Genomic DNA, 61,087 nt, shown 5'->3' on the forward strand with positions numbered 1-61,087 from the left:
CCAGATTGACAATTGTTGAATCTGCTGGTTGAGAGAGAAAAAATGACGAGTCACGGCGAGCATTAGGCATAACATAGGCGTTTTGCCATTGCGTTAGGGATGGTCTTGGTGGTTGACGGTGATTAAGCGGGAAAGCAGTTCCTGTCGTTGCTCCACCTACATCTTGGTTCGTCAGCAAAGCTATTAATCGACCTTCCATGATAGATCCATGTTCTCTGCCTACGGTACTTGCGCAGATATCCAAAAGGGACTCTGGTGACATATCCCTTTCGTCATGGATGATTGCGCATCGAGATCAACGTGACCAGCGTTTGTAGTAGGGTTAGTTTACGGTGGTATTGTAGTTCCCGTTGAGGGGTTAGACCCTCTAGTTGCCATGTTTAGATTGTGAACTGAGTCCTTTTCTGATTAGGACATCCACGATCACCGCACCAATTGGTAACTGGCGATGAACTTCTGATCGGATTCCTTCCCTACGGGGGGCGTCGTTGGGTTCGACGGGGCGAAGCTCCGATGCCAAAGTCAGTATAGGAATAAAGAATAAACTGTATTGACAAGAGAAGGGTCTAGAGTGAGAATGTGAATGTGTACCTCAATAGCTTGTGATGCAAGCTATTTATAGTCATAAGATTGTAACTCCCAGTAACCAGAAAGTCTCCATTAATGCCTCTTTAATGGCGGTTACGGATCTCCTTTAAGTGTGGTCGTTAGCTCATTAACGTTCCATTAATTGCCTTTATTGGGAATCGGCTCAACCGTCTGGCGGACGGATCAAGGCATGATGGCGGGTCTCACGTAGGTTTGACTACGGATCATGTGTGGCGGAGTCTAGGTGATCCGCCACTCGGATGACTTGCTCGATACGCCATTGCTTCTTAGACCGTCCAAATACGCGGCTGTTTTGGTAAATATCCTCTTTGATCCCGTGGATAATATCCCGATGTTATCAATATCTATATACATAAAACTCAAAATATAGTTGATAGTTACTTACCTTGATTACTAATTGAGGAAAACACACACGTTCAATTCTCCTCTATATTCTGTCTAAGACGTTTCCCTCCGAACACTGCCGAAACTCAAAAACTCTTCGGTTAGGACTTAGATCTATGCATAAAATGCTATGTTTTAAATTTCGAGTGATTCGGACGGTCGAATCTCCGTAAATCAAATAAACGGTGAAAAAACGGTTCAGGAACGATAAAAATGACGAAGAGGCGAGAAAGATAAGAAAAAGAAAAAAAACTGAGATGATGAGGATGATGATCATCACGCAAATAATTTGGAAGATAGATATCCAAATTTGGAAAAAATCTAGTTTGATCCTCCATTTTTATATCATCTTTTTAAAATTACCTTAAACTTTTAATTTACACCTAAAACCATCAAATTAACTCCAACTTTTCCTATAGCACCAAATAAAAATCATACACCTAATAATTATAATATATAGTACTATCAAGGTATAAATTCTAGAAATTTAGACCCGGACGTGACATAAACTCATTAACCCTTATCACTGAGGACGGAGATACCTTAAGTGGGGAAGGAAATCAGACCCGTGTGGACCCCTCCTTATGGTATATACAGTAGATATATTGAAGATTCGGATAAGATTATGATGAATTATAGTAGAATAAGATGAATGACCCGTGATAGGGGAAGAAGACTCGGATGAGGAACCTTTCATAATAGAAAAGGATATTTCAAAATTTCAAAAACTTCAAAAAAATTTGTTTTGCTATTTTTAAGGAATAATGATCTTGCGAATGCAGTGTGGGAAGAGTTCTTCGATCGAAAAGTCGAAGATTGACAAGCACTGGATCAATGGTAGAAGTCAAACCCATTTTTCTGAGATAGCAAACATAAATCAATTTGGGAAACAAGTGAGTGTGTGACTTGTGCGGAATCTCGGTAGCGTTTGAGTGGAAAGCGAAAATCTCTTTGTAGGAGGCAAGCTCGATCAACAAGAACCTTGATCATCTAAGTGGAAGAGAATGTCAAGGGGAAGTTTGGCTATAGTCAAACTCAACCCCAATCATGGGAAAGGTCATCCTAAACATTGGCAATGCTCCAAGGAGGATTAGACGACCAGTGGTGGATTAGACATATCAACGTACGCTGGTAGTGGAGTTCGAGTTGGCATAGAAAACACTATAGGGGGACAAAGATACCCTAACGTCGGATCTTCGCCAATCCTGGACCAGTTGTCGGTACTGATTTAAGCGATCCACCTTAGTCAACTAAAATTTAAAAGTGATAAAAGAAATTAAATCATAAACGAAATAATAAATCATAAATATTTGAAAATCTCTTGCTCAACTAAAATTTGTTTAATATAATTGCTTACAGATTTTCAGTTCATACATTACAACATTACATTCATGTTATTTGATAACCTTTTCAAGGATCAAATGATGGAATATCAGACAAAAGAGAATATAATGCACGATATAATGTTCTATCCAAGATATCTCTATAAGGGTCCTCCTTTCTCTTCTTCAATAAGTAATCCATATTGCTTCTAACTTGAGATTTCACCTGCATATACATCTCATTTGCATTACCTTTTTGTTGCAATAACTCTTCTTTCCCCTTCGTTTTTATCGGCTTTCCAAACAGAGAATAGACACGTCCGGTTGGTATCTTAGGTATAACACCTGGGATAAATAATTCTCCATCCGAAACCTCTCTTTTACCCTCGCCTCTGTAATATTCGACACCATATTTATCATCGATGCAAACTATAACCAGTTTTGATCACATGGATCTTAATGACCATGCAGTATTTGGTCATTCATACGCTTATTAAAATCCTAAGGTGGATATTCAAAGCATCCTACGATTTAGATTTAATAAGCCTAGATCTAACGGTGAATGACTAAATTCACTTGGTCATTAAGGTCCATATGAACATTCTGATCTACATATTATAAATCTGAAGCTGAGAATGCTTAATTTTCCTTTGATAGAAATGAAGTAATAATCACCTGACTCTTACTGCTTTGCTCATGAAATCTCTAATGAAGTCATTCAACACAGGGATTTTCAATAGGTCATGATAATCAAGAGCCATCTGCCACAGCCATAAAACAGCATAAAATTATTACATTATGAACATGTAAACTTAATTTCGGATCAAGCACTGCGAGATATCCCTCGAAAAAATTAAAAAGAAAAAGAGAAGTAAGCGAAAGACTCACGTGTGATATATCTTCTTCTCCAACAGATGCAAATGGTACAATTGTGGCCCCGAACCTAGCAGCCATCCTCACAAATTCTGGCTTTTCAGGCCATATTATTTTATATTCTTCGCCCTGAAAATTACTGAGTTGTTAAAACTAAAGATTAAGAAGAACCCAGATCTAGTAACAATATGTAAACTCAATGAACTTATTTATGGAAAAATATGTATGTGTGTGCGCTCGAGGCACTGTATACTCTTATTCAATTACAATTATGTCAGAACTTAAAGTTCTAGCGTCATAAATAGAATAGGAATTTAGGAGAGAAGAAGATTGGAAATAGGGAAGGAAGAAGTTAGAAAGAAGAAAGAAATATTCTTTAAATTTCAGGATACCTCAAATGTACAAGCATGACCCCTTAAATAGGAAGGCATAAGGACTGGAATTGGACTTAGCCCCTCTTAGCTCATCAAGAAGTTACTGAATCACTGGAATTGGAAACTCCCTACAATCTACACAGAATCTCTATGTACCTTCCTTTTTCTTAACTAATAACACATGGGAGGCATAAGGACTAGTGCTAGGTTGTATTACCCCATTCGTTAACATTTCGGCTACCAATCTCTCAATCCCATTTTTTTAATGGTAGGAATACCTATATGGCCTAACATTGATGGGATCTATAGCATTTTTTAGTGGTATGGCATGGTCATGGGACCTTTTTGGAGGTAATGCTTTTGGTGGAAGGAACATGGTGTGGTATTTGTTAAGCAAGGGTTGAAATGTAGGTGAGATCTGGGGAATGTATGTTGTCTCAATAGGAGGATTACTGACGTCTCTAACGGACATTAAACATAATCTAGAGGTGACTCCCTTCCATCTCTTAGAAACTAGGTGATTGACACTTTTAAGGGACATACTCTTTAGTTTGGGTTTTTCAGTCATTCCCTCTAATTCTAAGGGTTTGTTGTCTTTGTGAATTATCAATTTATTGAACTCAAAGTCAAACGTGACTGGGTGTGCCTTCTCATCCAATTCGAAACAAGTATAAGGTCAGAATCTCCTAGTTCAAGCACTCTCACAGTGAACTGAAACTTAGAGTTGTGCATAGACCAATTAAACTCATCACATTTAAGACTTACAATGAGTTGCCTGCAATCAGCAACTGTCACAACTGCAGGTTTGACTTGTAGGAGAGGTAATTTGGCCTCCATTGCTACCTTTTGGTCCACGAAGCTATGTGTGCTTCCACTGTCAATGAGAATCATAATGATTCTCTTATTCAGCACCCCTTTCAAACGCAAGGTGTTCTGTGTCACTCCTCCATCTAGGGCATTGACAGATAATGATATTGGTTCAGTGCCTTCACCCAACATCTCTTGGCAGGTATGGCTTCCTCAGCTTCTACTATTTCCCCTTCCTTCTCCCCTTCTTCATCTAGATTAAGGGCATTCAGCATTGATGACCTGGGAAATATCTTTCCCCACACTTCCAGCAAGCCCAGGGGTCTTTTTATAGGCCAAGGCTGGTAAGGGAGGCTAGGGATCAAGTGGTTTAGGAGTTAGGATCGAGTTCGTGTTTTGGTTAAGGGCTGATGTATTTGGTTTGTAGGTTTATAGAGGTGTAGGATTCCATATCTTATTAGGAATGGAAGGTTTGAAAGTGGATGTAGGTTTAAGTGCCTCAGTCATCTCCTTAACATGGTTCTCCAGTAACTGAGCCTTCTTGATCGCAGTATAGATGTCTGGTGGTTTGAACGATTTTACTATTGACCTTAATTCAAAGATGAAACTAGATATATAAAAGGACTCTATTATGGTGGGAGGGAACCTCTCCATCTTAAGTTTTAATGCCTCAAATTGATCATGATACTCAGCCACAGTGGAGGTCTGTTTGAGTTAAGTCAGTTGCTCTACCACATCTGCGGTCTCCGTCTCCTGGAATCTCTTAACTATTTCCTCAATGAAATCCCCCCACGTTGGTGCTGGTTTAGCCTTAATCCAGTTCTTGAACCATTTGTCCGCTCTTCCTTCTAAATAGATGCCTACCAGATCTAACTTTTTTTCTTCTGAAACTTTGAAAAGTTGAAAATATTTGAGGCACTTACTTAACCAGTTTTCCACCTCTATTCCTTCAAACGCAGGTAGCTCACGTTTTGGAAGCATTTTGTTAAAAATTGGGGCTCTGTTGTTAGTCTCCCCAGAGGTGTTTGGATTTCTAAGGATTCCTATCAGGGTTGATGGCAGAAGAGGGAGAAGCTCCTTGTGAAGAGCTCTGGCTATTACGTATGAGTTGAATTAGGGAAGAAATAGTGTTGAGTTGACCCTTCCTAAACTGGTTTTGTTCTAGGATGAATGTATCAATGTGCTGGTTCCGTGCAGCTTGCACATCTTGAAACAAGGCTTTCATGGAGTACATTCGCATCGCAGTGATCCCCGCTTGTTCCTTCATCCGAACAGTTATTTCCTTGATTTGTTGTTCAAGATTCTCCATGGCTTTTCGGTGAGCTTCCCTGGTTCTCTTGGCGGCGTTGCTGACCATTCACTATGGCACAGCCAGAGGAAGGTTGTCTGTGATACTAATGTCAGAACTTGGCGTCAGAAATAGAATAGGAATTTAGGAGAGAAGAAGAAGATTGGAATTAGGGAAGAAAGAAGTTTGATATCTTAATATCTCACAAGGCTATATATAACATTATTCACCTTTTACCTTCATAGAAATATACACAACAATAAAACTGTGAGCATGAATCAAATACTTTAAAAAACATATTCATTTTTCTGCAGTCATGCAATTAGCAAAATTAAGCCGTCACTTTAATAGTATAGCAACAGAATCCAATTTGAGCCCTCAACTTCTACTTGGCAGTCAAATTTAGTGAAAAGTGATCATTGAGCTAAATAAAATTTGAAGTTCTTAAATACTTCCAATTTTTAACTAAAAATGCAAATATATACATGTATTTATATTCAATTTTACAAATATATTTCTATATTAATAATCAATTTTTGAAGTCGAAAATCTAGATTTAATACATCACTTTTTCATTAAATTTCAATCTAACATTTCTGTTTTTCGATTATCTTTAGGGATGTCATGGAAGCAATTGAACTAAAAGCTCAAGCTGATAGTTAAAGGTCCACTTCATATTAATATCTGACAAGGGAAAAGTACAAATAAAATCTGTGGTTTCATTGGTTTGTAAGGTTTCATTAATCTGCATGTAGATGAAAATATTTTTTTTTTTCAAAAGCAGGCATGTGTTTTACACACTTAGCAAAAAAGAAATTTGACTAACATTGTTCGACAAATCATCATGTCAGAAAGAAAAGAACATTTTAGTGTGCAGCAAAGTCAACATATCACATCATCACAGTCAACATGACACGTCATCAAAGACTAACACCGTTAATTAAATTCCTTCTTTTTGCTAACGTGTAAAACACATGCCCTCTTTTGCAAAAAAAAAAAAATAAAACTACATTCCTCTATTTGCAAATCAATGTGGTTTTTATTTGTATTTGTCCCTATTTTTTAACAGCCCAAATGGAGCATAAAATTATTTACAATTTAAGCTTCATTAGAAAACTGGTTGAAATAAATAAAATAAGGTTGGTAATTTGGCACCTTGTAATGGAAAGCCTCCCTTCCACCTCCAGGACAAAGAAGCACATGTGATTTGGATGATAATAATTTAAAACAATTGCTTCCAGTGACAGGTACTGCACCCATTAGTTGTACCCAATCAATTTCTGTAGTAACATTCAATGGTTCAAGCCTCCCATTAAATAGCATTGGATGAGCTAAACCATGAACCATAAGATTTTTCTCTTCTAAAAAAGCTTCAACAATGGCTGCCACTTCAAGTCCCATTAACATGTGATTACCCACTAGTAATACAGGACCTTCATCTGGAACCCCAGCAAGCCCTCTCACTATCTTTCCATCATCCAGAGTTGAGAACACAGCATAACTTCCAGCCATCCTTAACAACCTGAAATGTATGAGATCGTGATTGTGATTATAGTATTAGGCTGGGACGAGGAAGGACAGATTAATGTAGTAGGATGCATTTTAAATCAGCTGAATTACCCAAGTGTTTCATCAAAACAAAATTTGTATTCTGACATGCTAGGGGGCACAAAGTCTGAGACAATATCATGCCTCTTTGAACGACGGTATTTGCCAGTACATTTTATAATAGAGAGCAAACTATAGCGTCCTTCCTGTGCCATCATAGAGAATATTGTATCAAATAGGAAAAGAAAGTGAAAATTTACATTTATATAATTGCATTGCATAATATGCTGCTTCTCACCTACCATTAAAAGTGCATGTCCATTGTCTTTGAAGGAACGAACTGTGCAATTTTGCAATGAACTTTGAAGATACTCAGCTTCATCTTTACTGGGAACCATATTATCTTTGTGACTACAATCAATAAGTAACCATTAAATTTCCATTCTATAAACGTTTACCTATCGCAAACAAGAAACAAGCGAGTGAAGAAACTTTTGAGCATGATTTTACCAGATGGTTTGATTATATTTGTTAGCGATAATATTTCGTAAATAAACTTAGGATAATATTTCGTAATTATCTTAATCTGTATTATCGCTAACAATATTGTCCTCATTCATATAATATGATCACACGACTCTCTCCAAAATTGCTGCTAACTCTAACAAGTCATATAGCAGCTCTAAAAGCAGAAAAGTACATCATATCATAATGACTACAAATGCAACATGGCTAGTGATTAAATCATGAAATCGAAAAGAATAACACAATGATGTCCACTAAATAGATCATTATAAAGTACATAGCAAAGAATTGAGGAACCAAGCAGAATAAAAGGAGAATACAGACCTCGCGAGCACTAGGACTTCTGCTTTTACAGCATGAAGATGGGAATTAGCATAAGCAGCTGCTGAATTGAGTAATTTCAACTTCCAAAGAACAGTGTCCTTCGGAAAGATATCGGCTAAAGCCTAAAAATAGACATATTAATAATTTTTGATGGTCCTAACTCCTAACAATAAAAATGAAAGTCAGAAACTCTTTCTGTCCATAAGTTTGTAAATGGGATGAATAAAATATACAAAGAGACCCAACACTATGAACATGCCAAAATAACAGATGAAAAACTAGAAAGTGCATCCTTACAGAAAGATGGGGCAAAAAGCCAATAAGATTGGCTGACAATTGTTCGATTTGTAATCTGGGAGAAAGTCTATGCTCGATATCAGCCATTGCCATCTCCACTGGATTACCTGGTTCACGAAAAGAAAAATCAGCGACAGAAGAGCAAAGCTCTTTCTTTTTGTACTGGTCCTTAAAGCCATTTGAAAACTGCAAAATGTTGAACAATAAGATAAAACATCTTTATTTATCTGACTGTGTTGCACGGAAACAGAAACTGAAACTGAAACGGACACTGGGAAATGTTGATTTCTAAAACATTATAGCTAGGAAACGGTAATGGAAACGGAAAAGAAACTGAAACGGAAACGGATACGAAACCAGACACGCTAATGAAGAAGAGTTTCCATGCAACATACTCTGAAGATGAACTTTATGTTTCTAGAGTTTGCTCGAAGTCAAATGTGTTACTGATAAAACCCATGATTTTATCTGTGATGACCCGACAGAGTTGCAGGACAGTAAAATACAGTAGTTTGCATTAAACTTATTGATCAAGGACAAAGATCAATCACTAACAAATAATTATTGTTCAGGATTTTAAGCATACATACCAGTAATGATAAGAGGAAAAGAGGAATCTTTTATATGTTATTCCTCACATAGAAGTCATGGTATTCAAAAGAAGGTAGTTGAATCAATTTTAGTTTTACTGAATCAGACATTAGCAGAAAAAGTTATAAATGCAACTAACACCTCAAAGCAACAGATTGCATACCCAAAATGCAACTAAGAATATAGGGAACTGCGTTATGTAATCCTTTAGGCAAAGCCTCCAAGATAGGAATCAAGGGTTGCAGCAGCGACCTGCCGAAAAATGTTGCTACAATAAAAATAATGTCAGATGAACTTGGAGTTTAACAATCAAGATGTCATCAAGAATGTATATATAATTAATAAATTACTGCTAATCTGGCACTAACCTGGATTGGATAGTATTAGAACAAGATCAATGTTAGGATTACGGGCAGCAACAGCAAGTGCTAGACATCCCCCTAAGGAATCCCCTACTAGATAAATTGGCTTCTTCGGGGATGACGCATGCTCGAGTCTCACAGTTTCTTCAACAAATTTCACCAAACCTTCAAGAAATAGAACCCACTTAAGCTACCGATAAACAGAAAACTTCACACGTACTATAGAATAGGGCGGCCCGGTCGCATTACGCGTCCCCGCTGAGCGAGGGTCCGGGGAGGGGTCCCACCACAAGGGTGTATTGGGGGCAAGCCTTCCCTTGCCAGTTTAATTAGCAAGAGGCCGCTCCTAAGACTCGAACCCGTGACCTCTGGTCACACGGCAACAACGTTTTTACCGTTGCGCCAAGGCTCGCCCTCCACACGTACTATAGAATGAATTAGTAAAAATGTGGAGTGGCAATCTAAAACATGTAAGCTTTATAGCTTCTTGTGGTATGAAAAACTCGTATCTAAAAGAATAATCTCAGTGAATTATCAACAGTATAAAGGAAATAAATATTAATTTGAGAAGGATATGTAAGACCTTCTAATGGAGTTCTGTCATAGACTGGAATATGAAGGCACTGAACTGCAAACACCCTGCATATACGAAAATTATAATGATGAACATCTTCTTTTAACAACATATCGCAGCTACATGAAATTGAAAGAACAAAAACTTAAGGCCTTACTTCCCAAGGGCTTTATGGTGCAAAGTAAGTCCCAAGCCAACACCATCTAGCCCTGCATATCAATCCAAAATAAAAAGTTTCAGTGTTCTAAAATCTCCTAAGACCAATGCTAAAAGTTGAATCCACCATTACTATCAAACAAACATGCAAATCACTTGCAGGAATCCCGAATCCTGTTTATTATTTTTTCTACCTTTGAAAACCTTGAAGTGAAGTCAATATTGCATCTTGTAATTCATCAGAAGGATTACCTGGTAAATACAGCAGAACTGGAGAATTTTTCAAAGGTTGGCCGCACTCAACAGGGCAAAACCACCGAGGCGGACCGCCATCAGGTTGAATTATCTCCCTGGCTTCTTCAAGATAATCCTTCACTGTCTTGGTCCCATAACCATCATCCCAGAACAGTTCCAAATCTTTCGAAACAGCATCTTTCTCCCAATTTTTCTCTGTTCTTGACTTCAATCTCCCATTTCCTCCCTTGATCAAAACTTTATTCTCCTCTTTGTCTTCAGTTCCCTCACCAATAAGAATTTCGTTCTTCTCTTTTTGTCCAGTGAAAGAAGCTCCTCCATTCACACTGACTGAATTAGATGACAACACAGAATCACTACCACCTAAACGTTGTACTCTCACATGAAACTGTGGCTTAATTTCTGAATATGTTAAAGTACAAGGAAATATCACAGAAGGAACAATCAATGCCATGGTTTGTGTAGACAGTGGCAGAATACTTGCACCTTCTATAATCACATTTCAAGATTCACCATTGAACCACTTGATATTTGCTTCAAGCGCTTTGGAAGGTTCTAACTTGAGCAATTATAACACAGTTTTTCTGTCATGACCCTTTACCAATTATACATTTAGAATCCTTTCAAATAACAAGCATAGAAACTTCAAATGTTCTTAAGTACGCCAAACACACTTAGAGTGTTCCTTAAACTACTGCAACTGAATTACTCATATACTTCATGCCTTCTTGTATTTAACATCAAAACAACTAAAAACCTAAAAATGAGGTGCAGAGATTCTATAACACACAATTCTAGAGTTGTGATGTATGCGACAATAAAATGCCAGTTAGAAATTTTTATTGAGTTCAGAAATGTCTGAAAAAAAAACTCAAATATCTGACAGATTTAATGTAAACATGAAATAAGCATTTGTTATAAACAAAAAAAAAGGTATGAAAACTCGATAGGATCTATAGCTATATTTGATTGAAATTTAATTCTCATTAAAAAAAATCAAATCGTAATGTCAGTTATGTATTTGAAGAATTTACATTACATTTTATTACTTCCTGTAACTATCTTTCAATGTATCTATTCCTCTTTCAATTTTTCTACATAACAATAGAAGTATTATTCTTTGCTAAAAATATATAATTGGGATGCTTAATTAAACCACTATGACAATACAACTAATCTATGAAACTTGCATCAGAAATGACTTCTATAAACAAGGTAAAATTATAAGTTTTTAAGAGGCACTACATATTTTAATGGGCTTACACTTTTCACATTCTGTTGAAAGAATATTATACTTTGTTTCCCCTTTATCAAGCTATACTTTAATTCTTTATCCAATAGACCCTTTTCTTTCATTCTTTATCCAATATTATACTTATTTTTCCATAGCTCCTAAATACCTCCTAATCTCATGATTTTCTGTAATTAGTTTCACAGAACAAAAGAATGCAATAGTTATGGCTTGTTTTATGGCAATAATTGTGCGTTTTAAGCATCACTAATACATTATATAACAATTTTGTATAAGCCTTGTGTTTTCACAATTTATCATAAAAATTAAAATAAAGTTTTATATTGTGTAATGACTTCAGTTCTAAAATCAAACCAAGTAAAAGATCTTCACGAATGGAGGGCGTAATCTGAATCGAAATGCTGAGTTCGCTTTCTCGAATTTGGCCCTAATCGAGCGTCCTGTTTCAATCCCCATCGTCAACCAGGAATCACGGTGCTGGAATCAGTGTAGAATTGATGAACAAGATCTTGCTGTTGTACTGTTTCACAACCCACCTACAAACATTATCACAAACACATAAGAAACATTTCCTTTCAATTGATCGTTTTTTGTTCTTCAATATAAAAGGGGGAATGTCATCCCGAAATTGAGAATGAGTTACCTGAAAAGCACTAACAGGTGGAGTAGCCATAATTTTAGTTAAACTGTAAGAGGAAAAACAAAATTTGCTTTTGGACGTCAGGAAAGAGCTCGACGAAGGAAGATTATACAGTAAGCATTGTCAAGTCGTGGATCCAGCATTATACGATGTTCTTAAAATCAAAGAAGAAAAAGGGCTGTGCTCATGCAAAATTGATTATTTTCAATTCTCAAGAACAGTTTCCTGAGTGTGGTATAGAGGAGGGAAGCTGTGTGTTTTTTTTTTTTTTTTTTTTTTTATGAAAATGCTCATTATCATGAAAAAGAAAAAAAACACAGAGAGAATAATGACAAACATAATCTCATACAAGTACAATTTAATACAAGATTAAAGAAAAGAAGAAAAAGACTACTAGACTGATAAAATTCATGAAAGCTATGATAAAAACAATCAATTATAAATCATATAATTCTAGTAAATCTAAATCTACAAAATCCAATTTTCATCGTTTAGGTTCTATTGAATATTCAGATATGAATCATTTTTTTGTACCACAAATCTAGTGATCTATGGACGAAATTAATCGTTTCCGTTCTTGTTAAATCGGAAAATGTATAAATGAAAGAATTATAGAGAGAAGATGCAGTTCATACGGACAACACATATCTGATAAAAATATATTAACTTAAACTAAAAAGAAATAACAATAAAAAAAATATAGGAAACCAAATCGGTGAAAGGTTCTTCGAACTAAATCAGCAAAAGAGGAAAGTAGATTTATAAAAGAGAGGAATAAATAAGAAGAGATGAGGAAGAACAAGAGGGAAAGGTGTGTTTCTAATATAGGATTAATATATCACAAATTTGTTTCAAAATGCTATTGATCTTTTAAATTTATTAAGTGTTTCATTGGTCTGAATTTATTTAAAATTGCATTAAGAAGTTGAGGAAGAGGTGATGAAAGGTAGTCCCGAGCTATATTTCGAGAGTCTCAATTAATGGATAAGTGTATCCCGTCGTTATTAAGAATAAATATGGTTTAAATCCAAGTATTAAATCCATAGGATTTACACTCACAAGTATCAAATTACTCGATTTTATAACGTTATCTAAGCGGTGAATACTTTGGTTTTGGTTTTTTAACTAATATAAAAAAAACTACTCGTAAGCTATATGTGAGATAAATTTTAGTTTAAAGCTCTTATAGGATGAGACGGATTGTGTTAAGTTACAATATATAAAGAATGATATTTCAGATAATACACGAGTAATATTTGAATCGTGCAAAAATGGTTATGAATAAACCAACCAACTCCGTTAAGTACTTTAGTTCGTGATTCCTTTGAAAAGGTGATACTAATTTTAATCAATTTAGAAACTAGGGTCTGTAAGTTCTATGGCTTGTCAATTCGTATGGTTTTCGGATTATTAATCCTAGTAAGGCAACACCTATATGAATCTTAATGAATTTGAAAGTTTGTAATCGACCTACGCAATAGCAAATTATGAGAATCAAAACAAGAAAATATATTAACAATTGTAATGGAAATGAAACTCATAAATTATATTTAAAACTGTGAAAATAGTTTAAGCGGAATTCAACTGAATCTAATACATAGAAATAGTACAAGTTAACAAGAAAAAGGAAAGAGAACTCAGCCCTTAGAACTAGCTCATCAAACTCAAAGTCGTCGCTTTGGACTTAGAGGTGGAACTTCGAGCTTGGGGAAGGATGATGGAATCATAACTTCGTCAAGATGATGGAAGAATTTTACCACAACCAAGTTCTCAAAGTGTAAGGTACTCTAGAGCATAGAAGCTGAATGAATCTAATTGGGTGCGAAGCACCCTTATGTATACAAAAATATGCCTTAGGGTAGAATCGTAAATTACAATTGCATTGTAGATGTTCTCAAAAAAGGTGGAAAAGTGGGTTACACAGCATGTGACCAAGTGCCACGACATGTTGATCGTTGACTCATTAATCACCCGGTTTGTGACTCATTGGACACGCCATGTGGGATTCTTCGGCAGTTTCTATTTCTTCTTTTCAAACTCACACACCGTATGGGATGTGCCACATAGCATGTTGACTTAGTTGCCTCAGTGGAATCAGTTGATTCAGGTGAGAGGATTTCATCATGTCAGCCTCCGCCGAACTTGTCTCTTCTACTCCACGCGATATGTGGACTTCCTCATACGTTGTATAGGATGTAAAACATAGATTTCTCCTTTTCACATGGCATATAGGCCCTTTTCAGTCTCCATTGCATGGTCTCATCTTTTCCGCATCCTTTCATGTCCAGTTTGCGAGAATATTTTATAAGCCTGTAAATATAAACATTAAACCCGAGATTATTTATTTTTATTGAAATTAACTAAAAGTGTGTAAAACACTCTTTATTCGTCCATTTATTATGTAGCATATGAATTGAAGCATTAAAATGAACCAAATACTCAAAATAAACCGTAAAACATTCTTAAAATATATGGATAAAACGTTCATATCAACCTTCTCACACTTAAAGTTTTACTTGTTCTCAAGTAAATGATTTCAAAAAATGGAGGATTGAGAAATTGATAAACAAACCTCTCAATTTAACTAAGTACAAGTTTTTGAAACTGTGATTTTATGAGGAGACTTTCAGAGGCACCCAGCAAATATAAAAGCTATCAAATTCAACCTTGAAAGTTCATTAATTAATCGTAATAGGCAATATTGATAAAAATTGACCCTTCACTGAAAACTTCATTGCACATCGCCAAACTTTATTGGGGCCAAAGAAATAATAGAGAAAAGCAATAAAGGCACACAACAATTTTAGTGTGGAAACCTCTTCAACAAGATATAAAAACCACGGGACCCGTAGGCCTCTTAAATCTCCACTATCAAAGGATTACAATTTTTGGACGGACAAAACTGAAACGAAAAACTCTCGCTCTCTCACACAAACTCAAAACCTAAGTTACATCTCCTAGTTAACTAGCCTTGAGAATGTGGAATACATCAACTAAAGGCTTAAAGCCTATCTATAAGGGAACTCCCCCTTGACTTCCTTATTTCTAAGCAATGTGGGATTCACACATCCCTTTACAACACTTTCAACCAATGTGGGATTTGGGGAGATATCCCAACAAATCCTCCCTCGACCCAAATCCCCATATATCTCAACATCTTCAGAAAACCGAACCCTCTTTGCAGTCTTCTTTTTCTTCATTCTGCTAAGGGAACATCCATCCAGATAATAAATTTGTTTCCCTCTTTTCATTCCTTGTAATATCAAGCTTCCACCTTTGAACACTTTGCAAAACTTGTCGGCTCTAACATATTTGTACCCACGTGAAGCCAACTCTCCCAACGAAATTATATTGGCTCTAGCACTAGGCACAAACTTCACATCAGCAAGTGTTTTGACAACACCATTGTGGAGCTTCAGGCGAACTCTTCTGACGCCTTCAATCTTCATCTTCGAATTGCTCCCACTCCGAATGTAGCCAAAATCTCCATCAACCTGTAAAGTATCAAAACAAGCTCGATCTCTACAAATATGAATATCAGCAGCAGAATCTAACACCCAATCAGAATGATCTTCAACAAGATCATCCGTAGCAGTCAATAAAAAAATCACAATCTTCAACCACAATAGTAGAGGATTCACCATTTTTACCATTACCCTTCCGTAGACTCTTCAAGTCCTCCCTAAACTGTGGGCAACAGGATTCCATGTGACCGGATTCACCATAATAAAAGCACTCAACAGTACTCATATCCTTTTGCCGAGATCTTGATCTCCCGCCACGGTCACTCTTCTTATGGTTCCTCCCCCTTTCTCCACTCTCTCTAGCTATGAGTATCTTGGGACAACTGTCATCTTCTCGCATCATCTTCTTATTCTCTTTCAAAGCCGCCATCACATCATTTAACTGCAACGCGTTCTTCCCCATTAACATCGTTTGCACTAACGACTTGAAAGGTCTAGGCAAAGAAGCTAACAGGAGCAAAGACTGCTCTTCATCCTCAATCTTCTCTCCAATACTCAATAACTGACACACCAATTGATTAAAATTATTAATGTGGTCAAGAATGTTACCTCCATGTTCCATTCTGAGTGTGTACAAATCCATCTTCAGACACAACCGGCTAGCCAACGACTTCGACAAATAAGTGCTCTTCAACTTCTTCCATAACTCTTTCGGAGATGTCTCCATCAACACAGTCATCTTAATTTGGGGAGCAAGGGCTAACCTGATAGTGCTGACAACCTTCCTCTGAATCGTACTCCATTCAGTATCTTTCATACCGTCGAGCTTCTTCTCTAACGCGATGTCAAGACCCTGCTGCACCAAATAGTCTTGAATCGTACTTTGCCACAATGTGAAATTACTCTTTCCATCAAAGGGCGGAATCTCATACTTGAACGTTGTAGACGACATCTTCTCTACAGCTCGGCTTATACTCTTCCTCTATTATATACCCTCCTTATTGAGAAATTGATAAACAAACCTCTCAATTTAACTAAGTACAAGTTTTTGAAACTGTGATTTTATGAGGAGACTTTCAGAGGCACCCAGCAAATATAAAAGCTATCAAATTCAACCTTGAAAGTTCATTAATTAATCATAATAGGCAATATTGATAAAAATTGACCCTTCACTGAAAACTTCATTGCACATCGCCAAACTTTGTTGGGGCCAAACAAACAAACACACACCCACACAAAGAAATAATAGAGAAAAGCAATAAAGGCACACAACAATTTTAGCGTGGAAACCTCTTCAACAAGAGATAAAAACCACGGGACCCGTAGGCCTTTTAAATCTCCACTATCAAAGGATTACAATTTTTGGACGGACAAAACCGTAACAAAAAACCCTCGCTCTCTCACACAAACTCAAAACCTAAGTTACACCTCCTAGTTAACTAGCCTTGAGAATGTGGAATACATCAACTAAAGGCTTAAAACCTAATTATAAGGGAACTCCCCCTTGACTTCCTTATTTCTAAGCAATGTGGGATTCACACATCCCTTTACAATACTTTTAACCAATGTGGGATTTGAGGAGATATCTCAACACAAACGTGGTTCACTCAATCATACAAAATTTTGGATGTGGGTGTTTACTCTCTTCTTTATACTTACTAAGAGTCACAATGAGTTTGCACATTTATCAGTACATCCGTTTTGTTAAGATCAAAACAATATTAAAAAATAATCATGAAATGAGGTTGTAATGTGGTTGAAGTTAAAGTAAAGAAAAATGTTTATTTTAAGGCACAAGTTTTAGCACTAAATTATATTTATGTCACATGTACTTTACTCAAATGATATCGGTAGGATCATGCTATGGTTTGTACTCGTCTTGACATATCACATGCAATGCATGTAGTTAATAAATACATGTCCAATCTTGATAAAGAACATTAGAAATATTGTGAAATGGATTTTTTGAAATAATTAAAGGGTACTACTAATGTTTGTTTAAAATTTGGAAGGAGTAAAAGCATGGTGGCTAGACTATGTAGGAGATCTTGACAGAAGAAAATCCATCATAGATGATGTGTTTACCTTTGGTGGTGTTATTATCAGTTAGAAAGCTACTTTGTAACCTATAGTTGCATTATCACTATCGAACTAGAATATATGACTATAGTTGAAGCTGTAAAATAAACTATTGGCTACGAGGTTCAATTGGTGAGCTGTGTTCAAATTTACATAAGATAGCTATTCATTATGATAGCCAGAGTGTTATACATTTTGACGAAAGACTAGATATGTTTCATTAAAGAACGAGCCACATTGATGTGAAATACCATTTTATTCGAGATATTATTTCTGAAGAAATAATTAACGTTTATAAAATTGGTGTTGCAGGAAATCCAACCAATATAATGATGAAGTCTCTTTTAGTAAGCAGGTTCAATCATTGCTTGAACTTAATCGATGTTTGCGATAACTGAGTTGGCTCGAAAGAGCATACGACGAAGGTAGAATAGTTAAGTGGTTTTAAATCAAGGTAGAGATTTGTGATATGTGATTTGAAATTCAACGTTGTTCTTTTCTTTTTTCTTTTTTTCTTTTCTTATGTTCATCTACATTTTGACTTGGATATTTACATCAACAAATTGAGTCATATTTCTTCTATAAATACATGTAAAATGGTATAGTTTAGCATCCCAAACATTCACAATTTTGTTAGCATTTGAGAGTAATTCTATTTAAGAGGATTTGTGAGGTTTTTAATGTATTGAAATTGTTAGTTTTTGTTCTTAGTATTTTAGCATTTTCCCATTTTGGGTATTTTGGTCTTTTCTTTACTTTCTGAATAAGGCTATATATAGCTCTTGTATTGGTACTTTGAACATATACGAAAATTGAGTAAATAGTGTTTGGCTATTTTCTCTCCAAAAGCCTGTGTTCATCCTATTTCTTTTCTACTGCTTCTATTCTTTCACATGGTATCAGAGCCTGAGGAATCGATCTGATTTCTGATTATCGTCGACTACCGTTTTTCATTCGCAACTGCGTCTTCTCTCGATCCAGTACTTCTTCTCCTATTCTCTCGATCCAAGTTCATCATGGATAATGATGATTTTCGCTCATTATCTCCCAGGCGAGATCGATCTAGGTCAGATTCAACCCCTACCTCAAAACTTTTCCGATTGAATACAAATGATACACCTGGAGCTGTTCTGGTAAGTTCATCTTTAACTGGTGAGAATTATTTTGCTTGGAGTCACGCAATGCTTCTTGCGTTACGCGCAAAGAAGAAAATCGTGTTTGTACAACAAACCGATATTGAACCAGATGTAGATTCAGAGGAATATGAAGCTTGGGATCAGGTTGACAACATGGTGAAATCATGGATTCTCAATTCTATAAGTAAGGAGCTTGCAGAATCATTCTTCTATCCAACTACTTCTCGATCTCTCTGGAATGAGCTTGAGAATCGATTTGGTACTTCTAATGGACCACAGTTATACAAGCTTGCTAAATATCTCTCTACCTTTTGTCAAGGTAATCTACCAGTCTCAAGCTATTTTACACAATTATCTCGTCTCTGGAATGAATTTGATCATCTTAGACCACCACCATTGTGTAAATGTGGAGCACATTCTAAAATGATGGCTCAACAAGAGGGCGATAGATTATTACAGTTTCTTCTTGGATTGAATGATGGATATGATAACGTGAAGGATCAAATTCTTCTTCTCGAGCCTCTTCCAGATCTTAACAAGGCATATTCAATGATTATGCAAGTTGAAAAATAGAGAGAAGTCAGTTCATCTCAACATGTTGAAATTGCTAATTTCAGTAAGCAGTCCAATTCACAAACTAGTCGAAGATCTTTTCCTTCTACTGGATCTAGCACAGCCAGTTCGACTCCTGCATCTAGCACAGGATCAAATTCTAACTCTCAGAAGAAAGATTTTGTGCGAAAAGACGACAGATATTGTGATCATTGTGATCGAACAGGACATACAAGAGAGACTTGTTTTCGACTTACTGGTTATCCAGATTGGTACAATGCAAATTTCAAGAAGGATGGGAAGAAGAAGGGGAAATCTGATCAAGCTCATTGTGCTGCATCTATGGAGCCATCTACAGATATCTATGGAGGAGATGTTTCACCTCAATTTGCTTTATATATTGATTCTGCAATCTTGAAAGCGTTAAAGACTCAACAAAATTCCTCTGTGCAAGATGCTTTTACACCATTTGTAGGTGTAGTTGGTATGTTTCCTAACTCAACTATTAACATAGACTGGATTGTGGATAGTGGAGCAACATCACATATGAGTGGATGTTTGCATTTGTTTTCCTCTGTGTCTAAGCTAGCTAATCCTAAGTCTGTGCATCTTCCTAATGGACATAGTGTTATGGTTGATATAGTTGGTATAATCTCTTTTACACAGACTTTTAAGCTACATAATGTCTTTTACATTCCTGCTTTTAAGTACAATCTGATGTCTGTTGGTCAGCTATTGACTCAGGCTAAGGTGACAGTCCAATTTCATATTGATCATTGTGTCTTACAATCCTCTTCTACTGGCTCCAATCTAGCTATAGGCTCATTTTCAAATGGACTGTATCACATATCTGCAGAGTCATTCTCTAAACTGACTCTACAAAACTATGTTTCTCCCTCTTCTCAATGTAATGTTGTTTCTCAACCGCCAATTCTACCACAAGACCTATGGCACCAGAGGTTAGGACATCCATCCCCTGCTCTTTTGCCTCATATTCAAGAGATTCCTTTTTACCCTGAGTCTCATTCTTGTCCTATGTGTCCCCTAGCAAAGCAGAAAAGGATGTCATTTCCCACTAGCCATATCTCTAACCAAACGAAACTAGATATGTTACATATGGATTTATGGGGCCCTTATCTTAAAACCTCATTGACTGGTGCAAATTATTTCCTTACCATAGTCGATGATCATACTAGGTTCACTTGGTTGATTCTCCTTCAAAATAAAGCATAGGTGTCATTTGCTATTGAAAATTTCTTAAACATGGTTTATACTCAATTCTCTAGTTCAGTCAAGGTTATTAGGACTGATAATGGTAAAGAATTTTTCAATAACAAATGTTATCAACTCCTTACCAAACTTGGCATCCTTCACCACCATAGTTGTGTTTATACTCCACAACAGAATGGTGTTGTGGAGAGAAAACATGAACACATCCTAGCTGTTGCCAGAGCTTTGCTCTTTCAAGCTTCAATGCCCACTCTGTTTTGGGGAGAAGCAGTTACTATGGCTGCTCATTTAATCAACTTTCTTCTTAGTAAACTTCTAAAATGGTCCACTCTTTATTCTCAATTCTATTCTACATCAACATCTTACCATATTCTGAAGGTTTTTGGATGTCAATGTTTCCATACTATCACTCATCACAAATCAAAATTAGAGCCCAGGGCTAGTGAAGGGGTTTTCTAGGGTATCCGGTGAATCAAAAGGGATATAAAATATGGGATGTTACTCAAGAAAAACTCATAGTGTCTAGGGATGTCATGTTTTATGAACAAATATTCCCCTATTCTATTCTCAAAACCTCTTCTAAGGTTCCTCTTCCTTGTCCCATTGATGATCCCATCTTACTTGATTCTATATCTGTTCCACCACCACTACCACAACAATCTCCAATTCCCTCACAGTATATCCCTACTGATGATTCAGTTCTTTCTTCTCCTAATCCTGCCGTTACAGAACCTACTTCTTGATAAGTCTATATTTATACATATTTTTATATCTTAATTCCTTAGGGTTTAGTTTTAGTTTTGTTGTTTAGGTGCACGTTTACCTTGTTTTCTGTTTTGTAGGTATTTTTGTGTAATATCCCAAATTATATATATTTAAGCTATTTGCTAAAATGAATTATTTAGAAGGAGTTAAGGCTAAAATATAATTACTGTTAGGAATTGTTTTAAAAGATATTATAAATATAGGGACCAATATGGAAATTTGACCAATTGGTGGTAAATTAAAATCTTCTATTACGCAGATCACCTTCTTCCCCACATTCAAGCTTCATTTCCATTCTACAATCTTCACATACCTTGTTCTTCCTCATTTCTTTACCGTTTTTGACGTTCTTTGTACCGAAACGAAGCTCTCAACTCCAGCTACAAGTGCATGTAAGTTTTATTGTGAGATTTTGAGTTTATAAAAATCGTTTAGAGAGAGAAAATTCGTCACTTTTGCTATTCTCTCTATTTCTCGGTCCTATGTTCATTATTTTGCAATTCTAACACCAAAAATGGACTCAGGGGGTCGATTTACCTATGGATACACTAGATTTTGATGCATGCAAGGAGTTTTGAGGTGTAATCGGAGCTACACCGGAAAAAGTAAGAAATCTAACCAAAGTTTAATTTTCCGGTTAATTTTGGATGTTTTGAGAGTGATTCTAGACTCCTGGAATCATAAGGAACAAAGTGATATAATTAATTTCTCAAAACAATCAACTTTAATTTTTCCGATAGGCGGATCCCGAACACCGATGATATTTTCCGGTGACATACGAAATAAGTGCAGAAAAATTATTTGGTTAAGTTCAGAATATTCTAAATATTATTTGGAGCAACATTAATTCTTGGACCTTGGCCAAATTCCTTACCGTTTAGTCTCTATAAATTACGAAAGTATATAGTCGGGTGAAATTAAGGAAAATAAATTAAATTGGGTTAAAAATAATTTTTGGATCCTTATTTAAATAAATATTCAGAATATATAATTTTAAAAATAAGGGTTGAAGGAAGATTGGACTAAGCATAATTAATTAATTATGCTCTTAAGATTATTGGTTAGTTAATTTGATCGGTATAGATATTATGAAAATGAATTATAAGTATATATGTTTATATTGTTATTTGCTTATGAGTAAATTTGGAAGTAAAGTATTGGAATTGCTGACAGTTATGGAACTGTCAGATGATTGATGTCCAACCGGGTTGATAATTGCAGTCTATGGAGTACCGGTTTGGACTTTGGATATTTTTAAATATAGAAGTGTATTTTATTGTAGGGTTGACCCTAGTTATTACTAGGAGGATGTCCATTTTATAGGGGAGACTCTGCCGAATTTTCGGTAGACATTCTGTAAAACGAGACAAAATAAATTTTAATATTTCCCTAAACATATATAAATTCTAAAAATAATATTATCTCTTTTAGATACTCAACTGGTAGGAGGAGCAGCAGTACCTGAAAATTAGGACAGTTGGCTAGGAGCAATTTGTGAGTTAATTATATGTTATGCATTTTTAATTTAGCATTTGCATTCATAATAAATGATTTCATGATATTTCAAGTAAAGTATTATTTTTACTTATAAGAGTGTCTTATCGTTTATAATAATTTATACGTAATTATTTGTGGATAAATACGTGTTATGGACATGCTTCCTGGTGAGCGGCATCAAGACCTTGTGCGCACAGGTACTATCGGATTATTGGATATTGATGATACTAATGTTGTGAATGTTGTGATATATGGATAAGCTCGGTTGAGATATTCTCGGGCTATATGATATGTGGATTTTGGATTTTAAGTGAGGCTGGGTACGGAATCGGTTGAGTTATTCTCGGTCCTCCAGCTAACTGGGCGTGTGGTCGGTTGAGTTATTCTCGGTCCCCCAGTTATTGGATAAAAGTGATATGGTGATTATTGGTGGATTATTAGATTGGGTATTGAGGTTTAGGGTCCAACACATGTATTAAATCACATATTTATTTATTTACAAGACAATTTTATGAAGCGCATATTGTGTGCATACTTATATTATATATTACTATTATTATTATTATTATGTGTGATATCAATGTTAAATTACTCATGCATTGCATATAATTAATTCACTATGGGAGGTTTGACTCCTTTAATTTTTCAGGTGATTAGAAGTCTCTTGCATCCCAATATCTTCTTCCGGGCGGCACACTTATCTTTATTTGTATAATCCTTCTAGCTAATATAAAATTCTAATTCTAGACCGCGGTACTAGATATACGAGTATTTATTAAATTATATTGCGCAATGATTTAATGTTTAATACTTTTAAATATTTTATTAAAAAAAAATAAATTTATGTAATTGATTAGCTAAGATAATTTAGGCTTGCTACGGGTTCCGGTAGCTTAAGCTTACCCGTTCCCTAGCGCCGGTCACGGTCCGTGGGATGAGTCGTGACAAAGTTGGTATAAGAGCCTAGGTTAAAGATTATATGACCTAGGATGATAGAAAATCTGGATACTGCGGAAATAGGTTTCGAATTCGTCTTTGACAGTCTTCTTATAACTAGAGTTCAGCGTACCGTAAGAGTCTGTTATTTTCTAATCCTTCCTTATTTATTCACAAAATGAGGCAATCAATATCTAAAATAGTTTAAACCGAATTAGTAAAAGAACTAATTACACGTGATCTTGATTATGAGATTTTATTCGCAAAAAGTGTAATGATTTATTACCCCAACTACCTCCTCGGAGAAGAAGATGCAGTTTAGAAGGCAAACGAACTAGAGGACTAAACAATTGGAATCTCATTTGAACCAACAAGTTCGACAAAAAGAAATAATTTTCTCTATAAATGGAGGCGGTTTAAAATTCAATCAATTCTTTCCATTGTCCTTCATTCGTTCTATCAGTATTTACATTTCTCCTCAACCTCCGGCTTACCAAACTACTATTATATTTTCTTATGAATTGTGACTTCAATGCCTTACATTAAAGCTTATCTCATTTTGCCCTCAATTCCTAAATGCGACACATATATCCATAATTTGGTTAGTTTTCTTTCATGTCTCTAACGAACCTAGAACTTATTAACCCTTTTGATCATCTACTAACCTTCGTACCACACACACAACTATTCACCTCAACTCAACTTGTACAAATTTTGATAAGATGATATCAGTTTGGTGGAAATTATCGCAATTTATGTTAGTTGAAAGGTTTTTCAGAATGATACATACTATGTATGATGGTGTCACAAATTACCTTATGGACTAGCTAATTAAGTAGAGAAAAATGCAACAGCTATCTTACTATACATATGGTAGAATGCTCTTTGAAGAGTGATGTATAAGTATGGTTCAAGGATAATATCTAAACTTAAATGCAAAGTATGATGTGGGATAAATTTAAGAAATTATTTAATGAAGTTATCGTTATAATGGAAAAAAAATTTGCAACCATAAGAAAAAGGTAATAATATCCATGGTATAAATTATCATGGTCCTTATTATGTTACAACTAGTAGATATTCGTAAGCAGTGTAGGCATATGACAAATAATGTTCGCAGAGAAAAAAAAAACCAATTAACCTCCTTTTTCAGCGGTCTTCATCTAGTGTATTAAGACCAAACAACTTATTCCAATGGGGAATATTTCTACATCATCTTAATTCCAGAATGTGTGGGATGCATTTGGGTCAGCTGAGTCATTTTGTTTGTAGAGACGGGACAGTTGTCAGAAATTCATAGTCTGAACAGTGACAAGGTAGAGTGTAATTCACTCTTACTCCACAAGATAATGAGACTTGAAATGTTTCATGGGATGCTATAGTATTTTGGATCTTGGTGTTACTCATTCTTTTATTGCTCTTTGCTTTCCTATAATAATAAATATGACTCTAGAAAGGTTAGAGTTCTCATTATCTGTTGCTACTCCACTAAGCAACTTGGTGAAAACAGATCTTGTATTTTCTTCTTGTCTTGTTACGGTAGAAGGAAGAAATCTACTAGCAGATTTGATTCTATTAGATGCGATTGATTTTGATGTCATTTTTGGGAATGGATTGGTTATCTCAATATTTTACCACTTTAGATTGTCGTGCGAAGGTGGTGAGATTTAACATACCGGGAGATGTTGAATTCGAATTCAAATTCAAAGGCAATAAAGATACTTCCTCTTCGATTTTGATATCAACCATAGCAGCTTGTTGCATAAAGGGTGTAGAGGATATTTGGTCTTAGTCAAGTATACAATGGCAGCTGAGGGTAAAGTAGAGAATGTTCATGTTGTTAATGAATTCCTAGATGTTTTTTTTCTTTCTTGAGGAATTACCGAGGTTATCTATTGAAAGAGAAATTGAGTTTTGTATTGACTTAGTTCTTGGTACTACCCCAATATCCATGCCACCTTACAGAATGGCACCATCAGAATTGAAAGAGTTGAAGGAACAATTGCAAGATTTAATTGATAAAGGCTTCATTCGATCTAGCGTGTATCCTTGGGATGCTCTTGTGTTGTTCATTCAGAAGAAAGATGTGTCACTTCGGCTTTGCATTGATTATAGACAATTGAATAAAGTGACAATCCGTAACAAATACCCTCTTCCTCGAATTGATGATTTATTTGATCAGTTGCAAAGTGCGTGTCACTTCTCTAAAATTGATTTGCGGTCTGGATATCATTAGTTGAGAATCAGGAGCGAAGATATACCCAAGACATCATTTAGAACACGATATGGCCATTATGAATTTTTGGTGATGTCGTTTGGCTTAACCGATGCACCAACATCATTTATAATTCTAATGAATATGGTGTTTAGGTCATTCTTAGACTATTTTGTGATTTTATTCATTGATTATATTTTGATATATTCACTTAGCAATGTAGAACACGTATACCATTTGAGGACGATATTGCAGACTTTGAGAGAACAACTTTATGCCAAGTTCACTAAATGTGAATTTAGAATGGAAAGTCTGTCTTTCTTAGAACATGTGTTGTCCAAACATGAAATACAAGTATATTACAAAAAGGTAGAACTAATCACCAATTGGAAGAGACCTATACCACTATAACCGAATTCGTAGTTTTCTAAGTTTAGTCGGCTAACATAGGAGATTTGTTCAAGATTTTTCCAATATATCAACACTTTTAACTCGGCTAACTCAGAAAAATGTTCCTTTTATATGGTCAAAAGCATGTGAGAATAGTTTTCAAAAGCTAAAAGAATGTTTGACTTCAACATCAGTATTATCATCTGGATCAGGAGGATGCACTGTATATTCTAATTTTTCTAGAGTTGGCTTAGGCTGTGTTTTGATGTAAAATGGTAGGGTTGTAGTTTATGCTTCGAGACAGTTAAAGAAATATGAACAAAACTATCATACTCACGACTTAGAGATGGCAGCAGTAGTATTTGCACTAAAGATCTAGAGACATTATATGTATGGAGAAACTTGTTAAATTTACATGTATCGCAAATGTCTTAAATACATTTTCTAGCAAAGGGATTTGGATTTTTAAGGCAGAGACATTGTATGAATCTTTTTGAAGGATTGTGATTGGATCATATTATACCTTTCAGGTAAAGCTAATGTTGTGGCAAATGCTCTAAGTAGAAAATCTTCAGGAAGTCTAGCTCATATTATCTTAGAAAGAAGACCTTTGATTAAAGAAATGCACGATCTGTATGATTCTGAAGTGCAACTAGAGTTGGATCATCAGGGCACATTCTTAGCTCACTTTAAGATTAGATCGGTATTACTTGATAGAATCAAGGCAGCTCAATCAAGAGATCCTCAGTTGTGTAAGACTATAGATGAATTGAATGATGGTGAGGCTCGAGATTTTAGAATTGACGATGGTGGATGTCTACGATATGGAGACCGATTTTGTGTTCCCAATGTAGATGATTTGAGGAAAGCGATCATGGAAGAAGCACACTTTGCAGCTTATAATGTGCATCCAGGCTCTACAAACATGTATCAAGATCTTAAGAAGCAATATTGGTGGAATGGTATGAAGCGAGACGTAGCGGAGTTTGTATCTCGATGTTTAACTTGTCAACAAGTGAAACTCGAACATCAGAAGCCTTCAGGATTATTTCAACAATTGCTTATTCCAGAGTAGAAATGGGAGTGAGTAACCATGGATTTTGTAGTTGGATTGCCCCGTGCTTTAACCGGATATAATTCTATTTGGGTCATAGTTGATAGATTAACCAAGTCAGCACATTTTCTTCCAATAAAGACAACATATTCAGTGGCAAAATTGGCACAGTTGTACGTGGATAAAATTGTTTGCCTACATGGAGTATCAGTGTCTATTGTGTCAGATAGAGGCTCGGTATTTACTTCAAAGTTTTGGAAAAAAACTCCAAAGTGCTTTGGGCACTAGGTTAAAATTTAGCACAACTTTTCATCCGCAGACAGATGGTCAATCTGAAAGAACAATCCAAACGCTGGAAGACATGTTGAGAATGTGTGTGTTGGACTTTGGTGGTCATTAGGATACATATTTGCCTCTCATTGAATTTGCATATAATAATAGTTACCACTCAAGCATTCAAATGGCTCCTTATGAAGCATTATATGGTAGAAAGTGCAGATTTCCTTTATGTTGGGAAGAAGTTGGTGAAAGGAAGCTCACTGGTCCTGAGCTAATACAAATAACTTCTGAAAAGGTTCATATCATTCGTCAAAGATTGCAAACTGTCTTTAGTAGGCAGAAAAGCTATGTCGATCCAAGGAGGAAGGACGTGGTATTCATGGAAGGGGACTATGTTTTTATCAAAGTGTCACCAATGAAAGGAATCATGAGATTTGGAAAGAAAGGAAAGTTGACACCTAAATACATTAGACCACACTACAACAAATGGGCACTTGTGCCACGAATCATGCCACGAGAATATAAAGTTCGTGGCATATGTTTAGTTAGCCATGGGAAAAATGGATTCCACAATAAACTTTTGATCACTTGATGTATTTATGCCACGGTTAAGTTTATTCCGTGGCAAACATATACTTATGCCACGAATCTTGCCACGGTATTTTGTTTTTGTGTGGCTGAACTTGTTTATGTCACGGGAAAAGTTTAAGCGTGGCATAAACTTACTAATGCCACGGGTAATTCATTTGGTGGCAAACACTAATTTATTATGTAGTAAAATTTTCACTTTTTTTCATGTACCCGCCTTAATATTATTTTCCTCCATTTTTTTTCCTTTTTTTTTATTTGCCGCCTTATTAAGGAAAATTAAAAGAAATTAAATTAATAAAAATATATTCCATCTAAAAGACAAAAAAATATTGTTTTTCCTCTAGGTCACGTTCAATCTACCTATTACGATCTGGATATTTATTCCCTGCCCTCACCAATTGCCGCATTCCCTCGTCAATTAAGCCAACTAAATAACCGATGTTCTGGTTCAGTTAATTTTTACGTCTGTGTTCTCTATAATTTTTGCTGGTGGATCATTGTGGTAGGAAGAAGGTTAGTACTGTCTCCTTTTTCAACACCGCTTGCATATGTAGAAATAGAAATCTATAATTGAATATTATTGTTAAATTCAACATCTTTGTTGTTCTAATCTTACTTTTCCTTTTGAAATTTATTTATAGATTAATATTATTTGTCTAATTGAATGAATACTTGTTTAGAATTGGGTCTTTTAAAATCGTAGAGGTGCACATTAAAAACCGTAAAACCGAAAAACCGTAAAACCGAACCGTAACCAGACCGAAAAGAAGGTTAACCGAAACCGATGGACCAGTGTATGATTTTCAATTTTAAAATTTTCAGTTTTCGGTTTTCGGTTTCGGTTTCGGTAATTTACTAACCACCGGTTTCGGTTAACCGACCGGAAACAATTAAAATAAATTAAAAATTATATATTCTACTCTAGGGTTAACAATGACATTTCTTAGAGTATAACTATAAAGTATTTATTTTCTTATTTCTCTTCTACAGATCACGCCTCCATCCATAGAAAAAAAACCCTATTTATCGCATCTTTTTCATCCCCTGCTCTCATCGTCTTCATCTATGCGCCTCCATCTCCCTCTCACTCATACCCGATGCCGGCGCCGGCGCTGCTGTTCGTCTGTCGCTGGTATGTCTCTTTCGCTCTCACTCACTCAGTTGTTGGGTATATGAAATAATATTGCTGTAGATTTATGCTTCGATAATTTGCTTCTCGTTCTGTGAAATTAATTTAACAACACATTATTCTTCCTGGTTCTGTTTCTGCAACAAGTTAAATTTAAAGATGATGCTGTTTTTCTTCTTTCTTTCATTTCAATTAATTTATCATGTTTTGTAGCATGGATGAAAGAAGGAACTGAAAACAATTCTTTCTAATGAACAAGTATAATATCGTTGGTCTGCAGTTGTATGGTTTAATATCAATGCTGACTATTTAGTTTATTTTTAAGTTCTGCTTAAGCTTTAGTACTGTAAGGTTGGTTTTGAATATTTCAATTTTATTAGTTCTGCTTAAGCTTTACACAAGTAATGAATATTTATTACTCGAAAAACACAAGTTGAAAATAGTCAACTAATGTTTAATTACTTGTGTTTGATTATTCAACCAATGCTTCATTTTAATGTTCTTTTGTAGTCAATTTTAATGTTTCAATTATTTGTAAAGATGGATGTCCAGAGTCTGCGATTAAGCATTGCTGACATAGGGTCTAGAATACTCAAACTAGCATGTACTAAATATCTTAATTATGAGTTATCTAATTGGTTAATATAGACATAAAACATCTATTGGTCCATCATTTTAATTAGATCTGACTTCACTGGAACTACTCTTTCATTTTCTTTGGTGCATGTCCTAATGAAGTAATGGAAAACACTTGATGCTTGATTTGTTTAATGCATGGTAAAATATGATTCTGGACTAGGTGAGCATGTTCAATTTTATCTTTTTCAGAATTTGTTTATTAAATTTAATTAAATGCTGGTTTATTTGATGCAGCACTAGTATTCATACTCATCTTCATTTTGATAGCATCTAAGATACAAATCATGAAGATGATGATGTTGATATGTGTTAGTTTGATGTTAATTAACATAAATTTTTCTTTGGCACACCCTTTCTTGAGACTCTGCAGAATACCCTTTCTTTGTATTAAGCTTCAAGGGAGGATCTGCAACTGTGGGAATAACTAATATCCCATCATCTGCAACTTATATTATGTTGTAAACGTTAAGCTTAAATTGGTACTATTTTGAACGTTGAGCCTAAATCGATACTTCCCCAAAAACCTTAAATATGTTTTTGAATGCAGCTTTTAGTACTCAGCAGCAAACATGTGAAGATCATGACAATGAAGATAATTACTGTCCTGCAACCCCCATGGGGCCATATGAGAATTACTATCATATAATACCAGGTGTCCATGTGATATATTTACAATATTTATTTTTTGCCTTTTCTAATGTAGGTAGCCAAGATTTCAATGAGAATGAATCTAATGGGCACGAAGATGCTGAAATAGAGATAGGTTTAAGACATGTTGAAATCTTATTTATGTCATTGATTTAATGAACTATTGTTTTCGTTAAACATTTAAATGTTTTCTTCAATACAGATTATCAAGAAGATATACATTTTGGAGACAAGCTATGATCAAGTTGGACAATTTCGAAGAGGAGCTGGTATTGAAGATACTTTTCCTAATGATGTTGATGGTGAAGCGATGAGCGGTTCAGGTCCTGCAAATATGGAAGGAGAACTTAATCTTCCTGGTATGAACTGATTTTTTTATTTCTGTTTTATCAGGTCCTGCAATATTTATTTCTCTTCTTGCTACTTGCTAGTAATCCTCAACAATTCAATTTTATAGATGTTTATGATGATTGGCTATTTCATGTTGCTTCCATCTTTTCTGTTACTGGCTTTCAAATTTTCAAAGATTTGGTGTGTTGCATTAATTACATATTTTGATCTCTCTACATATCTAGGTACTAGTAGAAAAACGAGAGGCATTGTATACTGCAGAAAGCTTACATCATTACCTCCCGGGGAAAAAATTAATGTGGAGTTTGGTGAGGATGGTAATGAGATCGGTCCACATTCGTCATTGTTTGCTTTCGTAATATTAATGTATATAAATATTGTCTAAACTTTGATTGTTGATTTTGTAACAGTTGGTGAATTAAACCATTTGGTTTCTTCAACTACAAGCGGGGTAACTCCAATCTTTGGAAGCTTGCTGCGAATGTCATTTTTTCTTGTGATTTTTTCTATTATTATTTGTATGGTATTGATGGGGGAAATTATTTCTATTGGATACTTTTGATAAATTTTCTTTTCCTGTTGGGATTTTCATTTGATGGATGATAGCTAGAAAGATTCATGTTTAATTAATAAATATTATTTTTGAGAAGATTAGTTGAAATTTGAGTCTTTATTCACTTTCATATTGATTTTAATGAGCTTCATCCATTCAAAAGATCATATAATAATAATAATAATAAATTAAAATAAAGTACCACTGATTATGTTTGCCACGATGATGCTCGTGGCTAGGAAATCTTTACAGACACAATGAATCTATTTTTGCCACATTTATTCTTGTGGCTAAACAAAATTTCTAGTTACAGGTTCTATTTTGCCACGGTTATGCTCGTGACTAAACAAGATTTCTAGCCATAATTATTTTACTTTTGCCACGGTTTTGCTCGTGGCTATGTTGGGTTGATTGTCACGGGTTGCTTTTACTTGCCACATGTATTTTATTCTTGCCACGAGTTTACCCGTGGCAAAGGATGTGATTAGCCACGGACGTTCCTATGGCATAAGAACTCATTTATGCCACGATCATTATTTTTTCGTGGCAACTACTTAGCCACGATCACTTGTGCCACAGAAGAATTTCTGTGGCTATGTAGTGTAGCCACGGAAATTTTAAACTTGTGCCACGATTTTAACCGTGGCACAAGTGACAATTTGTTGTAGTGCCATTTGAGATTTTGAAGAGAATATGTGAAGTTGCATATCAATTAGCATTGCTTCCTAACTTATCACAAGTTCATCATGTGTTCCATATATCAATGCTGAGGAAATATGTTCATGATCATTCTCATAATCTCCATCCTCAAATTATTGAAGTTAGAGATGACTTATTCTATAAGGAGCAATCATTGATCATCAAGTCGCCAACTTAGATTAATCATACTAGTGGTGAAGGTGTTATGGATTAACAATTCTGTATATAAAAAAAATTGCACTTGTGAATAAGAAATACAAACATAGAACAATTATCCTTATCTATTTTAAATATGAGATTAGTCCTTCAAATTTAAATTCGAGGACGAATTTCTTTAAGGGGGGAAGAATTGTAATATCTCAAATTATATATATTTAAGCTATTTGCTAAAATGAATTAGTTAGAAGGAGTTAAGGCTAAAATATAATTACTGTTAGGAATTATTTTAAAAGATATTATAAATATAGGGACCAATATGGAAATTTGACCAATTGGTGGTAAATTAAAATCTGCTATTACGCAGATCACCTTCTTCCCCACATTCAAGCTTCATTTCCATTCTACAATCTTCACATACCTTGTTCTTCCTCATTTCTTCACCGTTTTTGACGTTCTTTATACCGAAACGAAGCTCTCAACTCCAGCTACAAGTGCATGTAAGTTTTATTGTGAGATTTTGAGTTTATAAAAATCGTTTAGAGAGAGAAAATTCGTCACTTTTGCTATTCTCTCTATTTCTCGGTCCTATGTTCATTATTTTGCAATTCTAACACCAAAAATGGACTCAGGGGGTCGGTTTACCTATGGATACACTAGATTTTGATGCGTGCAAGGAGTTTTGAGGTGTAATCGGAGCTGCACCGGAAAAAGTAAGAAATCTAACCAAAGTTTAATTTTCCGGTTAATTTTGGGTGTTTTGAGAGTGATTCTAGACTCCTGGAATCATAAGGAACAAAGTGATATAATTAATTTCTCAAAACAATCAACTTTAATTTTTCCGATAGGCGGATCCCGAACACCGATAATATTTTCCGGTGACATACGAAATAAGTGCAGAAAAATTATTTGGTTAAGTTCAGAATATTCTAAATATTATTTGGAGCAACATTAATTCTTGGACCTTGGCCAAATTCCTTACCGTTTAGTCTCTATAAATTACGAAAGTATATAGTCGGGTGAAATTAAGGAAAATAAATTAAATTGGGTTAAAAATAATTTTTGGATCCTTATTTAAATAAATATTCAGAATATATAATTTTAAAAATAAGGGTTGAAGGAAGATTGGACTAAGCATAATTAATTAATTATGCTCTTAAGATTATTGGTTAGTTAATTTGATCGGTATAGATATTATGAAAATGAATTATAAGTATATATGTTTATATTGTTATTTGATTATGAGTAAATTTGGAAGTAAAGTATTGGAATTGCTGACAGTTATGGAACTGTCAGATGATTGATGTCCAACCGGGTTGATAATTGCAGTCTATGGAGTACCGGTTTGGACTTTGGATATTTTTAAATATAGAAGTGTATTTTATTGCAGGGTTGACCCTAGTTATTACTAGGAGGATGTCCGTTTTATAGGGGAGACTCTGCCGAATTTTCGGTAGACAGTTTGTAAAACGAGACAAAATAAATTTTAATATTTCCCTAAACATATATAAATTCTAAAAATAATATTATCTCTTTTAGATACTCAACTGGTAGGAGAAGCAGCAGTACCTGAAAATTAGGACAGTCGGCTAGGAGCAATTTGTGAGTTAATTATATGTTATGCATTTTTAATTTAGCATTTGCATTCATAATAAATGATTTCATGATATTTCAAGTAAAGTATTATTTTTACTTATAAGAGTGTCTTATCGTTTATAATAATTTATACGTAATTATTTGTGGATAAATACGTGTTATGGACATGCTTCCTGGTGAGCGGCATCAGGACCTTGTGCGCACAGGTACTATCGGGTTATTGGATATTGATGATACTAATGTTGTGAATGTTGTGATATATGGATAAGCTCGGTTGAGATATTCTCGGGCTATATGATATGTGGATTTTGGATTTTAAGTGAGGCTGGGTACGGAATCGGTTGAGTTATTCTCGGTCCTCCAGCTAACTGGGCGTGTGGTCGGTTGAGTTATTCTCGGTCCCCCAGTTATTGGATAAAAGTGATATGGTGATTATTGGTGGATTATTAGATTGGGTATTGAGGTTTAGGGTCCAACACACGTATTAAACCACATATTTATTTATTTACAAGACAATTTTATGAAGCGCATATTGTGTGCATACTTATATTATATATTACTATTATTATTAGGCTTAATACATACCCAGCCCCTTAAAGTTGTCCATTTTATTCATTTAACCCCTTCAACTTAAGGGACATCCTTTTAACCCCATAAACTCCAAAAAAACGCTACTTTTAACCCCCTATCATCCGACGTGGCATTGACCTAGTCAATGTTTGTGTCTCAAACACAGGAGGCGCGTGGGAAGATTTTGTTCTTGCCTCCAACGGTAAAAAAAATGCATACAGCCCCCTAAAGTTGTCCATTTTGTTCATTTAACCCCCTCACCTCACGGGACAACCCTTTAACCCCCTAAACTCCAAAAAAATCTTAGTTCCAACTCAAGTACGTGCATTGGAGATAAAGAAGATTTAATTGGTGTCTTTCTAATTTTTAATTGGTGCTTTTTTTGGTCTCAATCCACGTTGAAATTGTAAAAAATGCTTTAACTTTGTATGAATTATGACCACGGTGTATATAGATACAGTGGAAGGCAATACAAAGGAAGAGTTAAAATCTGATTTGATATGAAGTATAGAATACAGTGGAAGAGAAGTGATGACTAAATGATATTTATAGCAATTTTTCAATATTAAGGACTTTCAAAAGAAGAAAGTAAGAAAGAAAAGAGCAAATTATACACACGGACAACATTATATCTCGGCAGTCTAAAATATGGGGTTAAAAGTAGCGTTTTTTTGGAGTTTAGGGGGTTAAAGGGGCGGCCCGTGAGGTGAGGGGGTTAAATGAACAAAATGGACAACTTTAGGGGGCTGGGTAATTCAGGATACACACGTGTCACGCGTGTGATACACACGGACAACATTATATCTCGGCATTCTAAAATAGGGGGTTAAAAATAGCGTTTTTTTGGAGTTTAGGGGGTTAAAAAGATGTCCCTTAAGTTGAAGGGGTTAAATGAATAAAATGGACAACTTTAGGGGGCTGGGTATGTATTAAGCCTTATTATTATTATGTGTGACATCAATGTTAAATTACTCATGCATTGCATATAATTAATTCACTATGGGAGGTTTGACTCCTTTAATTTTTCAGGTGATTAGAAGTCTCTTGCAGCCCAATATCTTCTTCCGGGCGGCACACTTATCTTTATTTGTATAATCCTTCTAGCTAATATAAAATTCTAATTCTAGACCGCGGTACCAGATATACGAGTATTTATTAAATTATATTGCGCAATGATTTAATGTTTAATACTTTTAAATATTTTATTAAAAAAAATAAATTTATGTAATTGATTAGCTAAGATAATTTAGGCTTGCTACGGGTTCCGGTAGCTTAAGCTTACCCGTTCCCTAGCGCCGGTCACGGTCCGTGGGATGAGTCGTGACATTTTGAAACTCAATTTCAAATTGATGGTTAAAATGGTGATTCTATGGAGTTTAAAGAGAATTTGAAGAAACTTGTCAAGTCATGTGCTGAAAAGGAGTTTCAAATGATGATCTATCCTAACCTATGCTTGTGGATCAATGAGCATTTAATGGAGAATTGATGACTTATGTTATGAGATTCTTAACATATATAATATTTATGAGATTTTAACTCTATTAGGATTTTCTTAAATAGTCCTAATTAGAGTTTAATCCTAAAGATGGGTTTCTTTTAGAGTTTAATTCTAAAAGGGAGTTTCTTTTAGAGTTTAATTCTAAATGAGAGTTTCTCTTAATATTTTTATGAGGAATTAATAAAAGTCAGTTTTTCTCTCTCCTGAAAGCTAAGAGGCACAATTGTGAAAGCTATAAAAAGAGGGGAAGGACACACATAAAGAAAGGACACACACACAAAAGAAGACACACAGAGAGAATAAAAATCAAGGGATCTTCATGTATCATCATTCTTCCATGGCTTCTTCTTTCTCCAATATGAACTAATTTTCAATTTCTAGCTAGAGGTTTTTAGGTCTTGAACAATCAATTGGGAGATCATTCTATACTTAATCTTTTTCATCTATTTCAAGTAATCAATTTTTATTCTGTTCTTGTTCGTATTGCATGATTTAATTGAATCCTTGATTTGATTATTTACTTGTAATCGTTTTGCTAATTAGATGTTTAAATACGTAATCGTTTAATTCATCTAATGCAAGTAGAAAATAACATAGTTAATTGTGGACAAGCTTTTAACCTATGGTGTGAATGTAATTGATATGCTTTAAATAATTCTGCTTTAGTGATTATTGAGTAGAATTTGTATCTCTTTCATACTTTAATGCTTTCAATCAAATTAAATTCCAAAGCTTGTTTGGAACTGTTTAATTGATTAGGGAAAATTAATGAACTTTTCTTAATTGTCCAATCGGCAAGAAGAGATAGGTTGTTAATGCTTTTTAATAACCATAGCTAATTTATTTGAAGGGTTGAAATTTATATTTTCTATGATCGATGATCAATTGTTCAATTCAAGACTCAAACCTAACCTCTAGCTGGAATCTTTCTCGTATATATTTCTCATCTATTTAATTTTTCTCCTATTTTATTATTATTTGTTATTTTCTATTTATTTCATTCTACAAACCAAAAAACCCCCTTTTTACTTTTAATTGTTACTTCTGAAAAGTTATAATTCTACCAGTCTCTGAGGATTCGACCCTACTCCATATTTACTACAGTTTTTGGATTCCAAGAGTAGGTATTTTATTTTTGGTGAATTCGACACTTATCACTTCTCCATGTCTTCCTGCTGTCACAGAACATAGTCCTTCTCCTATCTCTGATCGTCAAAGACCGCTAAGGCAACACAGGAAGCCAGCTTGGCTAAATAATTTCGTTTCTAATGTTAATCTTCAGTCCTCCTCTTATCCACATTTCTCACCTCTTCCTTCCTATAATGTACCTCACATGGCTTTTTTGATCAATCTATATCAACTTAAATAACCCAAAAATTATGATGAGGCTAAAACTAATCCCCTATGGGTTGAAGCTATGCATAAAGAATTATCAGCTCTTGAAGATAATGGTACTTGGGTCCTAACTATTCTTCCTCCTTCAAAAAAGGCCATTGCTAGCAGATGGATTTTTAAAATTAAGTACAAGCCTAATGGAGAAGTAGAGAGGTTCAAAACACGGCTTGTGGCCAAGGGCTATAGCCAATTGTATGGAGAAGATTATTTTGATTCTTTTAGCCTTGTAGCAAAAATAGTGACAGTTAGACTTGTGCTTGCTATAACTACCAGTAAACAATGACCAATTCATCAATTGGATGTGAACAACGCTTATCTACATGGGTTCATTGAAGAAGATCTTAATATGCAACCTCCAGAAGGTTATAATAAAGCAGTGTCTGGGCAAGTGTGTAAGCTTGTCAAGTCACTTTATGGGCTGAAACAAGCTGGGAGGCAGTGGAATAAAGAGTTAACCAGCATTCTACTCACTTTTGGTTTTCACAGATCCACACATGATCATTGTCTTTTCTTACACATCACAGATTCTTCATTCACCATTCTTGTGGTATATGTTGATGATATTCTGCTCACAGGAACTAGTTTGCAGCTTATCAATGATATCAAGGCTTTTCTTCATAACAAGTTCACCATTAAGGTTCTAGGCAGTGTAAAATACTTCTTGGGTATCGAATTGGCAAGGGATCATGCTGGTCTTACTTTAAGCCAGACTAAGTATTCAAGGGATATTCTTCTTGATGCAGGAGTTATGGAAATGCAGCCTGCTTCTAGTCCTTTATCACATGGCATTTTCCTCACTGATTCAGGCACTCCTTTGCCTGATCTTTCCAAATATAGAAGGCTGGTTGGTAGACTGCTGTACTTGAATTTTACAAGGCCAGACCTTACTTCGCCACTCAACAGCTATCTCAATATATGCAAGCATCTTGTAATCATCATCTGTAGGCAGCAATTCATGTTCTTAGATATCTGAAAGGAACTCTGCATCTTGGACTTTTCTACTCAGCTAGCTCTGTTTTCACCCTGACAGCATATTGTGATGCTGACTGGGGTACTTGTAGAAAATCCTGGAGGTCTGTCACGGGTTTTTGTGTGTTTTTGGGTAAGTCTTTGATTTCTTGGAAGGCCAAGAAACAACCTATAGTTGGCAAGCTGAATATAGAAGTATGTCAACCACAGCATGTGAATTGAAATGGCTCTCATATTTGTTGACTGACTTCAGAATTGACATTACTTATCCGGTGAAGCTATTTTGTGATAACACATCAGCTATTCAGATAGCCAAAGACCCTATTGATCATGACAGAACCAAACATTTTGACATCGATGTACATGTCATCCGAGAACATGTAGAGAATGGATTCCTTTGCACTATTTATGTTTCTTCAGAATGTCAACTAGCAGATCTATTCACAAAATCTCTGTCTACTTCACAGATGTTTGATGCTTTGGTTCAAATGGGATTAGTTCAATTGTCTAGTGTTTAGGCTTAAGGGGGGAGTGTTAGTTTTTGTTCTTAGTATTTTAGCATTTTCCCATTTTTGGTATTTTGGTCTTTTCTTTACTTTCTGAATAAGGCTATATATAGCTCTTGTATTAGTACTTTGAACATATACGAAAATTGAGTAAATAGTGTTTGGCTATTTTCTCTCCAAAAGCCTGTGTTCATCCTATTTCTTTTCTACTGCTTCTATTCTTTCACATAAATTAAGAATGTTTGAGCATTATTTTTTTCATTTCTTTTGTATCACTTTCGGTTCACCAGTGGATTTAATTTCTGCTCTCACAGGTACTCTGCCGAATCATGTAAATCTCTGTATTTTTTATTTTATTATTCTCATTTATTTTGTTATCATTTTATCTATCCAAAAAAAAAGTGTTCCACTATGGGCTTTTCCTCAACACTTGAAAGGGTTAAATACTTTCCAATCAAAAAAATTCCCCTCCCCTTCCTTTGATTACCCTCCATAAACTCCAACCAAACAAATCATTAAAGATTTAAGAAATTAAATGTAAGAAGTTAATCTACCCATACATAAATGCACATTAAGTTCAAATATGGCTTCAAATTACAACTTGCTAACATCTATTTCCCATCTTGTTTGTTTGGTAACAAATGAAAGTCTAAAATTGATCTAGAATAATCTTTTCACTATATGTATATATAATTTTGAATTTTGTACACAATTGGCTTTGAGATTTATCAAGGATCAAATGCAGGAATATCAGACAAAGAAGAATACAATGCACGATATAAAGTTCTATCAAAGATACCTCTATAAGGATCCTCCTCTCTCTTTTTCAACAAGTAATCTATATTTGTTTCAACTTGAGATTTCACCTCCAAGTACATCTCATTAGCAAATTCTCTATCTTTCAACAATTCTTCTTTCCCTTTTGTTTCTATTGGCTTTCCAAACAATGCATACACTCTGCCCGGTATCTTCGGCAATATCCCCGGGATAAATACTTCTTCATTTGCTACCTCTCCTTTGCTCGCATCCCTATCGTAACAAAATACTCAGGAGTCAATACGTGAAAGTATAACAACAACAACAAAGCTTTAGTCCCAAAATGACTCGGGTTGGCTAACATGAACCGTCATATGAAACCGTGAAATCAAGTCGTGTCAGCGATATAAATTCTCTCACTTCACTCCTTCCTATCTACTACCATATTTTCCTCAATCCCCAATAAACTCATATCACTCTCAATCGCCCTCTTTCAAGTTTGCTTAGGCCTTCCCCTACCCCTCATCATTACATCCCTTTGCCACTCTTCAATCCTTCTAACCAACGCATCAAGTGCTTTTCGTCTTCAATAGGTGAAAGTATATTTAAAAATATAGATTTTTTTTTGGATTAAGCATTAGCGACAGATATTTTCGCAACTCAGCTACAGATTCTGAATATAGTGAAATTGCTGACATAAACTTTACATTTAACGACGGAAATATGCATCGTGATTCTGATTTTTTTTTAATTTCTCCCCTAAATGGGAGGATCAACGAACCCTCTGTGACCATCGTTTAATTAAAAAAAATGTCGCACGTGTAATGTGTAGATGACAAGAATCATGACCGAGAGACAGTTTGATGAGTTATTTCTCAAATTTACCCAATTTATCAATGTTAGGGATAAAATTACACCATTTTAGACTTTAGAGGTAAAATTACTCCCGACCCAAAACGTTAGAGGTATTTTTTGCACCTTAACCCTTAATTGTAATAAAAAGTTAAGAGTTTGTATTCCCCTGCCTATCATCAATTATCTACGAAAAATGCGAGAAAATACTGAGATGAAATATTTTTGGGAAGAAACATTCACCTGACTTTTACCGAATTGCGAGATGTATCTCTAATAAAGTTATTCAGTACAGGGATTTTCATCAGGTCATGATAATCAAGAACCAACTGCAAGCCAAACATTACACAATTATCATAATAAGCATAACAATCATTCATTGCAAAATCAAGTTCAAGAATAGCAAGATGAATGCTCTGTAGAATTCTAATAGAGATCAAAGATATGAAGAGAATAAGGAGATAGCACATATTGGAAATAGAGAGCATAGATAGCATAGATCACATTCAAAACATATCAAGGATATGATAAGATCATAGTTGTTAAAGGCATGCCTAATAAGTCCTAGGCGAGGCTCTGTTTAAAAGGCTCTCGCCTTGTGCACCTCGCTAGGCTTCACAGGCTCTCCTCAGCCGCATTTCTTCTGTGTTTTGATTAATGATTAGGTTTTTAATTCTTTTACTGCTCTCATTAAAATAAAAAGATCATTGATCTCAACCACTTATCCTATTTAGTAAACTTAAATCTAAACCATTGATCTAAGTAAAAAGATTAAGAAGAGACGTAAAGGAGAGGAGCACCTTCTTCAGTGCGGCGCAAGAAACCAACAGAGGTCTGCTACAATTCTAGTATCTTAGTCTCTGTTATCAACACTTAACTTCGTGTTTTCGACGTTTAATATTATGTAACTTGGCCTTTTTACGTTTAATATTATGTTTTTATATGATTTTGTCTTGTTTGTGTAGTTATACGTGTCATAACTTGTCCCTTGACTATTAACAGAGTATTAATGACATTAGTATCAAATATAAATAATTAGATGTTGTATCTATCTTCTTTTTTTTTCATTTTTTGCGCCTTCTGTACATCAGGCGCGCACGCCTTGAGCCTTTAACAACTACGGATAAGATATATTTGTCACAAAATAATATGTATAAGAAAGCAGACACTCACATCTAGTATATCATCTTCTCCGACACAACCAAAGGGTACAATGGTGGCACCAAACCGAGCAGCCATCCTCACAAATTCCGGTTCCTCAGGCCATATTAATTTATACTCTTCACCCTGCAAATCACAGAGTTTGTTAATTAATACCACCAGGAACCAAGCTCTACAACAATATAAACCAACAAATAACTTATTTAAGAGAACAGGCAAAGGAGCCAGATATCTCTCCTTCAAGTAATGCAAAAACAGCTAGACGTCCGTCGAGTACATAATTCGATAGGTGATGCACTTGAAAACACGGGGAACATAATCACAAACTTGTTGAAATGAATTGGCATATACCTTGTAATGCAGAGCCTCTCGAGCGCCTCCAGGATAAAGAAGAACATGTGATTTTGTTGAAAACAGTTTGAAAAGATTACTTGGTGTGACAGGTACTGCACCCATTACTCTCAACCAATCACCAATGGAGAATTCGTTGGAGGAATTTTCAAGAGTACTATTGAATAGAACCGGATGCGCTACACCGTGAATCATAATATTTTTCTGTCTCAAAAACTCTTCAACAAGTGTATAAACTTCAAGTCCCATCAACATGTGGTAACCAACATATAATACAGGACCTTCATTTGGAACCCCAGCAAGACCTCTCACAATACTTCCATCAGCCAGTGTTGAGAACATAGCAGAACTGCAAGCGAACCTTAAACCCCTGAAATATATATATGATTTAATATTAGGATGAGCCTCGGGTAGCCGAATTTTATCAAGTTGGATGCAATGTCTAACATGAATACGGGTGCTAGGCTGTCTAAAAGTAGATCTGAGCAAGCTACATCAAGTTGCATCCCTAGATAATCCATTAAGAGAACACATATAATAAATCAGCTGAATTACCCAACTACTTGATCAAAGGCATATTTGAATTCTGACTTGCTAGGGGGCACAAAATCTGCAACATAATCACGCCTCCTGGACCGACGGTATTTGACAGTACCTTTAAGAATAGTAAGCAAACTAATGCCTTCTTCCTGTGCCATCAAAGAGAATATATTTAAAAGAGGAAACAGTAAAGGAAAAAAGAAGCTAATTTCAGCAATTCTTCCAAAAACTCTACTAATTGAAAGTGCTAAAAAGGAATATAGTAAATTGAAATGTAACATGCATACACATAAGCTCGTTCTGACCTACCAGTAAAAGTGTATGTCCATTGTCTTTGAAGTGGCGAACTGTGCAATTTTGCAATGAACGTTGAAGGTGTACAGCTTCATCTTTACTTGGAAGCATATAATCATTGCCACTGCAATGAATACACCATCATCAAAATTTCACATCATAAATCTCTTATCAATTCTAAGTATATGACCTTTATAGAATATGAAAGGAAAATCGAGCATTTGAAGAAATTTCTAAGCATTATTTACCTGCAAGTTGTAATATGCAGTTCCTTATCCTAACTGCTTAGGACTAACTACCCAAATTCAATAAAAGTCTAAACTTTAAGAATGCCCTTTTTCAAACAAAAGCATAATATTGCAATTGGGTCATGATTACTAGAAATACAACATGATGAGTAATTAAATCAATGACATTGAAAGAACAACATTCCCTCCAATGTCCAAAGCATAGACAACCAAAAGACGTACAGAAGAACTATGAAACCACATAGAATAAAGAGAGAATACAGACCTGGCAAGCACTAGAACTTCTGCCTTGACAGCATGGAGACGGGAATTCGTATAAGCAGCTGCTGACTTGAGTAGTTTCAACTTCCAAACAAGACTTTTCTTAGGAAGGATATCGGCTAGACCCTAAAATTTAACACATTCAATGCCTTTGAATAGCCCTAATAACATATTTAAACAGATAAAAAGAATGGGAATAAGCAGAATGCACAATAAGAACCAAAACTATTTCACATCAGACATGAATAGGTCTCGGTCTTGATATTAAAATAGGGGCAGATCATGTGTTTACATACATACATGGTGTGTGTTGCCACTTGTTTCGAAGCATATGAGAATAGTAAGTAATAAGATGAAATAAGGTACAAAACTGACCATATAAGTTAGCAAATGGGAAGTAAAATACACATGAAAACCCAACAAAATAAACAGATACAAGGTATAGGTAGTGCTGGCTAAATTTCTTACAGAAAGATATGGAAGCAACCCAGTAAGATTTGCCGAGAATTGTTCCATTTTTGGCCCGGGAGGAAGCCTGTATTCAATATCTGCCATTGCCATCTTCAATGGATTACCTAGCACATGAAAACAAAATTAGAAAAAGGGTCAAGATATGTCTTAATGTCAAAACTATAATGTAGTAACATTAGAGCAGATATTCCCTGAGAAAAAAAAAAATATAAACAGCAGTAACATCAGAAGTAACAGATTGCATACCCATAATCCCACTAAGAAGATAGGGAACTGCAATATGTAATTCTTCAGGCAAATCCTCCAAGAGGGGAAACAAGGGTTGTAGCTGTGACCTGCCAAATGATGTAGCTAAAATAAAAGGCTAGAAATGTCAGACTAATTTCAAGTGTATCAAACAGGAAGTCATCAAATTACTGCATTTGAGGGTACTGACCAGGATTGGCTAGTACCAGCACAAGATCAATTTTCGGGTTGCGAGCAGCAACAGCAAGTGCTAGGCATCCACCAAATGAATCCCCCACTAGATAAATCGGCTTATTTGGGAATGAGGCATGTTCAAGTCTCACAGCTTCTTCAACAAATTTCACCAAACCTTCAATATATAAAGTCCCATTTTGAGTTACTGGTAAACTGAAATCTTCTCTTTATAGAAAGAGAGACATATACTTAATCCCTGAAATAAGTGAAGATCACACAAGCCTATTTTCTATGGACTCGTAGATGCCACCTTCGAAAACAAGATTTTCAAGAATTCAAACATAATGATTTCTATGAATAAAGACACAAGCATAATGTGGTGGTTCTGAACCCAGAAGACAATATATCTAATTTTAGTTTCTACTCTCTGTTGCATAATCATTTTGCTAAGAATAGATTTTGCACGACAGCCATCACTCACCAATCTCTTAATTGGTCCGAGTGTTTTGTTCTATTGAAACCATTCAATTAACTAAATTTGAAGGGCAAAAAGCATGAAGAATGCTACAATTAGCACTACTATAGAATGAATTACTGAATGAGAATTAGCAAATTTCGATTATTGGTTACCAAAATTATCAAGTTATAGTATTATCTTGTTGAATTACCTATATAAAAGAATTTACTTAATAATTCAGAAAGTACAAGTAAGTTCATAGGTTTTCAAAATGTAAGACCTTCAAAAGGTGTTCTGTCATAAACTGGAATATGAAGGCACCGAACTTCAAACACCCTACATTTGCCAAAGTTATAAGAAGGAATATCAGCTACGAAGCAACAATGAGCATGAAATTGAAAAACATGGAGATGCTTAAGCAGTTTTTCTTACCAAGAAAGAAAAATGCAAACAGTATCTAGCTTGAGATGACAACCATATTAAAGCATCATTAAAGATGGAAATAGAAAAGACAATAAAAATGTGGAACATCTATGTATAACTGGCACATTGAATGTCAAATTGTAATTGCATAAGTAACAGTTTGGTCCAATGGTCCAATACCATGTAGATATCGTCCGATTTGACCCAACTCCCACTTATTGGGGCTTGCAACTTTGAAACGCATCTACATGTATTGGAAACACGCCTTACTAATATACTTCAGTCACTCTCTCTCCATTTCCATTGTGGGACTCAATTCATCCTTGTCCCCATCACCATCCCTTAGGATTGCTTCCTGCTCAAACCTTTTGCCTCGGTGCCGCTCACTCCAGACAGGATTGTTAAAGGATATCTATATTTTGAATGCAAGCCTACTTCTACATAAACCATCAATTGATAGAGCTGATGCAGCTCAAACAGTTACGAAATAAATATGGGCCTGCAGAGTTATTACTAAGTGATTTTCAACGGGGAAAAAGATCCTTTCGGTGAAGGAACAAACAATTTTTGCAGCAGTTATCTCAGACCAGATGCAACTTTGTAGGACAGCAAACACCTGTTTTTAATATCCCACACAACAAGATTTGGACACACTCTTCCTGTCATTTTTTGAAATGAACATGGAAAAAATCATCAAAACAACACCTATATGGAGATGTTGTTCATAGGATTAAATATGGCATGCCTAATAGATTGAATGGAAAATTCTACCGCACCGCAATTAGACTTGCATTGTTATATGGTAAGGAATGTTGGGCAGTGAAACAGTGTCACATTCATAAGATGTCGGTGGCAGAGATGCGTATGTTGCGATGGATGTGTGGTCATATGAGAAAGAATCGGATGAGGAATGAAATAATTAGGACGAAAGTAGCAGTTACATCTATTGAGAATAAAATTATGAAAAACCGACTAAGGTGGTTTGGCCATGTAAGACGAAGAGCGCTTGATGCGTCCGTTAGAATGATTGAAGAGTGGCAAAGGGATGCAAAGGTGAGGGGTAGGGGAAGGCCTAAGCAAACATGGAAAAGGGTGATTAAGAGTGAAATGAGTTTATTGGGGATTGAGGAAATAACAGTGGATAGGACGGAGTGGAGGGAGAAAATTTATGTCGCTGATACGACTTGATTTCACGGTTTCGTATATGGTTCATATTAGCCGACCCCAAATCATTTCGGGACTAAGGCTTTGTTGTTGTAGTATACAGAATTTAAACAAAAGAACTTACTTTGCAAGAGCTTTATGGTGGAGTGTAAGTCCCAAGCCAACACCATCAAGCCCTGCATATCAATCCCAAAAGAAAATTTTCAGAGTTCTAAAATCTCATAAACTTGCAAAGCTAAAAGCTGAACTTTAGGAAGCAAAATCCCACTAAACAGGAACTTTCCCTTCTATTACTCTATTCCTCCTTTCTGCAACTGAGTTGAAATTCTAAATCACTCACAATTAGACAACTCTTACCAGGTAAAAACAGAAGAACCGGAGAGCTTTTCAAAGGTTTCCCGCACTCAACAGGGCAAAACCACCGAGGTGGTCCGCCATCAGGCTTAATTATCTCCTTTGCTCCTTCAAGATAATCCTTCACAGTCTTAGTACCATAACCATCATCCCACAACACTTCCAGATCTTCTGAAACAGCATTTTTCACCAATTTTCTCTCTACTCTTGACTTCAATTTCCCATTTCCTCCATTAATCAAATCTTCACTCTCCTCTTTCTCTGCAGTAACCCCATTGATAAGAGCTCCATTCTTCTCTTTTGCAGTAACCCCATTGATTAGAGCTCCATTCTTCCCTTTTTCTGCAATAAAAGAAGTTCCATTCACTCTATTCGAATCAGATGACAGCACAGTTGAATCACTGCCACCTAAACTGTGAACTCTCACTCGAAACTGCTGCTTAATTTCTAAGTTTCTCAAACAATAAGGAGATACCAGGAAAGAAATCACTGATGCCATGGTTCTAAGTTACAAACAATGGCAGAAGCAATTGGATTTATAACTGGTTAAAACATCACAAACTACTCAACTTTGAGTCAACGAAAAAGGGTATTCAAATTAACAAAATTGACAGAATAATGACATATAAAGAATCAGAATGGAAGCACTTATTGAGGAACTATACTAGAACACGTAATTCTAGATTTGTGGTGTGAGAAAATGGGGGAAAGTTACTGATAATAACAAGGGATAGTAAATAAAAACAAAAGCAAGAACATAAAGGGGTTGAAAAGAACATGGTATTGCTAAAATGGTAGCTAAAAAGTAATGATTTTTACCTGGTCTAGTGGAAGGTTTAAGGTGTCCTTTTTTGGGAATTCTGATCTCAGCATTACCATAGCACTGTCACGTTCGCTTTCTGTGGTTAATGAAGTTGGCGTTTTCTGAATGTTTTTTGCGGTTGAAGAGAGTCCACAGTTGATGTCGCCAGCCACATGTCTCAGTTACGGATGGTGGGTCTAGACTGGCCCTGCCTCATTGGTTTTCCATCACTATTAAAATATGTTCCCATGTCATTCTTTAAAGCTTGGATCCATGTCATAAACTAAAACTTGCAAGACTATTAAAATCATTAATTAGATAAGTTTCTATTTTAAATAAAAATCATCCATTAAACAGTTTCAGATTCTCCTTTGTAAATCCATTTTAAACCAACACAGAAATTATTATAGTCTATATCAAATAGTCACAATTTATGATTTTAGAATATAACGAGTTTAATTATTGATTTTGATAATTTAGAATCTTGAAGTTTTAGTTTTGGGATCCAAATGAGTTCTTTAAACTTAATATGATTTACTACTAATTATCACCCTAAGCTTTTCGATCGCCTCAATTTGTCATATTTACACCTACAGATTTTATTGGGAGAATTGTATTCTTTAAGTACTTGTGTACACGTGTCAACATTTTAATAAGGTCTTAGAAGGATCTGATCCTCTCCGTAAAATCCTGTAAGAGTAAACTTAGTGGATGTTACTTCTTTGTATAGGAATAGATTTAGAACCGGGCTATTTGTATAACAATTGGGGGGTTATTACTAAATAGAGTTTGGTCATAGAGGTTATTGTCAAGTTGAGACCGAGTTTTTTTATAATAAAATAGAGGTTATTCCCTATACAGAGTATTCCTATATAGATGATTTACTGTATTACTAAAAAAAGGTTAGTTGTTTGCAACTATTAGAGGGGTTTTGACTTAATTTAGCGTCCGTTTGGTTTAGTTACGGTTTACTGTTACTGTTTGATATTTGCTGTTGGAAAAATTTGTTTTTCTAAAAAGCAGAGATTCTCGCTAAATATGGAATACCTAACCATACAGTCTTTTTCATTTTTTTCCTTTGGGCTTCTCTTAGCTATAGACCTCCAAGGCTCTAATTTGTAATTTAATTATGAACGACTTTGTTCGAAACTTAAATGAGTTTTAGGGTCCGTTTGGTATGCCGTAATGCAAGGTAATGTAATCAAGGTCGTAATGTAATCAAAGTTGTAATGTAATGGAATGGAATAGTGATTCTATTACAATGTTTGGTTGATAATTATGATGTAATGTAATAACCATTACAATACTTGTATTTTCCTAATTAAATGCAATCATAAAATTTTATTTACATAATTAAAATCAACGAAAAATGTGAAAAATCGAATCGAAATCAAATACAAAATTAGATTAACCGAAATCAATAAATTAGTATATAGTTTTTCGCTTTTTCATATTTTTTTACATTTTTCTCGTTTCTTTTAATTTCCATTTTCAACATTTTTCACCGTTTTTCTATTTTCTTGTTTTTCCGGTTTTTCATTTTTCTTCATTTTTCGCATTTTTTCGGTTTTTCATTTTTTTTTCATTTTTCTTGTTTTCAATTTTCATGTTTTTCTACTTGTTGCGTTTTTTACAAGAATGAGAGGTGAGATTTGAGAAATGAGAGGTTAGATGACAATGTAATGAGAATTCAAGGCATTTTTCTATGTAATGAGGATTACAAGATTTCTTTAAAAAAAATTAACTCAATGTTTTCTCATTCCATTACAATGAAATTGTAATATGCAACCAAACATTGTAATTAGTCTTCAATGTAATGGTCATTCCATTACGAAGGTCATTACATCTTACCAAACGGCACCTTAGTGTTTTAACTTTATAATTTAGTAGGAATGCAAATCCATGGCCGCCAAGAAAACTTTCACCTTCTTCGTCTAGAATTTGGTGTTTTCTTCCGACTTTTAGTCGAAAGATAAGCTCATTCTTTGTTTTGTTTTTTTTTTTCCTTATTGAAATTTTTTTATCGATCCATTGCTATGTAGGTTTGATAGTTTTTCCTTTATTTGGAGTTTTTAAAGATCGTGGAATCATTTATGGAGAAAAAAACTTTAAAGTCGATTCTAAGTGAAACGTGTTTTTTTTATCATTGTGCTAAAAATAGTTCAAACAATGTCTGCCGTTACTCTATCACAGTATATGAAATTAAAAATACACATTGAAGCTACTCTAATATATTTCTGTATTATAATTTTTTTTTATGTCTGATATATATTTTTTTTATAATCAACTCTTTACTTTTCTTTATGAAAAAACACATCATATTTTAATAATAGTCACTCCAAAATTTTCTAGAAATCTTTAGACACCTCAAACTTCCCATCAAATAATATTATAATAAATGGTGAGTTGAATTCTTTACAATTTGAAATGATTTTATTATATATGAATTTTAAAAAATGAATTATTGTATGCAGATAAAATGAATCATATGCCTTGTCTTTAATTAGCTTTAATATTCACAAATTACTTCAATTAGGAACTTAATATGTATCCTGTTAAAAAAAGGAACTTAAATAGTATGAATATGACTAATTAAAAACTTCATATATCAAATTCTAAAATTAAAAGCTCAATAAAAAAGATGAAAGATCTCGAGATGATCTTTCTATTAACATTGCGGGTTTGTCAGTTCTTGGGCCATGAATGCTTACCCCGTCTAAGTTCTATCCCGTCCTAATTTTTATCTAAAAAAATCTTTCTATTAATATACTTTGTGTATTATAATATTAAGAGATAAAACACAAATTTTAATCGAATGGTTATTAGAGATTAGTATATACATATAAAAACAAATATTCCTATTTAAATTTAATGTGTTTAAATGGTGCAATTTTAATATTTTTTTAGGCTTCATATATTTGTCCCTAAACTTATCCAAAAAAACTTGATTGGCCTCTGAACTCTTAAAGTGTCGCAATAGCTCCATCAACTTGCATAAAATATTCAGTTAGCCCCTTAAATTTGCGCAAAATGTAATCAATTGATCACTCGTTTGCAAAAAAGAAATAAGTTAAATGGGAAGATGTATTACACGCGTCTTAAAGACAAGATCGGTATATGTGATTCTAATATTAGAGAATACAAGTTTTATAGTTGAACAAAAATAAGTTAAATGGAAAGATGTATTGCATGCATTTAACTTTTTTTTTTGTAACCGAGTGATCAATTGATTATATTTTACGCAAGTTCATGAAGCTAATTGAATATTTTATACAAATTGAAAGGACTATCGAGACACTTTAAAATTTTAAGGGACTAATCAAATTTTTTACACAAGTTTCAGGATACAAATAATATATTAAGTTTTTTTTTTATGTAATTTTATATTCTAACCATTTCCAGCCACAAATGTTTTTGATGACCTAATAAAAATTTGAAATTACACCTATGCTTATAATAATAATAAATAAGCTAGGGTTTTTTTATGGGGAAAATTACAAAAGTAGGTCAAATGGGAGACCCATTTACATATTTAACCCATTTACTCAACCTATTACATATCTAGACTGTTTTTATGTGACTTTCCCGTAATACCCCTACCCTTCCCACTTCCCCTCACTCTATCGGTTTCTCTCCCCTGTTCTCCTTGGTGCGCGAAAACGGTTTGGCTCCTCCATTAATGATTTGAAGACTTTTGATCTTCCTATTTGCCTTTAAATTGCATGAAATCTGCATCATGTTTCCAAATCACAATGAAGTTCTCTTTTCATCTCTTGATTCTGCAACTTCCTAACCCTAGAAAACGAAGTCATGGTTCTTCATCTTCCTGTTCGTTAATTGGTTTCTTTCTTCTTGTTACCATTCCAGAAATGGTTATTCTACGTTATTTCCGTCGTTCTTCCCAGTTTATCATATTGTTAGGAGTGAAAAATGTAAGTATCTGCTGTTTTTCCTGCGTTTTTCATGAATTCACTTCGCGTAGTCGATGAATTCGCGGAGATCTGCGAAGAGAACGAGCCTGAAACTTGATGATCTACTTCGCGAATCGATGAATTCGCGACGTTCTGCGAAGAGAAAAAGTCTGAAACGTATGGATCTACCTCGCGAATCTATTAGTTCGCGAAGTCTGCGAATAGATCCTTACATTTCAGACCTCGCAGACTTCGCGAAAGCATCGATATGCGACGTAGATAGTCACATTTCAGACCTCGCAGACTTCGCAAACAAATCGTTATGCGAAGTAAAATCACCTCTTCCCATGCACATTTACATTCGCATGCTTCGCTAATTTTCATTTCGCGAATCCAAAATCGTCCTTTTTCATAACTAACACGGTTAATTTTTTCTGTAGATGGTTGAATACGTAACATCCCTTTCTGGAAGGCGGCGTACTGGGCTGCAGGGAAGATGATTTTCCTTCCTGTATAGGGATGAACTTCCCCAAGATTGACACATTGACTCCTGAAATGATTCGTTAGGAGAGGTTGTGTCAATCTCGGGGTGCACCATGGGACACGTCCATCCCATGGTGCCAATTTTGAAGCGGATGCGTAATCTTGGTACAGGATTAGTTAGTTTCACTTTGAAATGATTAGTTAATAGAGTTCATTGTGGCAATCTTGTTGTAAATTTTGATAATGTTATGATTTGAATGTCGTTATTGTGACAATCTTGTTGTAAATTTTGATAATGTTATGATTTGAATGTTAGAATCCGTTGTTATTTGCCCTTTTTTGTTATATACCACTTCGCGAATTAGCTTCAAAACACATCCAGGCTTCGCATATGCGAACTAAATTCATCAAGCAAACCCAAACATTTACTTCGCAGACTTCGCATAGTATGGAATATGCGAAGTCAGACGGGATGGGGCGAGCCGCGCGTAAATATTGGGGGTATTTTTGGAAAGTCACACAAAATGAGTCTAGATATGTAATAGGTTAAGTAAATGGGTTAAATATGTAAATGGACCTCTCATTTGACCTAGTTTTGTAATTTTCCCTTTTTTATGAAAAAGATATAGGTCGGTAATGTATGACAAGACAAAATCACTTTACGAACAGTGGTTAAAAAGTCCAACTATACCTTCAATAATTGTCCAATACTTTTAAAATAGAATTAAATTGATAGAATTTAACAGGTACAATTTTTTATCAAAAAAAAAAAATACATCTATTTAATTTAATAATACTATATCAGATGCTTCTAGGTAGAGGTGGCAATTATCGGATTCTTGCTGTGTACAATTTTTATAAAAAGAAATACATCTATTTAATTTAGAGTCCGTTTGTTTTACTTACGGTTACTGTTTGTTGTTTGCTGTTACGGTTTACTATTTGCTATTCCTGTTACGGTTTACTATTTGCTATTCCTGTTACGGTTTGCTATTTGCTATTGAAAAATGTTGCTTTTCCAAAAAACAGAGATTATCTGTTTTTGTAAAAGGCTACTTTTCGAGTGTAAAAGGAAAACAGGAGGTCACTAACCAAACACTTCATGCTGCTTTTCATATGTAAAAGGCAAACAGGGGTGTGCATCGGTACAAAACCGAACCGAACCGAAAAAACGAATACCAAAATGATCAAAATAATTCAAACTGACACTGAACCGAATAATAGCTAAAACCGAATTAAAACCGAACCGAACCGAAAAAACGAATACCAAAATGATCAAAATAATTCAAACCGGCACTGAACCGAATAATAGCTAAAACCGAATTAAAACCGAACCGAAATATATGGTTCGGTTCGGTTTAAACCGAATTAAGTTAAAAATAACAAATAAAAATCACTATATTTTCTCATTAAATTTACCTCAACAACAACAAAAATTGAAATATTTCCAAAATATATCTATACTGAGTTATTATCTCAACAATAATAAAAAGAAATAAACTTGTACAATCAAATATATATATAAAATATGTGTAATTCGGTGCGGTTCGGTTTTTTTACATTTTCTGTCAAACCGAACCGAATACCGAAATACACTTAAAATTAAAACCGATGCCGAACCGAATTGTTAAAAAAACCGAGCCGAAAAACCGAATTCACTCGGTTCGGTTCGGTATGCGGTTTAAACCGAACCGATGTACACTCCTACAAACAGGAGGTCACTAACCAAACACTTAAAACTCTCAAAGCAAACAGGAGGAGGGCCGGTCGTGGGCTATGAAATGAGGGACGCCCTCCCAGGGCCCATTACGATAAGGGGCCCAAAAAAATATTTTTATAAGTGTATATATAAATACAAAGATGAACATGTGACATTAAAATTAATTGGTTTAGTTGATAGGAGGACTTACCTAGTGATTTCATTTTAACTTGAGGTTGAGGGTTCGAACCTCATTCTTCTCAGTTTTTAATTACTTTCAAATATTCTTTTTCCTCCCCACCTTATTTTATCACTATCAAATATATATTTTTTCCATTTATTGAGGTTGAGGATTCCAACCTTTTTCTTTCCATTTTTTAAGGGTGTTGTTAAACCCAGCCCCAAATTCCCACCCCTAGCCTCGTGAAAGGACGAAAATGCCCTTTCATGGGTTTTGGGAGGGGAATTTCTAATTTTTTTTGCCAATCCGACACGCGGGCGTGTGGATATCACGCCTCACCGCGTGGTCGGACGTGATATACATACGCCTCACCGCGTGGTCGGACGTGATAGCCCCACGTCTCACCGCAAGGTCGGACAGTTGGCTATCACGTCTGACCACGCGGTGAGGCATGTGTATATCACGTCTGACCACGCGGTGAGGCGTGATATCCACACGCCCGCGTGTCGGATTGGCAAAAAAAATTAGCTTTTTAACCACGTAAATAGTTCGTTAAACCCGTAAATAGGTCGTTAAACCCGTAAATAGGCCGTTAAGCCCGTAACTACAGAATTGTACGTAACAAATAAAATTTAAAAACATAAAAATTAAAATAAACATTAAATTATACTTAATTTATACTAAAATTATAAAATTACACTAAATAACTAAAATGTTAAATAATATATTTTTTTATACAAAAACAACGTGGGGCGTAAGGGAATCACGCCCGAACCACTGGGCGGGCGTATGAGCATCACGCCATATCAGTGGTTCGGGCGTATGAGTGTCACGCCCTACCACTGGTACGGGCATGTGGCTATCACGCCCGCACCATTGGTCGGGCGTGATACTCATACGCCCGACTGCGATTCCGGCGATTTTTTTCAAATAACCAACAGATTCAATTCGATCTAAAAATCAACGAAATAAAGCGGTAAATCTTACCATTTTAGCTTTTCCTTTACGGTTTCTGTCACCATCCATGATTCGGTTCACTAATTTGTCCGGATTTGAGCAAAAATCGTATAGGGTTCTTTAGAGGTTTTGGATTTTTTGAAATTTAGTGCAAAGGGTAGTTCGGTCTATTCCAGGGGCTAGAAGTATAAATTAGTGGCTGGATTTAGTAACCCACTTTTTTAATTACTTTCAATTATTTTTTTCCTCTCCCACCTTATTTTATCACTATCAAATATATTTATTTTCTGTAATGAATTGTTACTATAATTTTCATGTTTCCTTAAATCTAAATTATCAATTTATATATTGAATAAAAATAATAACTATTTAATTTTTTCTCATCATTATTATTATCCAATTTTATTGTTTTTTTAAATTTAAATGTCAATTCATTTTCAAAAAAAAATAAATGTCAATATATATATATTTAATATGAAAAATAATATACTTATTTATTTCTTGCAATTTTACATGACACATATACTTGTTATTTTAATACACAAATAATTCTAGTTAGTATACTCGTTACTACTGCACTACTAATTTAGCTTCCATATAGAAAATATTGCAATCTTAAACATAACGTTTACGAGTTGGTGCAATTTCAAATCTAGTTGATTAAAAATGAGTTTTTTCCATTAACATTAAAAATGAGTTATTTCCATATTGAGTGACCAGAACGGTGGAGGTTGAGTGAGGATAGAACAAGAAATTACACATAAAAGACCTCATTTTCATCAATTAAGCTAGAAAATGTACCAATTGATACGTTAGGCTAAAAATTGCACTATTTTATTTATGAATGCTAATTGTTCTCTCATAATAACCACATGACTAAATTAATACCTTATTCCTTGTAATAAAAAATTCATTCAGCCTCTAACTTAAAAATGTATATATGGGGGGGGCCAAATTTATCATCTCGCCTCGGGCCTCTAAAAGGCCAGGAACGGCCATAAACAGGAGTATGAAAAGGAGCAACCAAACACCCTGTTAATATGCTTCAAGGTAGAGGTGGCAATTATCAAAGATTCTTGTGGTGTTAATTTTGGATTAGTGTCAAAAATAAGTCAACTCTAACCCAATCTAAAAACTTTCGTATTTAATCTAATCAGGTTAGTGTCGATTTTATATCGTGTTTTCCAATCACGCTAATTTTGCTATTTATGTATATTAAATGTGACTTTTAAAAATAAGGATGATATGGTATAATTTTTAAATATTTTATGTTATTGTTGGATTAATATGTCAACACTATTATCCAAATATTATGTTTGGGGGTCATGTAATGTGTTTATAATAATATAGAAGGTTCGAGTCGTGTTTTCAAGTAATAATTGTAATTTTATTATCTTTGTTAATAAATGTGACTTCGTAAAAACATGAGAGAATATAACAATAATTTTAGGGAGTGTTTGGTTACTCTTTTTCATGCTTCTTTTTGCCATCTCACTTCAAAAAGGAAGAGTTTAGGTGTTTGGTTAGTGACCTCTTGCAAAAGCAGGGAATTCCTGCTTTTTTTGGAAAAGCAACATCTTCCAACGGCAAACCATAACAACAAATCGCGAACAATAACAGTAAATTGTAGGTGAAACAAATGTGTCCTAAGTATTCGTGTCATTTTCGGGTGAGCATGTTAACTCTAACCCAACCTAAAAATATTGGTGTCAACCTAAAAATAACACATTACCTACTAAGCTAAACTCAAACACCAAAGTTATATGTCAATTCTGTATCTTATAATCGAGTCATATGTACTTTTACCACCTCTTCTTCGAAGGCTTTTTTCCCGAACATAATTAGTTATGAATTTTCTCACCAACATTAATAAATCGTAATAATCCACATAATTAGAAATGGTTCGATTCTTTTCTGCTAGCTGGCGGAACTGGTTACAGGCTAATCTAACCAGCCGTGAAGAGCATCAAGGCGTTCCGTGGACGATTATTTTCTCATTGTGTGTTTGGTGGCAGTGGAAGTGGAGAAACCAATGGCTTTTTGAAGATATGGCTTTTTACTCAGGATGATTTTTGTTTTAGCTCAGACCCGTGAAGCATATGAGGCATATAGGAAGAATGCCACAACCCATGGATCGAATAGGAGGACATAATGGATTCAGTGGAGACCCCCCAGATAGTGATTGGGTTAAGGTCAACATGGATGGGTTTGTCAAAGGCCACCCGAGGAAAGCGTCGGTAAGAGGGTTAATTAGAGATACTAATGGTTGTTGAGTGAGGGAGTTCTGTGCAAATCTCGGTATTTGTAATGCTTTCTTAGCAGAATTATGGGGCCTCTACTTTGGTTTGTCACTTGTTTAGGAAAAAGGATCAGAAAGATTTTCGTTGGATTAGATTCAAGTTCGGTTTTGCTATTCATGAATAATCTTTAAAAGTTCAAAGTCTTGATTCTATAAATTTGAATGTAAATATTATTAATGACTTGAATAAAAATCGGATTGTTCCTCATTATGTTGGGTCTATTGGTGAATAAAAATGGGAGTGTTCTATCATCTTCTGTTAATACAAGGTATCATATTTCTTCTCTGACTTTTTATAACAAATTTTCTACTAACTAGAAGAAGTTTTTTTTTAGATGTTGAAACAATGTCAGAACCAAAAACTTATATTGAAGTTGTAAAACTGATGTAGATTAAATCGATCTGGAGGTTTTAATCTTAAACCAAAATAGATTACAAACTTCTCAAACTAAACTTGAAGGTTGAATAAACCCAAAGGAAGATATCCTTGCTCCAATGGAGGCTTCAAAATATAATATTCATCAAAAGTTGTGAATCATTACAAAGTAAGGAGAATATATACTCCTTCCAAATAAGAACAAAAGACTAAAAGGTCTCCCCTAGGGTTACCAACAACAAAGTAACCAAAGGGGTAAGGCACTCATTACATAAAGGTAGAATAAAGAGCAATTAAGTTAAATGGCAAAGTGGTAAATAGTTAAATGGCAAAACAGTAAATAAGAGGTGGCAGATATTGTCCTTAACAATAAGAACTTGGGGAGGAAGTATTCCTCAACCCAGGTACGCCCCGCGTGGCCTCCCTCACGCCCCGCGTGGATGTGTCCCTGGACTTGGTGGTTCTTGTTGGGCACTCTTACGCGTGGCGTCCTGAGACATATGCCCCGCGTACTCGACTTCCTGGTCTGAACTCGCGTCGGAGGCTGGTTCCACGTCCCGCACCCTACCAGGTACGCCCCGCGTGCTCCCCTGTTTGCCCTTTTCTTCATCTCCCTCGGCTAGCTCTCTACGGGTCTCGTCTTTAGGTTCCGGGTCCGCCTCTAGAGGGTGGATGCCCTCATCATACTCTCCTTCTTTAAAAGAGTTAGACCCCAACTCATTGATAGAACAAATGTGACTCCTACCCAAGGTCAAGGTTCCGCTCACCCCATTATCAATACTCTCCTCTTGGCTCGGGTTACCCGTTACTAGCAATCCGGTGGACTGCCCAATGATGGAATTTAAGGCTAACATATGGTAGCGGAAATATAAAAATTTAACCTTTTTCCATTAACCCAAGATCCGTTAATCGTTGTTTCATATAAAGAGGGATAGAAGGAAATACCTTTTGATGAACTATCTACCGTTGCAAGCGAAGTGCCCTCAACTCTTACTCCGAGTTCACGAGCACAAAACAAACACAACCCAAAATCAAGTTAGATATCAACCGTATAAAAGCAATCAAGAATAGATTGCCTCTAATCAATCAACACAAGATTAAGGAATAAAAGAAAGAGATGAAAATCAATTGAACGGAAAGAAGCGGTAGACAATCTCGTCTTCAAACTTGTGGGTCAAAATTCTCTCTCTCTCTCTGGCTAGGGTTGGCCGAAATTTACATAGGAGGGGGGTATAAATACTCTCTTATATCTAAATCCTAGTTAGATAGAATTAGGTTACTGAATAAGAATTTAATTCGGAATATAATTCTTATTTATTATCTATTAATATATCTAAATATAAAGATAATAATAATAACCTTATAGGATAATAATAGGAGTAATTTTAATCTCATTAAACCTCCTAACTTATTTATCCTTTTATTAATTTAATTCAAAATCATAATCTAATTAGAATTGTTAAAATCAAATTAAATTATTTATGTATTTTCATACATAAAATCGCCCCCCCCCCCCTCTCTCTACTGGGCCTTAGTGGACTCAGTTGGGCTTCCATCAATTAATTAACATCTGTTTCTCTTTTGGGCTCCAAGTCTTATGTGTGACCCATTAGGTTCTTATTGCTTCTAGCCGTATGCAACTATGAAATTAATTTTCACAGAACTATATTTAATCTTTGCATAACGGAATGAGTACGTGAAATGTGATTAGCAAATCCGAAACATTCTCCCAGAGCTATAAGAAGACAGGTTGATTCTATCGTTGACCTTTCCGTATTAGTTACAGTATAATTCGATCCTTTATCAACTACATCCTTGAACTGAATCTTATGACTATGGATAATGTCAAGTCACATATAGCGAGACGTTCGTTTTACTTGTACAGGCCGAGTCAACTCCAATTAGATAGGTTAAGTGAAATCTGTATTTCAAGTCTTAAGCTATCACCTTGCAAGGATTTAGAGTCGAGTCTTCCACAAGCGATCCTTGGATGTATCTCCCATTTATCTGGAGTGACAAATGCTCAATCCAATGTATAATTATCATGCAATTACTTCCTGTGATACCCAACGTCTGCCGTTCACACCCCAAAGTCATCTCTTTTATGGATCGTGTTACAACAGGATCAAAGCATCATATTCCGTAATCCAGAATCACTAATTAACATTCCTTTGAGTCTGAGGATTACTTATAGCTATTAATACCAATGAGATGAACATGTGACAAGGATGAATCTACTCATCCTGTTATCTCAAGTCACAAACTTATGGATTTCCTTTTATTAGACTTTATTTAGTTCTTTATATCATTAAAACAAATGATATAAAGAATACTTCATTTACATTAAGTTTGTATCCTAGAACAATTGTCTATAGGACACTAAACCCCAACATACTCCCACTTGGACTAAAGCCAATTATTTCTACAACTTATCCCAGTAGAACTAAGATGACGATCATGTACTTTCTAGGTTAAGGGCTTTGTCAACGAATCTGCAATGTTGTCCTCAGTAGGTACTCTTTCTATTCTCACATCTCCTCTTGCCACAATTTCTCTTATAATGTGGTATCGCTTCAGGTAATGCTTGGATGCATTATGAGACCGTGGTTCCTTTGCTTGCGCAATGGCTCCATTGTTATCACAGTACAGTGTAATGGGATTTACAATGTAAGGCGCCACACCAAGTTCAGTAATGAACTTCTTAATCCAAACCGCTTCCTTGCTGCTTCCGCAGTAGCGATATACTCTGACTCGGTCGTAGAGAAAGCTACGCTTCCTTGCTTGGAACTCTTCCAGCTGACCGCGCCCCCATTCAAGATAAACAGGTATCCTGATTGGGATTTAAAATCGTTCTCATCTGTGAGATGACTGACATCTGAAAATCCTTCTATTTTCAGATCCCCTTCTCCGTACACTAGGAACATGTCTTTAGTCCTTCTCAAGTACTTAAGAATGTTCTTGACGGCATTCCAGTGCTTGTCTCCCGGATTACCTTGGTAACGACTCGTTATACTTAACGCGAACGCTACGTCAGGTCTAGTGCAAAGCATAGCATACATAATCGAACCGATTGCGCTGGCGTACGGGATTACAGCCATGCGCTTCTTATCATCTTCGGTTTTAGGACATTGATGATTGTTTAACTTTACTCCATGTACCATAGGTAAGTTACCTCGTTTCGATTCAAGCATGCTAAACCGCTTTAGCACCTTTTCGATGTATGTAGCCTGTGAAAGACCAAGCAGTCTTCTTGATCTATCTCTGTAGATCTTTATACCAAGTATATAAGCTGCTTCACCAAGGTCTTTCATGGAGAAGTTACCTGATAACCATACTTTTACCGACTGTAGTAGAGCTATGTCATTTCCCATTAATAATATATCGTCCACATATAATATCAGAAATGCAACTAAGCTCCCACTTGCTTTCTTGTAAATGCAAGCTTCTTCGCAATTTTGTTCGAAACCAAATTGTTTTATAGTTTCGTCAAAATGCTTGTTCCACCTTCTTGATGCTTGCTTGAGTCCATAAATGGATCTCTGAAGTTTG

At 35.1% G+C, this 61,087-nt stretch overlaps 2 protein-coding genes and 1 long non-coding RNA gene across 3 annotated transcripts; 1 reads left to right on the top strand and 2 right to left on the bottom strand.

Annotated features, from left to right (window-relative positions):
• Positions 1 to 2,295: 2,295 nt before the first annotated feature.
• Positions 2,296 to 11,159, bottom strand: LOC136205198 (phytyl ester synthase 1, chloroplastic-like). The gene is made up of 13 exons (XM_065995703.1): positions 10,287 to 11,159; positions 10,036 to 10,087; positions 9,888 to 9,943; positions 9,311 to 9,469; positions 9,106 to 9,210; positions 8,352 to 8,458; positions 8,055 to 8,176; positions 7,508 to 7,616; positions 7,278 to 7,411; positions 6,813 to 7,179; positions 3,204 to 3,317; positions 2,991 to 3,076; positions 2,296 to 2,707 (listed from the first exon to the last, which is right to left on the bottom strand). The coding sequence occupies exons 1-13, from the start codon at positions 10,741 to 10,743 to the stop codon at positions 2,404 to 2,406; spliced, it is 2,172 nt and encodes a 723-aa protein (XP_065851775.1). The 5' UTR covers positions 10,744 to 11,159; the 3' UTR covers positions 2,296 to 2,403.
• A 19,853-nt stretch (positions 11,160 to 31,012) lies between these two features.
• Positions 31,013 to 31,736, top strand: LOC136205663 (uncharacterized). The gene is made up of 3 exons (XR_010676052.1): positions 31,013 to 31,144; positions 31,361 to 31,453; positions 31,547 to 31,736. It is a non-coding gene; the product is annotated as an uncharacterized lncRNA (long non-coding RNA).
• A 7,878-nt stretch (positions 31,737 to 39,614) lies between these two features.
• Positions 39,615 to 47,578, bottom strand: LOC136206524 (phytyl ester synthase 1, chloroplastic-like). Its single transcript, XM_065997604.1, has 13 exons — positions 46,834 to 47,578; positions 46,601 to 46,652; positions 45,170 to 45,225; positions 44,449 to 44,607; positions 44,259 to 44,363; positions 44,010 to 44,116; positions 43,546 to 43,667; positions 43,048 to 43,156; positions 42,754 to 42,887; positions 42,199 to 42,568; positions 41,860 to 41,973; positions 40,930 to 41,015; positions 39,615 to 40,107 (listed from the first exon to the last, which is right to left on the bottom strand). Exons 1-13 carry the CDS (start codon positions 47,327 to 47,329, stop codon positions 39,807 to 39,809), a joined length of 2,211 nt encoding a protein of 736 aa, XP_065853676.1. The 5' UTR covers positions 47,330 to 47,578; the 3' UTR covers positions 39,615 to 39,806.
• Positions 47,579 to 61,087: the final 13,509 nt, after the last annotated feature.

The sequence above is a fragment of the Euphorbia lathyris genome, chromosome 9, assembly GCF_963576675.1.
Source record: "Euphorbia lathyris chromosome 9, ddEupLath1.1, whole genome shotgun sequence".
Classification (NCBI taxonomy): domain Eukaryota; kingdom Viridiplantae; phylum Streptophyta; class Magnoliopsida; order Malpighiales; family Euphorbiaceae; genus Euphorbia; species Euphorbia lathyris.

Excerpts from the sequence above, each read along its gene's own strand:
- LOC136205198 (XM_065995703.1), bottom strand. The coding sequence starts at position 10,743 with ATGGCATTGATTGTTCCTTCTGTGATATTTCCTTGTACTTTAACATAT. Across the intron at positions 9,944-10,035 it reads CACCATAAAGCCCTTGGGAA|GGTGTTTGCAGTTCAGTGCC; the intron begins GTAAGGCCTTAA and ends TCGTATATGCAG. Across the intron at positions 2,708-2,990 it reads AGCAAAGCAGTAAGAGTCAG|AGGCGAGGGTAAAAGAGAGG; the intron begins GTGATTATTACT and ends CGAATATTACAG.
- LOC136206524 (XM_065997604.1), bottom strand. The coding sequence starts at position 47,329 with ATGGCATCAGTGATTTCTTTCCTGGTATCTCCTTATTGTTTGAGAAAC. Across the intron at positions 43,157-43,545 it reads GAAGTTCTAGTGCTTGCCAG|TGGCAATGATTATATGCTTC; the intron begins GTCTGTATTCTC and ends TATTCATTGCAG. Across the intron at positions 41,016-41,859 it reads GAGAAGATGATATACTAGAT|TTGGTTCTTGATTATCATGA; the intron begins GTGAGTGTCTGC and ends TTTGGCTTGCAG.